This window comes from Acomys minous (assembly GCF_964271855.1).
Source record: "Acomys minous genome assembly, chromosome: 9".
Lineage (NCBI taxonomy): Eukaryota > Metazoa > Chordata > Mammalia > Rodentia > Muridae > Acomys > Acomys minous.
In genome coordinates, this window is record NC_140490.1 from 69349934 (window position 1) to 69422022 (window position 72089).

The window sequence follows — 72089 nt, forward strand, 5'->3', positions numbered from 1 at the left end:
TTACAAAACTCCATGTCAATTGTCCTCTGATTCCTTTTCCTGCATCAAACCATTCAAAGGTGAAGTAGTCCTGACTTTTTGGGCCTAGGAGGAGGCTGAAGAAAGCATCCTTGAAATCTAGGGCTGTATACCATTGATGTTCTGGGGAGAGCACACTTAATAGAGTGTAAGGGTTGAGTACTGTGGCATGAATGTCTGTAATCACTGATGTGGGGCTTCTTCACTGGTAGCAGGAGTGTGTTCCAAGCTGATTGGCATGATCTTAACACCCCAGAGTTCAACAGGCTCCTTATATGAGGGTGATGCCTAATTTAGCTTCCAGGGACATTGAATACTGCCAAATTCTAATTGCATCAGGCCCTGGTTTAAGTTCCATAAAGATTGAGGCTTGGAGTTTAGCCAGGCCTTGTCCTGCAGTTTTGGCCCATGCTGTAGGAATTTTTTTTAATCCAAGACTCAATGGCTGAGTCTGTTGTTAGGGTCAGTTTGTATAACTGATATTTATCCACTAACATGGTGGTCAGTTGTCCCAGCCTAAGGACAAATCGAACAGAGTTCGGTGGAAGAGAGAGTGGGGATTTAAAGTGGGGGACAAAGGCACAAGGAAAATTTAATCAAGTCTAGAGATTTCTGATCAAGACTCTCTTTAATGCAGGCGAGTAGACTTTATATAGCAAGGTCAATACAAGCTCTATTGTAATCTCACTTCTGCTAGCCCCAGGCAAGAATACAACCCTCTGAATAGGTCTCTGTAAGAACTTCCTTAATCCTCTGGGCAGTTCCCTGTAAGAATGTGCCTATTTCTCTGGGCAGTTCCCTGTAAGAACTTCCTTATTTCTCTGGGTAATTCCCTGTAAGAACTTCCCTATTTCTTTCAAAGGTAAACAATCCAAAGATAGCCAAAACACAAGACCTCCTTCAGCAAAGGTCAACAACTTGAAGGTCACAGTGTGCAGCTTAAGCACGGGATTTCTAACATGGCTGAATTTAGCATGGCTCCCCACATCTGCCCCTTCTAAAATAAAATTATGAAGAACCTGTTTTAGGTCAGTGAGTTGAATACTTACCTTTATCCGCCATTGGCATTTGAATTCCATCATTCATGCCCTGTCTTAGGTTAAATACGCTTCAGACTCACTCTTACCTGTCTCTGGCTTGCCTTCATATCAATACACAAAGAAGGGCAGTGTCTTTGAGCTCTATGCCATGCACTTGTGCTTGTATTTGCTGGAATTGCTGAGACATGATCTGTGTTAGTCAAGGTAGGAAGGCACAGGCTATAATTTCAAGCCCTGCTATCCCTGCCAAGGGCAATCCATGCTGTAGAATACTGTTAACTCTAAAGAGATTGTATTGAATGTGAATCTAGGTGCATCCTACTCATAAGGAGTCTAGGGAAGTCTAGCATGACGTTGTACCTTCCTTGTTCAGTCTTCTTAAATCACTAAGGCTTGATTTCTTGGCTGTTTTGTGTCAGGAATATTTCAGATTTAGTGTTTTCTTTAATGGTTGCTTCAAGATCTGTTTAGTTCTATACTCCATTTTTAATTGGATTGTTTTGCTTGTTGGTTCTAAGTTTATTGAGTTCTTTATATATTTTGGATATTAGCCCTTTATCAGGAGCAGAGGCTGGTAGATCTCTGTGAGTTTGAGTCCAGGTTGGTTTATATAACCAGTTCCATCCCAACCATGGTGACATAGTGAGACTCTGTTTCATAAACAAACAAACAAGCAACAAAACAAAACAAGGAATCAAACAACTCCTCACAAAAACAAAATAAAAAGCAACTCCCCCTAAAACAAACTTAAAGCTTGCCAAAAATGACCAGCCTTGCCTTGTATGGTAGTACAAGCCTGTAATTCCAGGGTTTCTCTGTGCAGCCCTGTGTGTCCTGAAACTTACTGTAAAGACTATAAGTTGGCCTCAAACAGAGAAATCAGCTTCTTTCAACTCCCAAGTTTTGGGATTAAAAACATGTACCACTTGTCCAGGTTTCCAGAAATTTTCTTAGTACACAGAAAGGTACTTCCATTTTCTACCTTCTTTAAAATATAAGATGAAAACCTCAGGGGAAACCCATCACAGGACTGTCTGATGTTGAACATAGGGGGAGATATGTTTCAGCATCTGTGAGGTGACATCTTACCAGCTGTCCTCAATCTTTCTGGTATGAGAGGAGTTGAGTTTCTAAGGCTGGAAGCCCCCCTAAACCTCCATTGCTTAGTGAAAGAGAACTGAATTTTTCCTTTTAAAAAATGTGTTCCTGCAAGTGACCTAAAGGGCTGTGAGTTCCTCTCACCTTGGAGCCTGTGCTGAAGGTGAGTGCTGGGTCAGGAAGCCAGGTAGGACTTTCCAGTTTGTATTTGCACTTTAGGATTCCTGTTGTTCTCAGTTTCAAGGAAGCATGCAGGGTTGGTTCCTAAAGTGCAGCTTCCTCCTTCCTCTGTAAGGACCAGACAAACTCCATTTTGAAAGAGAAACTCCATTTTGTGTTAAACCTGGCCAAGCATGAACTCAGATTCCAGGAAAACCCACAAAGTAGTCTAAACAGAAAAATTCCCCTAGCAACACAATCAGCTCACTTTGTGAAAGTCCAAATATGCTCTTTGTTGGTCAAGCAGACCAACAGGTGTTCTGGCACATAGCAACAGCCAATTAGGAGAAGCCAGGCCAAAGTTCCTAATGCCTCCCCCTATCAGATGCATTCTTAGTCTGGCATGACTGCTTAAACCAATCTTTTCTATAGGTCAACTTGCCCCTACAGCCATTACTGAACTATGAAATGCCAAGGCTTTTAACTCCTTGCTTACAGCTTTTCAGTCCAATCATATGCTGTAAAACCCATTTCTTTGTCTAAAACCTATTAAAAAAATCCTCTCAGTTGAGACCCAGCATCACTTCCTTGCCACTGCTGTGTCAGTCATGTAATTTAGTAAAGATTTATCTGCATGTAGCTGACTTATATTATTTAGTATAACATTCCACTAGCTTGTTCCAGTAAAGAGCAATATATCCAGCATACAGAAATGATAAACTCTGAGGTGATGTTTAGACTAATCCAGTTGTCAAATGTCTGATGAGGTAACTGAAGGTCATGGTTTAATTTCATTTCAAGGATACCTTTATTATTTTATATATATTTAGATTTGTAACTACTTTTTATCATGTATTAAGATTTTAATTTATATTCTGATCAAGATTTCATTTTATTTTTCCCCAGTCTGCTCTGACTTAAGAGATACATTAAATTATATTAACTCTATGTGTGATTCAGAGCCAAGGCCATCCTTGGATATACATTGTCAAAATTTATACATTTCCTATCAATTATTATTTTTTAATTTTTAAATTACACCATAAGATTTATTTTATATGTTTCTCAGTATGTTCATATCTGTGTTTCACCATGCATCTGGAGGTCAAAGGACATTTTGTGGGAGTCAGTTTTCTTTTTAAGGACAGATCAGGTTGGGTGTCAGCAGGTGCTTTTACTCACAGTCACGTCTACAGCCTCCGTCTGTTCTTAATGTTGGCCAACCTCGCCATCATTCAGATTAAACACATCTTTCTTCATCCCTTCTCTGTGTTCTCACATCACTTCCTTTTGAGTCAAATTACATAGACTAATTTGGAAGCTTTATTTATCTGGGTCTTTATATCAGATACATAGAAAAGGGCTTTAAAAATAGAGCCTTAAGACTAACATGAGAAATGATGTCACCTACAAACAAGTCACATTTACACAAGAGGGACAAAGAGCTGAGGAATGGTGAAGAGACCAGTTGCAGAGGACCCTGGTTTTCTACCCAACACCCACCTCACAGGATTCATGTCAGCCTGCAGCTCTACTTCCCTGGGACCCAGTTCTCTCTTCTGGCCTGTGTAGACACCTGCAGAAATGTGGCAAAAACTCACAACACACACACACATAAACAAAATAGATCTTCATATTATAAAGATAGACACTTAATAAACTATGGCACGATACAATACAGATGAATTTCTTAAGATTTTTTGTGTATACTGTGCAACTAATCAAAGTATAAATACTTATTCGTTGTTGTTAAGTAGAGCCATGATGCGTCCAAATGTTTATAGGGGTTCTAGTTAGATATGACGGGCAAGCTTTTTAAAATAACACATCAAGATACTTGTAATGATTTCAACAATTTCAGGTTCAATGATACTATCAATAAGTATTTTTCAGAGTGTGCCCACCATATTCTTAGAACCATGTCCATATCTTAGTGTTTGGGCCCAACGTAAGAAATTAGGCAGCAAACCCTGCATGTAAGTGAATGTAGAACCAGCTAAACTCCAGCACTTTGGTGATAAAGAGCTGGATGGTGCTGTGGAGAGCACTCAGGCATTAACAAAGGGCAGGTGCACACAAGCCTCTATCTTTCTCAATCACGATCACTGTTTCATCTTGAAAACAAGTAAAATCCACATTTTATTTATTTATTTATTTATTTTTATCAACACAGAACTATATACAGATATAAAATGAAACTTTACTGTCTATTCTTTATCTAGTTTATCCCATATATTCAGTGTTTATTCCTTCAGGGAGGCATGTTTCAGTGAATTTAAGATCTGTGACTGACATGCACTGGGTTCCCATTAACTGGATTCACAGTAAATATCATTCGCTCATAATTGTATATAATATTTTCTATGGATGGATAACTATAGACACTTTGAAGTTGTCCAAATAGCTGTGTGTCTCTAATATTTAAAAAAGCACTGTGTCAAGTACAAGATGTTGAAATTCTTGGACAATCATGATTGCATCACTATGAAATTTGCTAAGGTATAAAAAATTCACTTGCATGCCTCCAGTCATGGTAGTAGCAAAAACAGTTTTACAAATCCTAATTAAAATAATTTTCTCAGTGCTGGAGAGATAGCTCAGCACTTAAGAGCATTGTCTTTTCTTCCAGAGAATAGATGTGAAATTTCTAGCAAACATACATTGTTTCAGAACAATCTAACTCCAGTCAGTCACTGGATGTTTGAATATCTTCCAGCTTCTCCAGGTACATGCAGCCTCTACAGTCATACATGCAGACAAAAAAAAATACAGAGAAGTTTAAAAAAATTCATACAAAAGAGTGGAAAAATAGAGAATGAAGTTTCTATGCCACTGTAATTTGTGAGGGTTGTCCACTCTATCTCAGCTAAGACTACAAGAAGAGTGTCTGAGAATAAACACATGCCTAAAATGCTTTGTGAGATTTTGTCTTATACATAATATTCAAGAACTGAGAGTTCGTTCACATTTATTAAACAGATAAATGAGAGACACATTTTCTCAGTTTGTCCCACTGAGCATGCCAACATCCAACTAGAAGTTCATCCCTGTGAATCAGCACAAGAGGGCTAAAAGTTGCATAACCAAGGGTCAGAAAATCATAAATATTTACCATCAAGGTATTGTCCTTTGAAGAGATACTAATAAATAGAGAAAAGGCACAATCTGTCCAGTAGAAGAAAACAAAACAGAGCATCAGAAGGAGGACACTTTGAGCAGCTCTCAGCTCAGGAGGAGTTCTGTAGAGAATCTTGGAGTTCTGAAGGTAGAGGACATGCTGGTGGTGCTTGTGGAGAAGAAACACCATGTAGCCACTGGCCCCTCCCATGGTGCCCTGGAACACTGCGTCTCTCAGGACCAGAAGAGTGAGAAAAATCCATCTTGTTATCCAGCTTTCAGGCAGAAAATGGCAATAGTTGTCACTTCTTTTATCCTGTGTTATGTTCAAACTATTGGTGCTTTTAATATAAATTGGTAAGTTCATGCTGATCAAAGAACTGAGTATCCAAAAGACTGAGAAGAATGGAAGGATGTGCCACGTAGACGTTGGCCTGAGCCTCCTCCACCCAGATGCTCTGGGACTGATGATGATGGCCTGGACCACAGTGAGGAGACTGCTGGTGCAGATGGAGAGGCCACGGGCCACCCTCTCTAGGTAAACAGTGATCTTACAGCCTATATCATCTAGGAAGTTTCTCAAACCAAAAGCTGCTATTGTCTTAAGCAAGCCTTTTGCAAGAAGTATTGTGATGTTTGTAAAAGCCAAGTGGATGAGAATAAGGTGTATAGGTTTCTTCTCAGGGCCTCCCCACCAACTAATCATATAATTCACAAAACAGACATGTTCCCCAGAGTCCCAACCACAGTCATAGAAAGGAAAGTTATCTTCTTAATACAGTTCAAAACCATTTCTTCATCTTAGATAGAAAACTTGTATCCAGGGTGTGAACTCTTTTTGAAGAAAGCAATAGAAATGCTAGATATGGATCTGAAGAGCAAATTTTGCATAATAGAGAGTGGTAACTGGTGTTCAAACCTAAAATTTTAAAGAAGACATTTTTGAGCTTTGTGGTAACAAATTTAATGTGTGTGTGTCTGTGTGTCTGTGTGTCTGTGTGTCTACATGCATTACCCTTTTTATCTCTCAGCATAGTTCAACTGAACTCCAAGGTCCCCAATCAAAATATCTCCCTGCTTCTCATTCTGTTTCATCATATTTCCCCACCCAATTCCCCAGTTCCCAAAACCTGAAGCTCATCCTTAGCCTGTCTGCCTGCCCCAGTATTACATTCAGACACTGGGAAACCTTGCTAGTCAGCCCTCGTGACAGCTCTCACTTAGCCACTTTACGTTCCACACTGGCTCCTTCATTGTTTTGTTTTGTTTTTTTTTTGGTATCTTTGTCTTGAGTAATACAACAATTTCTTGTATTTTCTTTTTAAATTTTAATTAATTTATTCAGATTACAACTCAGTTGTTATCCCATCACTTGTATCCTCCCATTCCTCTCTCCCTTCCACTTTCACCCTATTCCCCTCCCCTAGGTCTATGACCATACCTGCTTCTTGAGTAGTACAACAGTTTCTAGAATGGCATTTGGCGTCACAGCTTTAAAACTTCAATCTCTACATCTTAGTATGCTAAATTTTTATGTTTATGTCTTAATATGGTAAGTGACCCTTAGGTGAATTCACCCTGCATGACAGTTTACTAGATATTTTTAAAGGTGGTTCTCAGTGTCAGGTCAAATTGTGTAACCTTTCCTGACAAAGCCACACAATTAAAGCTGAATTTCCAGAAGAGGTTTTGGAAAAGACTCTTGTAAAAAAAAAGTTCATGTATCTGCCAGGTTGCAGGCAGGACTGCATAGCAGAGCTCTTGGGTGGTCCTAGGAGACGGGTAGCAGAGGGCTGTGCTCTCATCAGATGACCTGGGGTATCTGCGACCCCACTGAGGGAGCTCAGAACATCTAAGGGATGAAGGAGCATCCAGAGACCAGCTGTTGCTGATCAGTGGGATTGAAGAAGGGGATTAATGAGGTGTTAGTTGCTGCCATGAGACTAGTAAAGGTTTTGAATTATGGGTCCTCAATATATAATTGAGAGATGTTAAGGGTGGATATAGAAGGAAAATCTTCAAATTAGGAATTAAATTGTTATTGTAAAAGAAAACATGTGCCTATTTGAAAAGTGAAAACACATCAAAGTAAAAAGTACAAATTTTACAAACACTAGTGGGAATGTTGAAGTCACAATGCTGGCAAATACGAACACCACAAATTTATTTTTGTTTGTTTTTGTTTTGTCTTGTTATTTTTTGAGGCAGAGTCTCCCTATTTAAACCAGGCTAGCCTTGAACAATTATATTGCCACAGTCTCTCTAGTGTTAATATTACAGAAGTGTTTCATTATTGTCTCAAATGTTTGATAGACATTTGAAAGTCCTTTATAACTTAATGGTTCCTTTACAAAAGCAAGGAGGTAACCTCAGGCAAAGACCCACCCAGAGCTCTGTCATGGTAATCCAGCCTGAGGATGGACAGCGATGTCTCAGCATTTATCTTCCATTTCTCTATCTCTGGGAAGGAATCCATGGTCTCTGAGGACCTAGAAACAAGCCTTTTCAGGGTCAGAAGGAAAATAGAAGACCCAATGCTCACAGAGTCTCTCATCCACTTCCTGGCTTAGAGAGAGAGAGAGAGAGAGAGAGAGAGAGAGAGAGAGAGAGAGAGAGAGAGAGAGAGAGAGAGAGAGAAAGTTGATCTTTAATGAAATTCTATGGCACAGCTGATCGGATTGAGGATCATACCTCCATGGACTCACCTGCACCTCTACAATACAAACGGTCTCTGGAGCAGCTCTGGGAAGGTGACATTAGCCAGGTCATATTTGTACTGTCTGAATCTGTGGGGCTCTTGGTGCCATTAGGTATTGCTGAATTTTAGTTTCATGTTGTCATAGTGTCAGGGGGAAGCAAGGGCTCTGCAGGGCCTCAGTCCCTGAAGTACAGCTTCCTTCTCTCCCCACAGCTACTACATCTGTTTTGCTCAGAAGTTTTTCAGGCTTAATTACTTTTTAATTATTTTGAGAAAAATAATTTGAGGTGATAAAATGAACAAGTAACCACGTTTCTGTCTACTGAGCCTCCCACATCTCCACAGGACCTCCTGTATCCTCATTTTCCTTCCCATGCTTGCTGCTTCAGGCTCTGTGAACTTGTGTGCACCTTGCTTAGTTGATTCAGAGGGCCTTGTTTTCCTGGTGTCCTTCATCCCTTCTGGCTCTTACCATCTTTCTGCCTCATCTTCCAATAGATTCCCTGTGTTCTGTGGGGAGGGTTTTGATGGGGACCTTCCATATAGATTCCCTTTCTGCCTAATATCTGGCTGCAGGTCTCTGCATTTGTTTCCATCTTTTACTGGAGGAAGCCTGTCTGATAATGACTGGATAGCACACTGATCTAAGAGTATAGTAAAATATCATTGGGAATCATTTTATGGATTTTTTTTGATATCTTTTTAAAAAGACCAGTAGTGTTTGGTTTTGTCCTAGGCCTGAGGAGTATCTAGTCTCTGGTCACCTATGCAGTGATGGGTTTGGGTTCCTTCTTATGTAGTCGGCCTTAAGTATAATCACACATTTGTTGTCTAGTCCCATAAGTTCTGTAGCACTATTCCCCTGGTGTAGTTTTCAGGCAGGACAGATTGTAGGTCAAAGGTTTTGTGATTGGCTTTGTGTCCATCCATGGTCTCTTCCTGAAGTCTGTTAGTATGGAGGTCAGAAGAAGCTGGAGGAGTTGGAGGCGGGGAAAGTGTTATCAGAATACACCAAATGAAAAAAATGCAATTTAAAAAGATTAAAATGGAAAATAGATAAGTAAGTGTTGGGAAATTTTACAATTAAACAATATGTGTTTATGCTGAAATATGGGAAAAGAGCTTCCTATTCATATTTTCCTCAATAGACATTTTATTCATTTATTAAAAAACCCCTGCAAATTGATGTAGGTATATATCATGAAGAATACACACAGTGAACAAGTTAGCATTATCATGTAGATTCAGCATATGTAAGTCAATAACTGTAAAAATCATATAAATGGGAAAATCATATGATCATTTACATAGATGCAGAGAAAACCTTGGACAATAAAAGTCCTAGAGAGAGCAGGACTGGAGGGAACAGGCCTCCACACAATAAAGCCTCTATATAATGCAGCCAACATCATCAGATTAGAAGCAGTCTCATCAAAATCAGGTGGGGATATGGGCATGAATATATTTGATAGTGAAGTGTAAACTCCAATGTGAAGCTTCAGAGCTTTGACTCTGAATGTCAAAGTGCATAGAAGAGCATTGGCTTACATAGTATTCTGGTCTGTTTAATTTTGGTGTCTTCCTTTTCTGTTGATATGGAGAGAAACCATGAGCACACCAACTCTTGGTTAAAAAAGCGTTTAATTGGAGTTGGCTTCCAGTTCAGAGGTTTAGTCCATTACCATCATTGTGGGAAGCATGGTACTAGAGAGGTACCTGAGAGTTCTACATCTGGGTCCACAGGCAGCAGAGAGAGAGAGAGAGAGAGAGAGAGAGAGAGAGAGAGAGAGAGAGAGAGAGAGAGAGAGAGAGAGAGAGAGAGACCAGTCCTGGCTTAACAATTTGCATCCCCAAAGGCCAGGCTCAGTGACACACACAAGGCTAAACTTCCTCCAACAAGGCCATATTTCTTAACCCTTTCAATTAGTGTCATTTCCAGTGACCCTGTGCTGCCTGTTTCATTCATACTATCACAAAGTGTGTGGGAAAATATTTTGTAATTGTTTCCTAATGAAGTTCACCATCCCTGTTCCGTAGAGTGCTTTAAGCATTGCCTAGAGCACTAAGCCAAGAAAGAAAAACCACAGGGATACAACCATAAATAGAAAAGCTTTCCCTATTTACAGATGATTAGTAGACATAATAGATCTCAAAATTCCACCAGAAAACCATTAGAAATAATTTGCTGAAATTATTGTTTTCAAACAATATTGACAGAAAGACAAATAGCATGTTCTTTCTCATCAATGATTCCTAACTCCAAATCTTCAGACATGAGGCCATAACCTGGAATAACTGTAGAAATAAATAAATTATAGAAAAGTCTCATGGATATGTCTGGTACAGCAAGGCAGGGACAAAACAGAAGAGGAAGCAGGATGTAAGTGATACTAATGGGAAAATAATTTTGGAAAGGGGAGAGGTCAATGCAGAAAACAAGAAGAGTGAAGAAGTTTGAAAATCCCATATTTAAATTTACTTAAAATTATTTACCATGCATTAAGTATAGAGAACATTCTAATGAAATTGTGTGACTTGAGGAGATAGTGTCTCCTCAAAGCCACATTCTATCTGTCAGAGACTCCAGCGTCAGACATAAAAACTTTCTTTGAAATTGTTGGTCATGGAAGTGCAAGAGACTCCTAAAATATTGTAAGGTGGTACTGTTGCCCTTGGTTGCCTCCCAAAAGTTGAAGATAAATCCGATTACTGAAGACACTGTGCATTTGAGACACAAAACTTGGAAGATTTGAACTAGCTCTGCCCTGAAATTCTCTTCGCTGATGACTACTTTTCATAGGAAAAAACATCAACCCTTTTTCTTTTTCATGACACTTATTGTGGGCCAGTTTATTAAGCACAGCATTCAGATATTTTCAGAGCCATGTACAGGTGAAACTGACACACTGACTGTGGAGTTTTTAAAAACCAAAACCAAAACTTAGATTAAAAAAACTCATTATCTTACAAATTCTTTGCATGAGTGTGTGTGTGTGTGTGTGTGTGTGTGTGTGTGTGTGTGTGTGTGTGTGTGCGCGCGCGCGCGCAGGCCATATGGGTGCCTGGTACATAGAGGTTTTAAGAAAGAATGGGGAACTCAGGAAGCTGTGAACTGACATGTTGGTTCTGGGAACCCAGCATGAGGCTTCTGCCAAATTACCAATTGCTCTTACTTGCTTAATCATTTTTTTTTAGCCTCGCACACGAGGATCATTAACCTTATTATACATATTAATCACTAGCATGGCTGAATAAAACTCCACACTGCCACAGGAAGAATTTGTCCTGTGAATTTATTTTCTTTCACAATATTTCCTTGATCCGGTGCTCATATTTAGCCCATTCATATTCTGTGCAACCTATGCGGAAATGTGAGTAAAATTTGTTGATTTAGGTTCATTACTACCTCTCAGATACAATTTGCCTGTGCTATTTCATAATTTATATCAAAACCAAGTACACATGTATTTGCTTTTACTTTTAAAATGCAAGAGAAAGTACAGGCAATAAACATTCTGGATAAAAATGTCAGGTGAAGTGCTAACCCCTCATTCTTGTCGCTTACCACTAGTGACGAAGACTGGAAACTAGGTAAACACTCTTGAAGTCTCTGGAGAAGCAGCCCTCCTCTCTGAGGATGCCTTCAACTTAGCCAGACATTAATAAATGTTTCAAAGAGACATGGGTGTTTTGAAAACCCACCACAAGGTCGTTGCATGCATTCCTTTTTTTTTAAATACATTTTTATTAATTTATACATATTACATCTCAGTTGTTAGCCCATCCCATGTATCCTCCCATCCCTCCCTTCCTCCCACTTCCCCCCCTACTCCCCTCCCCTATGTCTGTGTCTGAGGGGGATCTCCTCCCCCTGAATAGTTGCATGCATTCCTTTTGAGAGTTTTAACTCTTGCCCCCGGGAACTAGTGTGGCCTTGGCTCCCCTGCCAGGCACTGTTTGGTACTCCTCCAGTGACTGTTGAGATCTTCCCATTTCTCTTAGACAATAAGGGCAGTTGTTGGGCATCTTTGTTGAGCAGCCATTTGCCCCCTCTCAGCCCCTAGCAGTAAAGGAAGCCAGAAAGATGTGTGGTTTGTGTGCTTTTGGACACTCCATATCCTCCTGGGCCAGAGGCTGTGGAGTTCTCAGAAGCCCAATGTACTGTAGCCTGACAAGGCTGCACTACATGAATTTCAGCAGCCAGCTCCCTTCAACTCCTGGTCCTGATGTCTGTGTGTTAATACCATGTGCCTAAACAGCACATCTTGAGGATGGAGCCCTAAACTCTGGAAGTATGTCTGAAATGAAGGGAAAAGATGACCTAGCAAATGCTACATTTTCTGGATAGGCACCAATGCTGAACAGAAGTGGGAGCTGGCTGCTGTCCTACAATGCCCCTGGGCTATTTACACAGCACTGGGATCAGACATATGGCTCTCAACTGGAGCTTATTTTTCAAGCCACCATGGCAATCTCTGAAAGATGACATTTCCCCCTGTGCTTTCTAGTTTATTTTGTGACTACATCAATGTCTTGAATGTGTTTTGTGTTTGGAAATGCTTTACCGTGTTTATTCTTACCTTTTCTTTACTTAGTGGTACCTTGCTATGTCAAGCATTTACTAGTTGTAGTGAGCTAGCTTCTCTACCTGCTTGTCTACACTTTGCAAGGGTCTTTCAGATAAAGGATGTTTCCTGATATCCTTATTCACTTACCCTCCTGAAGAATGGTTTAGAATAGCCTATGAGACACAGTAAGTGCTTTCTAAATAAGTGGAGGAGTCGGGTTCATGGAAACACATCAGAAGGAACAAGAAGAAGGAAACATTTGGAGGTCTTGCAAGGGTAAAATACAAATTTGCAGAAAAGTAAAATTCTAATTTCACGTGACTGTATACTCTCCTGCTTTTCCTGATGAAGTATATAGCAAGTTAAGCTGCATGATGGGAATGCTGGGATATTTGTACCCAGGATATTTGTCATTTGCTAAACTCAGATATGTGATGATCCTAAGTACTTGAGTAGGCAGAAGGGCAATGAGCAATGACAGAGGAGTCCTAGAATTTGAACTTATCTACAGTCTTCCCTCTTCCTCCCCATTAACCACTCAAACCAAGCATTTCATTGGAAAAAAATTTGATAATCCAAATCCTTTTTGTATATAACCTTCCTGTTTGACCAGTAAAAAGCTGATACCTGGGCAAGGCAGGAGGAAGTAGGTGTGGCAAAGGTTCAAGGGCTTTGGGAAGAGAAGGATCTTGGGGGGAGGGAGACAGGTATTTGAGGAGGAAGGAAGCAGAGCCATCACGATGGGTTAAGCATGGAGAGGACCACATGGCCGCACTGGCATGAGTGGAGGAAAGCAGCCCAGAACAAGCAAGTATTTATGGAATTATGAAAGGGAGGTGGCCCAGATAGAAATTATTAGAACAGATGTCATGGTAATATCTGCCATGCCCTAGGTAAAATAAGGCTATTCTAAAACCTATCAGGTGTTTATGTCTTATTTGATTGTGATAGTGGGATAGATAATACTGCCATGATAATTATAGGCTAATTTTATAATAAACATTATTAGATATTTTATAATTCAAAAACAGGATCTAGTGTGTCAGTGCTGCTACTTTAAAATGTCTTCTGTGTGCTTTACAGTGAGTCCTGAGTGGTTTTATTTTTCTGATGCTTTTTTAAACTGTTTTTTTTTCATAAAATAAATTTTGATCATGTTATTCCCTTTCCCCATTACCTCTCACACCACCCACATCCATCTCTGCCCTGGAGTGTGGTGACATTTCATTAGAAAAATTGACTGTCCAGTTTCCAGCTGTTATTAATTGCAAATAGTTTCTTGGTTAGGGGTAAGACCCCTTGTCAAATTCCCTCTCTCAGTGCTGGACCCCATCTGGCTTGGACCCTTGCATGTCTTATGTTTGCTGCCACAGACTCTGTGAGTTTAGATATACATTAGTCCTACTGTGTTTGGAGGGCATCATTTCCTTGGAGTCATGTATTATCTCTGGCTCTTAAAATTTTTCTGCTTCCACTTCCAAATAGGTCCCAATTCACACAATATTAATCCTGTATATCCAAGAGTATAGGAGAGTCCTTCCATATTCAGGTGTCTTCTTTAGTTTCTTTCTTCAATGTTTTAAAGTTCTATTATACCTGTCTTTCACTTACCTGACATTATCCCAAGATATTTCTTAGGCTATTGTGAAAAGTATTGCTTCCCTGATCTTTTTCACTTCATGTTTGTCTTTTACAGACAGGAAGGCTAATGATTTTGTGTGTCAGTTGTGTTTACTGTAAGGGTGCTGAAAGTGTTTATCAGGTGTAGAAGTTTTCTGATGGAACATGTAGAGTTTCTATGTACAATATCATAACATAATCTTTGACTTCTTCCTTCCCTTTTTGAATCCCCTTATCTCTCTCAGTTGTGCTATTACTCTGGCTAGGATTTCAAGCACTGTATTGAATGGTCATGGGGAGTTTGGAAACCTTGTTTTCACTCTAATTGTAGTGAAAGGGCATTGAGTCTCTCTCCATCCAGGATGATGTTGTCTGTGTATTTGTTGCAAATTGCTCTTTCTATATTGTGGTATTTGCCCCCCTTTTTTCCTAATCTCGCCAAGATTTTTATTATGAAGGGAATATTGGATTTTGTCTAATATCATTTCTGAGCCTGAGATGGTTATGAGCTTTCTGTCTCTCAGTATATTTCTATGGCGTATTGCATTTATTGATTTACATATGTTGAACCCTCTGTGCATCTCTAACATAATGGCACCTTGATCACAGTGGATAATATTTTTAAGTGCTCTTGAGTTTTGTTTGCACGCCCGGCTTGTTTGCAAGTATTTTTACAAGGGATGTTCTTAAGATATATTTATCTATAATTTTCATTTTATTTGGTTTTTATGTGGCTTGGGTATGAGGGTAATAGTGGCTTCATAAAAATAATCCAGAAGTATTCCTTCAGTTTCTATTTTGTGGAATATGCTGTGGAGAATTGGTTTTAGTTTTTCTTTGAAAACATGGAAGAATTCTGTACTGAATCCATGTGGCCCTGAGATTTTTATCATTAGGATTATTTCAGTTACTACTCATGTTTCACTGAGCTTCAAAGGTCTATTTATTTATTTTAGTTTTTCATAGGTATATTTAAATTATTTATTTTATGTTAATTTAAAATTTATGGGTCATAATTATTGTGAGATTCATCTACTTTTCCTAGTTGTTTTTTATTGATTGGATTATATAGTATACCCTTATGATTCTCTGGATTTTGTTAGTGTTTGTTATAATGTGTCCCTTTAACTTCTAGTTGTATTAACCTGGATCTTTTCTTTCCATCTTCTGGTTAATTTAGCTAAGAGTTTGTCAATCTTGATGACTTAGTCAAAGAATCAACTCTTTCTTTAATCATTTCTTTGTATTGTTTTTTGTTTTTGTTTTTCCATTTCATTGATTTCAGCCCTGAGTTTGATTATTTTTTCTGCCTATTGTTTTGGACGTTATTTCTCCGTGTTGCGTTAGGGCTGTCAGGTGTATCACTTAGCTACCACTGTGAGCTCTCTCCAGTTATTCGGTGTAGAGACTCAGTGTTATGAGCTTGCCTCTTAGAATCCCCTTCATTGGATTGCATATGTTTGGGTATGCTAAGATTTTGTTTTCGTTCAGTCACTTTTTAAAATCCTGGACTTGGTATTGACCCACTTTTCATGCATTCCTATGTTGTCCAGTTTCCATGAATTTGTATACTTTTTGTGATTTCTGTTGTTGATATCCACCTTCATCCCATGGTAGTCAAATAGGATGTGGAGTGTAATTTCAATTTTATTATGTCTTTTCAGACTTGCTGTGCATCCTAGTAATGATAAAATTTTCATTAAACTAAAAGTTAAAGAAACTTCAGTGTGATTCTGAGAAGAAAGTATATTATTTAGTATTTTCTTGGAATGTTCTATAGATGTTTGTTAAATCTATTAGATTTATGACATTATTTAACTCTTGTTTTTTGTTTACTTTTTCTCTAGATTACTGAAGGGTTTTGAAGTCTTGAACTATCACTGTGTGAAGATCAATGTATGTTTTTAAGTAGAGCAGTGTTTCTTTTACACACTTAAAGTGTATTTAATGCATAAATATTTAGGAATGTAATGTCTTGACGGTCAATTTTTCTTTTGACGAGTATACATCGTCCTTTACTACTTCTTTTGCTTCATTTTGGTTTGGAGTCTAATTTTTACAGATGTTAAAATATGAACTCCTGCTTGCTTCTTGGGCCTGAGTGCTTGAATTAACGTTTTCCAGCCTCTTACTGTAATGTGATATATAGCAGTTGGCAAGGCATGTTTTTTCAGCCTATGCAATGGTAGGTACAGTTTTCTCATACAAACTGTCAGTCTGTGTCTCTTTATTAGGACTGTAAATATTAATAGTTATCTATCAATCTATATTTATTTCTGCCATTTATCTTTTTGTAGTGTCTTATTAGACTTCTTTTGATTAAATAATCTGCATATGTCATGTGTGTTTAACCATCTCTTCAGACTTAAATATTCCTTACAGTTTTCTCTGTGGTTATGGCTTAGTGCTAATAAATGAAATGAATCTCTCTTTATTATGAAAAGCTTTCCTTTCACCTTCAATTATGATTGATAGTTTTGTTGGGTATAGTTTTCTGGGCTGACATCTGCATTCTTCCAAAACTTGCAAAACATTGGTTCAAATTATACTGGACAATATCCATAGAAAAGTCAGTTGCTAATTTGATGTTTCTACCTTTCTAAGTTACTTCATCTTTCTGCCTTACAGCTTTCACTATTCTTCTATGTCTCATATATTTGGTATTTTAACTACTATATGACATCGGGTGTTTATTTTTCATACTATTTGGGGATCTGTATACCTCTTACACACTTTCCTTAAATTTTAGGAGCTTTCTTCTATGACATATTGTTGAATATAATATCTGTCTTTGACTTGGGTCTCTTCTTCTTAGCTATGAACTGTGGGTTGGTTTTTTTTAACAGTGTCCCAGACATCATTCTTTATTTTGTTGATTTAAATTTTGTCTCATTAAGGGATCCAACTTCTGTATCTTGTCTTTGCTATCTTATTTTCTCTATTTCACAGACAATGTTGACAATGTTCACAGGATACCTCATGCACAGCTGCCTTAGCACTGATATCATCAGCCCAGGGTGGCATGTTGCATTTCTAGAATTTCAATGATGACTGTAGTAATTCAATGGCTCCAGGGCTAGACAAGTCCCACCAAGTAAGTTACAGGACAAGGATAAAGAGCCAATTTTCTCTTTATTCTTTCATTACAAACTCTATGAAAGTCTTGCAGAGGACACTGCCTCAACAAAACCTCAGAGGAATACTGCTTACTGTCCATATGTTGGTGAGTCTCTCAGTTTGGGTTTTTATATGCCAGGACCACATGCCGAGGGTGGGTCAGTATGAACAGGACACCTTCATAATACAGGCCAATACAGACATTTTGTCAACTGAGTTTTGTCTTCCTAGATGACTCCAGAATGTGTCAAGCTGATAGTAGACTGAGCAGCACACTGGTGTTCCATTGTCAATGTGAGGACAGCTGTTCCATGAAGGAGGAAGAGTCTCTTTTCACCCCAACAGATATGAACTACTTATAGCTTCCTGGGAAGAGGGTCATGTGACTCTCGAAGTTTGGGTTTTAAGTTTGGTGTGCTTCTCTAGGATTCTGAGTCTCCTTTATCTTTTCCCAGAGGGAATAATTAAAACTGAAGGAAGCAGCTGCCCAACGATGCCCATGATGCCATCTGTTGGTGTGGGGCAATTCCACAAGAGTGTGTTAGGAGTGAGGGCTAGACTGTGACTCTAAGCCTCACCTGGAGTAGCAAACACACACAGCGGCCTTTGAAGGGAACCTTATCCTTCTACTTCCCTGCGTATTTTGTGGAAATTATCAATTGTCTTTAATGTACTTAAATTGTATTATTTATTTATCCTTACAAGCTTTCTTAGCACTTTGGAAACTTCACTGTATAAAGATCCACAGGAGACCACTGTGTTGCTGGGAGTTACCTACTTTCACTGGTCACCTCCACTCTGCCCAGTAAGCTGAGCCTACATGAAAGAGATCTATTGACTCCCACCTTCCTTGTTTTCCATATGTTCATTGTTCCTGGTGGAACCTGAGTCACATCCTGTACAGGCTTCTTTGCAGATTAAATAAGCTGAAATACATAACATTTATGTAAGGAAGCAAAAGTATCTAAAAATCATTCTCGAGTTTTTCTCAACAGGTGTGCTGTCAGAATTCAGGTGTTGTGAAAATCACCACTAATTCAAAGCCAAAATGGGAAAGAAAAAGACTCACATCAGCATCATCATCATTGGACTTGTAGGTCCTGTCAAGTCCACCACAACTGGCCACCTGATCTACAAATGTGGAGGAATTGACAAGTGGATTATAGAAAAGCTTGAAAAGGAGGCTGCAAAGATGAAAAAAGTCTCCTTCATGTATGCCTGGGTCTTGGACAAATGGAAAGCTGAGTGTGGGTGTAGTATTACTATTGACATCTCCCTGCGGAAAGTTGAGACCAGCAAATACCATGTGACTATCACTGATGCCCCTTGACACAGAGACTTCATCAAAAACATGATCACAGGGACATCTCAGGCTGACTGGGCTGTCCTGATTGTTGCTGCTGCTGTTGGTGAATTTGAAGCTGGTATCTCCAAAAATGGGCATGCCCTTCTGGGTGTGAAATAGCCAATTGCTGGTGTAAACAAAATGGACTCTACTGAGCCACCTTAAAGCCAGCAGAGATATGAAGAAATCATTAAGGAAGTCAGCACCTACATTAAGAAAATTGGGGCGGGTGCAGGTCTGTGGGGTTTGAAAGAGGAGGTCCTCAATGCAAGCTGAGGAGGATGATTGTGTTCCAGAGCTTCACAGAAATGTTCACCCCTCAGAGTAGCCTGATTGGGAGGAAACACTTATTGCAATGTATTAGAAATACCCAACACAAGATCATCCAAGATGGCGTTGATTGCACACTGTGTCTGATCCGTGGAATATCAGTGACTGCACAGCCACAAAAGTACCATACTGAGAGCTCCAAAACACAGTGCTTATGTTTCCCAGAAAGAACAAAATCCTGTCATGTGGATCGTCCATGCCAACTACTGCAGGACCATGGAACAATGCTTAGGTGAGCTCTCAGGGATTCGGGGCTACTGCTGCCACCACTTTTTGGGTTGCGGCCCAGCACAGTGTGCGCCAAGGAGATGGTGTTTGTGGAGGTGGTGCTGTTCAAGGGGAGCCCAAGTGAGGACTGCACTACCCACACCACAGGCCTCACGGACCCCCTCTCACTGGCTGGGTCCGTGCTCAGTGCCGAAAGCTGGATCATGCAGAGGTGGATACTAGGGGCAGCATCGAGGAGGGAGCCCATGGCTGATGGAGCACATGATGGAACCAGAGACACAGGAGGCATAAATCAACAGAGCCACAAGTCCTTTGGGACAAGAAGCTGAGCTGGGCCAACATCAATGGTTTCCGTGAGCTACTCAATGAAGACTTTGAGGGGCCTCCACTTGCCCCTTGCTTGATGGCCCACAAGATCCAGTATCCAGAGGAGTAGGAGGCCATCCGGGCCTTGAAGGCCAGCAACATTCTGACAAATTGAATGGAAGCAGGAGAGCTGGCCCTGAGGACATGGAAGCAGGAGAGGTGACCCTGAGGACACAAGAACGGGAGAGCTGGCCCTTAGGATGTGGGAGCAGGTGAGCTAGCTCTGGGGACATGGGAGCCTGAGAGCTGGCCTTGTCTTGAGGACACAGGAGCTGGAGAGCTGACCCTGCCTGAGGACATGGAAGTGGGAGAGCTGGCCCCTGACCTAAGGACACAGGAGTAGGAGAGCGGGCCCTACCCTGAGGACATGGGAGCAGGTCAGCTGGCTCTGCCATGAGGAGAAGGGAGAGGGTGAGCTGGCTCTTTCCTGATGACACGGGAGCAGGTGAGCCAGCCCTGCCCTGAGGATACAGGATCATATGAGCTGGCCCTGCCCTGATGACATGGAAGCAGGTGAGCTGGCCCTACCATGATGACACAGGAGCAGGAGAGTGGGCCCTGCCCTGAGGACAAGGGAGCGAGTAAGACTGCCCTGCCCTGAGTACACTGGAGCAGGAGAGCTGACCCTGCCCCGAGGACACAGGAGTGGGAGAGTAAGCCCTGCCATGATGACATGGGGTTGACAGAATAAGCCCTAACCTGAAGACAAGGAAGTGGTCCCTGATACAGGGCTCTGAGTGAACCTCACCTCAACATCTATCCCATCTATGACCTGCTGGAGCACATGAAGGGGCTGGACCTGCAGATTCAAAGATTAAGTATCTCCTTGACATACAGAAAGAACGGGCTATCTGAAAGTAGTCCCAGTGAGGATCTGGTAATGAGAGTGTAGGTCTCCAACCAGACCCATGACTCGTAGCAATGAACATTTGAAAGTGAACATATGCGGACAAAAGGCTGTACTGCGAGACACACTACAACTTCTATGACAAGATTCTTTTGTTTGTCTGTCTGTTTTATTTTACTAGGGGGATGAGAGGGATTTTGGTAAATGATGTGTAAATTATAGACATGCAAAAAAAGTAAAAAAGAAAGAAAGAAAGAATGAAAGAAAATTGGCTACACCCCTGATGTAGTAGTATTAGTGCCAAATTCTGTCTGGAATGGTGACAACATGCTAGAGCCAAGTGCCAGTATGCCTTAGTTCAAGGAATGGAAAGTCACCCACAAAGATGGCAGTACTCATGGCACCACATTGCTGGAGGCTTTGGATTGTATCCTGTCACCAACTTGTTCAACTGACAAGCCCCTGCGACTGCCCTTCAAGGATGTCTATAAAACTGGTAGTATTGGCACCATCTCTGTGGACTGGCTGAGTGGAGACTGGTATCCTCAATCCCAGCAGAGTGGTTACCTTTGCTCCAGTCAATGTCACAACAGAAGCCAAGACTATTGAAATATACCACAAAGCACTGAGTGAAGGTCTTCCTGGGACAATGTGGGCTTCGATGTAAAGTATGTGTCCATCAAAGATGTTAGAAGTGGCAATATTGCTGGTGACAGCAAAAATGACCCACCAGTGGAAGCAGCTGGCTTCAGTGCTCAGGTGAACCATCCAGGCTAAATTAGTGGTGGCTATGCTCTTGTACTGGATTGCCACATCACTCACAAAGCATGCAAGTTTGCTGATCTTAAAGAAAAGATTGATCATCAGTCCAGCAGGAAGTTGGAAGCTGGCCCTACATTCTTGAAGTGTGGTGGTGCAGCCATTGCTGATATGGTCCCTGGCAAGCCTATGCGTGTTGAGAGCTTCCCTATTTTCCACTGGATTGTTTTGCTGTTTGTGACAAGAGGCAGACGGTTGTTGTGAGTGTCATTAAAGCTGTGCAAAACAAGGCTGCTGAAGCTGGCAAAGTCACCAAGTCTGCCCAGAACAGCTCAGAAAGCTAAATGAATATTATGTCTAACACCTACTAACCCAGTCTTAACCAGCTGTGGAAGAATGGTCTCAGAAACGTGTGTCTTAATTGTCCATCTGAGTTTAACAGTAAAAGACTATTTAGTGATTAAAAATGCACCATAAAGCCCTTCAGAAGGAAAGGAGAATGTTTTGTGGAGTGTGTGTGTGTGTGTGTGTGTGTGTGTGTGTGTGTGTGTGTGTGTGTGGTGTGTGTGTGTGTGTGTGTGTTTTAAGTTATTATTTTTCTTTTTTATATTTTTATTTATTTATTTATTTTTTATTAATTTATTCTTGTTACATCTCAATGGTTATCCCATCCCTTGTATCCTCCCATTCTTCCCTCCCTCCCATTTCCCCTTATTCCCCTCCCCTATGACTGACTGTTCCTGAGGGGGATTACCTCCCCCTGTATATGTTCATAGGGTATCAAGTCTCTTCTTGGTAACCTGCTGTCCTTCCTTTGAGTGCCACCAGGTCTCCCCCTCCAGGGGACATGGTCAAAGGTGAGGCACCAGAGTATGTGAGAAAGTAATATCCCACTCTCCACTCAACTGTGGAGAACGTTCCGACCCTTGGCTAGATCTGGGGAGGGGTTTAAAGTTTACTGCCTGTATTGTCCTTGGCTAGTGCCTTAGTTTGAGTGGGACTTTTAATAGAAACAACTTGACCAAAAATATCTCAGAAGTTTAAGACTCATTAAAACAAGTTTAATGAGGAAAAAAAGTATCATTCTTTAAAAGTAACTGTCATTATTACTGTGTGTCTTTGTATTAGTTTTTCAGTCAATCTCTATGATAATATACTTTGGCTTGATTTGGCTATGCAAACACTTAAATGCTTTAATAATTATGAACTTAATCCGGTCCATCAAAAGTACAAGCCTGAATACATAACGCAGTATGAATATCTAGAAATATTGTTATTCTGTGCTAGAAGTTCAAAAAATAAAATGGATTTTCTCCCTCCCACAGTCCTGAGAGATGCTGTATTCCAGGGTGCCCTGTGTATATTTTGGCACAAACGTGTTTGAAGGGTTGTGTGTTTGTGTTGAAGTTGGAAGGTAATTCCAGGAATTGGTTTTGTCTTTCCTCCATGTGGTTCTGGGATGATACTCAGATTGTCAGGCTAAGCAGCCGTATTTTCCTTGCTGGGCCAGCTCATTGGACCACAGCATTGATGTGGTTGTCCCTTCTGTCTTCACTTGTGGTAAGGAAGGTAGCTGTTAGGGTTGCCTCCTCCCTTCCAATTTGTGAGCCTCTGTTCCACAGCCTCCTATGTTATATTTGAACCCCGACCTGATTCTGTGTTTTTATATTAAATGGCATTCAAAACTTCAATACTGCATTAAGCTTAATAGTTTTTCCAGTGTTATGATTCAACAGTTAAATATGAACTACTCTCAGATGTCTCGAACACTCTCTTGTTGGAACAAAATCAAACAGTTTATAGCCAGGAGCCTGCACCTGAGGGGCTGTGAGGTGGCACTTAAATGAGAGGTATGTGAGTGTGAGCTGAGAATGCAGAAGAACAGCAGCAGCAGCCACCACAACAACAATACCCCCAAATGCCACCAAGTTTCTGCAACTAATTTCTAGTTCTCCCTGACCCATCCTTGAATGGTTTGAACCATCTCAGTAACCCACTTTGGTGTGGGATTCATCATCTAAGGATACTATGAGAGCACTTTGGAAGAAGTGAAGAGAATGCATAAATAGGAGAAGTAGTGGATTGTTATGTCACATCTATCTCCTTCAAGAAGTAGTGGCCATCGACCACCATGAAGCAGAGTGACTGTGTGTCCCACAGAGCACATTTGCCCACAGTCACAGCAGTGAAATAAGTGGAAGGTGGTAGCTTGCCCTGTGGTCCTGGTAATGAGACAGGGAAAGTTCCATTGGGGGTGCAATGGAGATTCTAGCCTTTGCTTCTTTCTGCCGTCCCTGCACATTGTGTTGGGAAGAATACAGGATGTGGAGGCTTGACTGAGGGTTGGGATCTTGTCAGTACAGCTCTTTTTGGGTTGTCTCCTATATTAGAGCCAGATTTTCTGGGTGCGGTTGTGTTTGTGTTTTTCTTGCTCCTGTAAATAATGTTGAACTCAAGTGATTCAAGCAAACTGATTCACTTAGCTTATATTGGATGGAACCAATTCTACACACACACTTATTTATACCATTTGCTGTGATCAGATATTTAAATACCTTCCGTAAGAAAAGTCATATGACATAGAACATTTCAGGGTAAAGAATGGAAAACTCTGAGTAGTCACAGCCTCATATTTCTGATTATATGAAGAACCCAGCCAACAGCAGCATTCACATTGGAGGTAGTGCCTGAGGGCTGTAGGCTGCACACCACACACTGAAGGCTCTATTCTCTTTGTATTTCCATTCCACTTATTATTAGTAAAATCAAATGTAGTTGTCTACATGTAGCTGACTTATTTCATTTAGCATAATGTCCTACAGGTCCATGCTAGTGACATGCATGTGTCTAGCATAAAGAAATGCCAAAGCTTGAGGTGATGTTTACACTAATCTACTTGCCAAATCTCTTCTCCATTTCTTGAAGGGCGTAACTAAGTCCCCTTTCCAGATGGCCTACACTGTCCCTTACATATTTAGATTCATGTCTATTTCCATCATGTATTAAAATTTCAATTATGCTTTAATCAAGTTTTTTGTGTTATTTTCTCCGACGTTCCCTGACTTTTAGAAATCTAAAATAGCAACTCTATGCTCTACTCTGAATCTAAACCATTCTTGCCACACTTTATCTGAAACTATATATCTCCTGTCTTCTCTTTCAAAAAATTTTAAAACTGAATTTAGAGTTTATATTACATGTCTCTGTGTGTATTTGTATGTGTGTCTGCATGTGAGGTCAGAGGAGAGCGTGTGGGAGTCAGTTTACTTCTTCAGAGACAGATCATGGGTGTTGGCAGATGATTTTACTCAACGTGTCACCTCTCCACTCTCTGTCTATTTTTGATGCTGAACAACCTCATCGTCATTCAGATTAAGCACATCTTTCTTTGTTCCTTCTCCATGTTCTCTTATCACTTCTCTTTGAATGAAATTACACAGACTGATTTAGAAGGTGCTTGATTTGTCTGGTCCTTTAAACCAGATGCTTTAAAAAAGGCTTTAACAAAATAGCTGTAAGTGTAACATCTGGGTGTGGTGGTGCATATGCCTTTAATATCAGCATTCAGGGAGGCTGAGGCAGGCTGATTGCTCAAAGTTTGAGTATAGCCTGGTCTACAAGGGGAGTCGTGGACAGCCAAGGCTGCACAGAAAACCAGGTCTCAATAAACAGCAGTGGCAACAAAATAACAACAATAATATGAACAATGGATGTTATCTATAAACAAGTCACACTAACATCATAAGCACATGGAGCTGGAAGGATGATTAGGAGATTTGTTTCCTTTGCAGAAAACCCAACATCATAGGACTCACAAAAACCTGTGGCTCTAGGTTCTTGGGGCCCAGTGCTCTCTTCTGGATTGTGTGGGCATTTGTACACATATGACATACACTCACACAGACACAGACACAGACACATAGGTAAAATACATCTTTATAATATTAAAACAAATTTTTAATAAGATATGGTACAACACAATACATATACATACTTACTAAAAGTTTCATATATACTGTACAGGCATGCAAAAAAAATAAATACCTCTTCGATCTATAAGGTAGATCCATGAAGCATCCAAAAAGTTAAAAGGGTTCTTATCAGATATAACAGGTAATTCTTTAAAAATACTACAATTTTATGTTCAATGATTATATCCTAAGTATTTTCCAGAATTTGTCCATCAGGTTTTTAGAGCCATGCCAATATCTTATATTATGGATTCAAATTAAGAGATTAAGCAGCCAGACCTACATTTAAATGAATGTAGAATCAGAGTCTTCCTCAGCTCTTTGGTGATAAACAGCTGATGGTGCTGTGGAGAGCACCCGGGTGTCAACAGAGGGCAGCTGCACACAGGCCTCGGTCTGCTCAGTCACACTCAGTGATCCATCTTGGAAAAGGCACATCAACATTTTACATCAACATAAAACTATAGACAGACATAAAAAGAAACTATACTGAGTATTTGTTATCTAGTTGACTTAACAAATACAGTCTATTCCTGCCAAGAACTGTCACAAATACAAAAGAAATGAAGTGTTTCAGTGCATTTAAGTTCTGTGACTGGTGCAATGGGCCTCTATTGACTCAATGCAAAGTACATGGGTGGATATATGAACAGACACTTTGAATTAGCCTAAACAAACTCCATAATGTGAACATTTAGAAACAGTGTTAGGCAAAAGATTAAAAATTTCTGAACTAATATAATTACATCAGTGTGAATTTTGATAAAATTATAAAATCTATCTGCATATTTCTTGTAATGGTCATGGCAAACCAGTTTTGGAAATCCTACTTAAAGTGATTGTCTAGGAGCTGAAGAGTTGGCTGAGATATTAAGAGCACTGGCTGGACTTCCAGAGGACCCAGCCTCAATTCACGGCAACTACATATTGTTTCAGAACCATCTGTCAAGTCCAGTTATTCACAGGGTGTTTGATAATCTCTTCCAGCCTCTACAGCCCCATGTACGAACATGCTACACAGTCATAAATGCAGAACAAATACTCACATATAGTAAATTAATACAAAAAGTAAAACAAATAAAATGTCATAAAAATACTGCACAGTGGATAAGGAGGTTTCTATATCTTTGTCATTTAGTGACATTACTCTCAGTGCAAGAATTGAGTCACCAAGAGTGTTGTTTGAGAATAAACACACTTAAACTGCTGTGTGAGATTTGGTCTTAACCACAAGATTGCAGAATGGAGAGCTTTTTCTTACATGTTGAACATATAAATGAGAAAGACAATTTCTCATTTTCTCCCACCGAGCATCCCAGCACTCAATGAACAACCCATCCCTGTGAATCAGCACAAGGGGGCTAAAAGTTGCATAACCAAGAGACAGAAATTCTCGTGCATTTACCATCAAGGTATTGTCTCCTGATGAAAGACTTAAGTATAGAGAAAAGGCACAGTCTGTCCAGTAGAAGAAAACAAAACAGAGCATCAGAAGGAGGACACTTTGAGCAGCTCTCAGCTCAGGGGGAGTTCTGTAGAGAAGCTTGGGGCTCTGAAGGTAGAGGACATGCTGGTGGTGCCTGTGGAGAAGAAACACCATGTAGCCACTGGCCCCTCCCATGGCGCCCTGGAACACTGCGTCTCTCAGGACCATGAGAGGGAGAACAATCCATTTTATATTCTGAGTTGGCAGCATAAAATAACAATACTTGTCATCACCCATAAGCTGTGATACATTCATTTCTGTACTTGTGGTAGAATGGATAAGGTTCAAACCTAATAAAGCATTGAGTATCCAAAAGACTGAGAAGAATAGAAGGATGTGCCATGCAGAATTTGGTCTGAGCCTTCTCCACCCAGATGCTCTGGGACTGATGATGATGGCCTGGACCACAGTGAGGAGACTGCTGGTGCAGATGGAGAGGCCACGGGCCACCCTCTCCTGGTAAATGAGGATCTTACATCCTATGTCATCTAGGAAGTTTCTCAAACCAAACACTTCTATTGTCTTTGGCAATCCTTTTGCAAGAATAATCATGATGTTTGTAAAAGCCAAGTGGATGAGAATAAGGTGTATAGGTTTCTTCTCAAAACCTCCCCACCAGCTGAACATGTAGTTCACAGAAACAGACATGTTCCCCAGAATGCCAAGCATGGCCATGAGGAGAAAAATTATTTTCTTAATAAACTTCAAAACCATTTCTTCCTTCCTTTTATACAGGATGCAAATACATTTTAAATAAAATATTAGTATGCTAGACATGGATCTGAAATGCACATTTTTCATAATAACATTTTCTGGTGTTAAAGAGGCAGTGGTGCACACATGTGATGTTGCGGATTTGGTCCCTGAAATTCGTGCCTTTTCCTGTGGACTCTGGTTTACTGTGTGTGCTCTGACAGATCATTAGTAACTGATATTCAATCCTGAATTTTTAATGAGATCTTTATTATTTAGATCCATACTAACTAACTGATTTATTCAAGTTAGTAGGGTGTGTGTGTGTGTGTGTGTGTGTGTGTGTGTGTGTGTGTGTGTGTGTGTGTGTGTGCATGTATGCATTATCTTTGTTACATCTCAGCATTGCTGAACTGAATTCCAAATTTCCTCAAAAAAATTTTACTCTCTGTTTCTCATTCTAGTTGACCCTATTTCTCTACCGAATTTGCAAAGCCTGAGTCTCATGTTTAAACTGCTTGCCTTCTGCTCATCACACACAAACACTGGGAAACCGTGCTGGTCAATGTCTGTGATATCTCTCAGATCGAGTAACTTTATCCTTCAAATCTCTCCTTCATGATTGATATTCTTTTTTTATTTGCATCGTAATGAGTGTAACAACTTCTATAGTTTCATTTGACCATATGTTTTGTATCTTCAATTTCTACGTCTTAATATTTTAAAAGCAATTTTAAACTTTTTCTTAGATAATTCTGTGATTTCTCACCATATAAATGAGAACTAGAAAAATTTAAATTTATCCTTCAATGTCAACTCAGATTTAATTTCTTTCCAGAGAGACCCCTGCAGTGAATCATCAAAATATATGCTGCAAAACATGTAACCACCAGGTTGTAGGCAGTGAGGGTGTCTAGGAAAACACTGGGATGATTCCTCAGAGACAAGGGTATCTGAGAGCTGTGACACTATAGATGAATCAGGGCATTTGTGACCCCAGTTAGTGACCTCAGGAAACCTAAGGGAGCATGGAGAATCTCTGGACAGGATGCTACTGATGAGGTGGATGGAGGAAGGGGATTGATGAGGTGTTAGATGCTGTATGAGATGCCTGCAGTTATTACTTATGAGCCCTAGGTTTCTGCATGGTTTGCAGCCCATTCTCCTTCTGTTTATTTTTTTCAACATGATTGTCAGGCCAGTTGCTCTCTTCTACATCTACCAAGCTGATTGCAGAACTTAGACCTCAGCAGGATGTTGTTATTCTTGTCTGGGAGCTCCACTCTCATTTCTCAGGGATTTATGGTGAGCATTGGGCACCTTTCCTATAATAAGAGGAATCTAGATGCGTAAGTGGCTCTATGTGTTTGTGTTTGTTCTGAGTACTTGGGATGCCTCTGTTCAATGCTCACCTTCCTGCTAAGCTCATGGGATTATATAAATGTCTGTGTCCTCCTGACCTCACATGTGGCCTTTGTGAATCTGAATATTTTCTCAGGTTTTTGTTCAGGTGACTTCATGACTCTAAAAGTCAATCATTGCCTCTCTTTTTAAAAAATGTATTTTATTAATTTATTCATATTACATCTCAATTGCTATCCCATCCCTTGTATCCTCCCATTCTTTCATTGCCTTTCATATGCTGCTCTACTGCAGGCTAGAAATCACAATACCATGCTAAGTAACTGAACACAATGAATAACGCTCAAATTAACACCAAGCACATCAGCTTCCATTATCATATTTACAATCAATATTAAGGATTTGGTTAATTGGAATCTGTAAAAATTTCTTCCATCAATTCACCCCAAGTAATGTTGGAAAATATTTTTTTTGTTTGTGTAATGCTTCATTTCCTCTGTTTAGACATTTCTTCCCTTTTCTAAACTTTAAATAATATTTGAGCTCGGCTTCTAATCTTTTAATAATTGATTCCTTCTATTGACGTGGAGTATCAGCAGAGGGAGAGGTGATTGGTCTCCCACATTATCTTCAGAAATGCTAGCAAATTGATTTAAAAGATGAGGCATTCTTATCTTTAGATTGATGGATGATACCATGTCTAGGTATTAGCCCCCAAGGTATACATCCACTCACCCTGGTTTCTAAAAGAAGCAAATAGAAACAGAAACAGATCATTGTTCTTTGCTGTTTAGTGCTGGGATGAAGTTAAGATGAGTTGTTTCAGGATGTGCTAGTTCACAGCTTGGACCCTTCACAGCAGGGATTCTCAAGATAGTGATGGTAACTGTTACACTCTAAGGTTTAAAGTTCTACAATCCACCAGAGATACCATAACTGAAGTTGAGATGATTATAATATTTGATCAAATCAAGAGACCATAAAGGTGGATACAGAAGAAAAATCTTCAAATTAGGAATTTAAAGTTATTGTTAAAGAAAACATAATACAAAAGTTCTAATGGGGAAATGCATCAAAGCAAAAATACAAATTTTATAAGCACTAGTCACACCATTGGCGTCAAAATGTTGGCAAGCATAGAAGCTAAAAAATAAGAATTTTTGTTTCTTTTTCTTTTGTCTTGTTAGTTTTGAGACACAGTCTCCAATATCAACAAGGCTAGACTTGAACAATTAACTTTCTTGCCTCAGTCTCTCTAGTACTGATGTCATAGGAGTGTACCATTATATTTTCCTATAGTTTTTATAGACATCTAAAAATCTTCTCTATCTTCCTGATTCCTAAAGAAAAGTAACCTCAGGCAAAGACCCACCCAGAGGTCTGTCATGGTACTACAGCCTGAGAATGGACAGTGATGCCTCAACATTTCTGTTCCATTTCTCTATCTACAGGAACTTGTCTCTCAGCTCTCCAGAGCCAGGTACCACCCTTGTCAGGGTCAGAAGGAAAGTGGGGAACCTAAGGCTCACAGAGCCTCTCAACTACTCCCTGGCTTAGTCAGAGAGAGACTTCAGCTTTAATGAATCTCTCCATGGCCCAGCTGAGGGGATGGAAGATCTTACCTCCATGCACTCACCTGGACCTCTGTGGTGCAGACAGGCTCTGGGGCTGCTCTGGGAAGGTGACAGTTACCAGGTCATATTTGTACTGTTTTGATTTGTGGGGCTCTTGGTGCCATCAGGCATTGCAGTTTCATGTCACAGTGTCAGGGGGAAGGACGGCTTCTCCAAGGCCTCAGTCCCTGAAGCACAGCCTTCCTCCCTCTGCACAATTACTACATCTGTTTTGCTAAAAGTTACTTCAATCACAATTAGGATTTAACTTTTTTGAGAAGAAAGACGTGAGTCGAGAAAATGAACACCAACCAATTCTCTGTGTGCTGAGCATCCCGCCTCTCCAGACGGGTTTTGACCTTCCCAAAGCGCCAGGCTGGGACCTGATGTGGAACAAACCTCTTACTTCCCGTTTTTAAGTCCCTGTTAGACAGGAGTAGAATAAGTGATGCTCAGCACTTGGGATTCTGCTTTCTGTGCAAGTCCCATCAGCAGTGAAGGCCTTTGCCATACAGGAATTGCTTCACACGTGGATATTAACTATCATATGGGAATTGAAGTATAAATGCCTTATTGGCCTGTTCCAAAGCAACCCCTACTTGTTATAAAACTTCAACAACACTTCTCAATCTTATTATGCCTAGGAGTAGTCCTTCCACATACTTTTTATTGTAGTTCCTAGGAGGCCTTTCTTTCTTTTTTTTTAAACTTTATTTATCTATTTATTTATTTTTATTTAATTTTATTTTATGTCCGTTCCTGTGGGAGTGTCAGCTCTTGGAGTTACAGACAGTTGTGAGCTGTCATGTGGGTGCTGGGAATTGAACCTGGGTCCTTTGGAAGAGCAGGCAGTGCTCTTAACCACTGAGCCATCTCTCCAGCCCCTAGGAGGCCTTTCTTACCTGGATACAATATGATGTAAATAAATGTTTGTGGGCTGAGAATGAAAGCAACAATATCACTATTTTGTTTTTCTATGAAAAAACACCATTGGGTTGCGATGGGAGATGGGTTCAAGGTCCTATGTGCCCTGCATGATAGTGTCACCACACATGTAGGTGCAGTTGACACAAAACATTATGTCCCACAAGCTGACCTCACATAAATGATATTCCCATTACAGAGTGGTACTTGCAGTAATAGACCTTGACTGGGGAGGTGGCTCAGTGGTCAGAGTGCTTAGCTTCTGAGTATGGGTGCCACTTCACAACAATGCCTGCTGGAATTACAGCTTGCCTCACTACCCTAAAGGAAGCTATGTAGTGAGATTAACCATTTGGATGTGCTCTGTGTGTGATTTTAAGAAAGAAAGCCAGTGTTGGTACAAGCTATGGAACACACTTGAGCTACACTTATGGCTATTGTTTCTATTTAGTGTGCATTAAAATATCTTACATACAGAATAATAGAAATTCAAAAATATAAAACAGGAAGATCAATGAATTTGAAATAATGTAGCACACACCACTACTGAATCAGATGTTGAAACAGAGCAAAGCAAGCATCCTCTATGCTCACTATCTGACTGTTTGTATAATCTCACATCAGCATGTATCTTGTAAAGTGTGAAGGGCAGGATGTTCATTTTCATGATTTTTGAGAATCCTGTACATTAAGAGATATTTAAAAAACCACGCTTTTGTTTATTGCTGGTTACTTTCCTTCAATATTAGCTCTCCGATGTTGATACTCTGAAACCTCATAGACTGCACACATTGGGTAATTAATTTACAAACTTAATCAGGGTGAAGAGGTGGGCCATGTGCTCTTAAGCATACACCTATGATATTATGAAATAGACACACACACATGGTTTAATCATTTGTAGAATCTGTGAGGACCACAGGGAGGAGCAGTTCCTAGAAATAGACTGATTCATAGGTACGTGGGTATGTAGGGAGAACTGTGAATGAGAAGAGCTTGCCAATGCTAGACCGTTTTGATTCCCACCAATAGAGGATAAGAATTTCAGGCTATTTACCTTCTTGTCTACAATACTATTTTCTAGCTACCCCCCCCTATTTTTTTTCTGAGACAGGATTTCTCTGTGTTGCCTTGGCTGTCCTGGACTACCTTTGTAGACCAGGCTGGGCTGGAACGCATAGCAATCCACCAGCCTCTACCTTTCAGAATGCGTGGATTAAAGGTGTGTGCGTCACCATAGCTGGTTTGATTTCCCAATTTTTTCTTTTTAAAAAAATTATTTATTTTACTTTTATGTGTATATTTATATTATTATTCTTACACACAATAAACTACATACAGCAAGATGGACCATGAAACAATTGGGAATTATATAAAGGGTACATTCATAGTGTTTTGCCTATTTGTATGGCAACCCTGGAGAAAACATTTTTCGTATCTTGGTGAGTCTATAACTCTGAAAGTAAATCAACATCTATCATATCTCATCTCTATCAACCTAAAAACTTATATTTAGACCTAAAATATTTAACCCATAAACAACTAAGATTCATTGTGAAACTAAACTATCTGGTCTTCAACCCAAAAATTAATTACCTGAGTAAACAGGAAATGAAAGTTAGCAGCTTCCAAAATGAGAAAATGACAGAGACAGTTCGCTGCCTAGACAGTCACACAAACTCTATAATGTTGGAGGATTGCCTTTAGCCTTCTGGCCCATTATATCTGGCAGACATATTTGTGGAGCAGAAACTATTTAAGACTTGCTTACCCTGCCATGGCAGAGTTTGGCCATTGACTCTGCCTCTAGTTTCTAACTGTATGGTATCTGAAAATAGTTTTAAATTTCCAAAATTGAGTTAGACCATTTTCATAGAACTGTTGTCCTAATTGATGTATTTGTATTTCCAGTTTGGTGTTCAAGTCCTCCATCATTTCTGTGTTTAGTGGTGGTGATGGGGTTGATTTTATAATATCTACATACCTATTGAGTAAAGTATAAATAAGCCACTTTTCACTAATTCTAAAATTCTTTTATTTTTTTATTTAATTAATTTATTCAAATTACATCTAAATTGTTATCTCCTCACTTTTATCCTCCCATTCCTCCCTCCCTCCCTCTTTCACCCTACTTCCTCCCCTAGGTCTGTGACAAAAGGGGACCTCCTTCCCAAACACACGGTCACAGCCTATCAAGTCTCATCCTGGTAGCCTGCTTATCCTTCCTCTGAATGCCACCAGGCCTCCACACCAAGGGGAAGTGGTCAAATATGGGGCATCAGAGTTCTTGTCAGAGTCTGTACCCACTCTCACGCAACTGTGGAGAATGTCCTTTCCATTGGCTGGATCTGAGTAGGGGTTCAGTGATTACTGCATGTACTGGGTTGGTGCAGTAGGTTATGCAGGCCTCCTTGGGTCCAGATCTGCCCGTCATGATGTTCTTGTGGGTTTCTAGGACCCTCTGGATCTTTCTATTTCCCCATTCTCCTGTATTTCCCTCACCTGGAATCCCAATAGGTAGTCCTGCATCTCTCCCGATCTCTTGATAAGTGAAAACTTTCATTGGACATCCCTTTGGGGCTAGTGTCCAATTATAAGTGTATATATACCATGGAGTCTTCCTGTGTTTGGGTTAACTCACTCAGGATGATCATTTCTAGTTCAATCCATCTGCCCATAAATTTCAAGACTTCATTCTTTTTTAATAGCTGAGTAGTATTCCATAGTGTAAATGTACCACAGTTTCTTTATCCATTCTTCAACTGAGGGACATTTAGGTTGTTTCCAGGTTCTGGCTATTATGAATAAGACTGATATAAATATGGTTGAGGATATGTCCTTGCTGTATAGTGGAGCATCTTCTGGGTATACTTCAAGGAGTGTAATATCTGCATCTTGAGGAAGCCCTGGTCCCAGTTTTCTGAGATAGTGCCAGATAGATTTCCAAAGTGGTTGTACTAGTTTGTATTCCCACCAGCAATGAAGGAGTGTTCGTTCCTCTTTCTCCACATACTCGCCGGCATGTGGTGTCACTTGAACTTTTGATCTTAGCCATTCTGAAGGGTGTAAGATGGAATCTCAGAGTCGTTTTGATTTGCCTTTCTCTGATGACTGAAGATGTTGAGCATTTCTTTAAGTGTTTCTCAGCCATTCAATGATCCTCTATTGAAAAGTCTCTGTTTAATTCTGTGCCCCCTTTCTTTTTTCTTTTTTATTATTTAATTAATTTATTCAGATTGCATCTCAATTGTTTTCCCCTTGCTTGTATCCATACATTCCTCCATCCCTCATGCTTTTACCATATTACCCTCCCCTAGGTCTGTGACTGAGGGGGAGCTCCTCCCCCACTATATAGTCACAGGCTATCTACCAAGTCTCATCTTGGTAGCCTTCTTATCCTTTCTCTGAGTGCCACCAGGAATTCCCACCACAGGGAAGTGGTCAAATATGGGGCATCAGAGTTCATGTCAGAGTCAGTCCCCGCTCTCCTCACAAGTGTGGACAATATCCTGTCTGTTGGCTAGATCTGAATATGGGTTCAATGTTTACTGCATATTGTACTTGGTTGGTGCAGTAATTCAAGCAGACCTCCCCTGGGACCAGATAAGCCCATCATGATGTTCTTGTAGGTTTCTATGACCCCCTGGATCTTTCTACTTCCCCATTCTCCCATACTTCTTTCACCTAGAGTCCCAATAGTAAGTCCTCACATCTAAGCTAATCTCCTGGTAAGTGAAGACTTTCATTGGACATTTGTTTTGGGCTAGTGTTCAATTATGAGTGAGTATATATCATTTGAGTCTTTCTGCTTCTGTGTTAACTAACCCAGTAGGATCATTTCTAGTTCCATCCACTTGCCCAAAATTTTAGGAATTCCTTGTTTTTAATAGCTGAGTAGTATTCCACAGTGTAAATGTACCACAGTTTCTTTATCCATTCTTCAACTGAGGGACACTTAGGTTGTTTCAAGTTTCTGCATATTACTAATAAGGCTGCTATTAACATGATTGAGCATATGTCCTTGTTGTGTAGTGGAGTGTCTTCTGGGTATATTCCAAGGAGTGGAATAGCTGGGTCTTTCTCAGTTTTCTGAGAAAGTGCTAGATAGATTTCCAAAGTGGTTGTACAAGTTCACATCTTCAATAACATATTTAGAATAAGTGTTAAGTGTTTAGTCAGAGATTTAAACCTGCCAAAATCCCTGATGTCAATTCACTCCAAATCCTGATGGAAATTATTATTTTATGTTGGTTTAATGCTTGCTTTTTCAGAGATTCCTATTTTTCTAGTCCTGTCTTCTTCTTTTTTTTAAGTCCTGTCTTCTTGATTTGAAACTCTAAATCATATTTGATACCACATTCTGATATTTTTTCCTTTATTAATTTATTCTTGTTACATCTGAATGGTTATCCCATCCCTTGTATCCTCCCATTCTTCCCTCCCTCCTCTTTTCCCCTTATTCCCCTCCCCTATGACTGTTCCTGAGGGGGATTACCTCCCCCTGTATATGCTCATAGGGTATCAAGTCTCTTTTTGGTAACCTGCTGTCCTTCCTCTGAGTGCCACCAGGTCTCCCCCTCCAGGGGACATGGTCAAAGGAATACTACTCAGCTATTAAAAACAAGGAATTCCCGAAATTTGTGGATAAATGGATTGAGCTAGAAATGATCATAATGAGTGAGTTAAGCCAGAAGCAGAAAGACTCAAATGGTATATACTCACTTATATCTGCATATTAACCCAAGGGGCATGTCCCACGAAAGCCTTCACTTACCAGGAAACTGAGACAGAGAAAAAGACATTCTACTGGGACTCTAGATGAGAGACACATGGGAGAATGGCAAAGTAGAAGGATCCAGAGGGTCCTAGAAACCTACAAGTAGAACATTATGATAGGCAGATTTGGGCTCAGGGGTCCCTCTCAAACTAAGGCACCAGCCAAGGACAATACAGGTGGTAAACCTTAAACCCCCTACCCAGATCTAGCCAATGGTCAGTACATTCTCCACAGTAGAGTGGAGAGTGGGATATTACTTTCTCACATACTCTGGTGCCTCACATATTCTGATATTTTAACAAGTGATTCCTGTCTCACTGACATGGGCTGTATAAGGAGGGAGAGGAGACTCATCTCCCACATTATCTTGGCAAATGCTATAGGAAATTAATTTAAAAGACAGCATGGACTTGTGTGCAGGTAAGTGGATGATCCCATGCCAGGTCTAACCCCATAGACCCTTAGGAAGGCTTTATCCCTTCACCCAGGTTTTATGAAAACAAACAAACAAAAAACAGATCATTGCTCTTTGCTGCTTAGTGCTGGGATGAAGTTAAGATGAGCTGTTTCAGGATGTGCTAGTTCACAGCCTGGACCCTTCACAGCAGCGATTCTCAAGACAGTGGTGGTGACTGTTACACTTAGTGGTTCACAGCCCTCTACATGCAGCAGGAATGCACTTGAGCAGTTAAACCTACTCTGAAGATGCTTTTTCAACTCCCCATAGTATTTTAGCATTAAACTCTGTTCATATTCTGTTGGCCATGTGCATGTCCTTTTTAGTAAATATATATTTCTTCCTTCTCTATTTTTTTTACCAGGTTATATGATTTTTTGGCAATAGAATTATATACATGTCTCATGTGCTTTGATATCAAATGCTTATTAGGCCAATATTTGCCAATATTGAGTTCATTCCATGGCTGATTTGTCACTGTGTTAATTATTGCCTTTGCTAACATAGCTTTTAACCTTAGTCCCATGGGGCAATTTTCTATAACTCTCTTACTTTTGGTGTCCAATTTAAATGCCAATGGCAAGAACAGTGTCAAGGACTATTATCTCCAATTCTACCATCCAATTTTAATTCATCTTTATATTGAACTTTGTGTATGGTTTAAAGTAAGAGTCCAATTGTGTCCTGCTGTGTAAGGAAATCTAATTGTGCCTATATCATTTATTGCAGAGATTCATAATGAGAGTTTAGCATATCTGTGGTCTTTTATAGTTTTTCCAGAAAGGAACTAGTTTAGACACTACTCTTGTGGAATTGGAATCCTTAATGAAAATGAGAATGACTTCATGTACCATATGGGGAAGAATAATTGGCTCTACAAGAGACTAGTCATATTCTTGTGACTCAGATGCTTGGTATCAATTAGTTTTCATGGTGTTTGTAGAAACAAGACATATGAGATGTCTTCCAACATCTTCCTGTAAGGAATAAAGTTGTACAATTATGACAAGAGGGCTGACTAGAGTATATAACCATTGTTCCTCATCCATTCCTATAATTCTGTTAGTTTTCAGACCAAGAACATCTTGAACTATAGTGAATATGTAGACTCATACGGGCCTTGTACATGGCTAAGGGTTTCGGCTTTTTCTCACTCTTCCCAAGGTATCTGCAATCATTTTCGAAGGAAAAAGTCCTGGAGGGTAATATAAGACACCTCAGCATTCATGAAATGAAATATTCATTTCAAGATATAGACTTTCAAATTTTGCTAGATGTCTTGTCCCAGGTTAAAAAAAAGTCCTATATGAAATACATTAGCATTTTAGAATTCCCAATGCCTTGTAGGTTATGCATTAAAATACTTTTTAATATTTTTGCTTAGTTCATAAAATCTTGATCATGATTTGTCTGAATATAAACAGTGTTGATTCCTAAGAAATAACTTCCATTTTTGTATTGTTTTTAGAGGTGTGGAAGCTTTTGTATCTTCTACCAAACTTTGGGACTATTGGGTTATTTTTACCTCAATGTCAAGTAACCTGCTGTAAACCTAGTTTGTTTTCATTTGTAATAAACAACATGGGGGAAGAAAGGGTTAATTTGGTTTGTACTCCCTCTTAGAAGGAAATTACAGCTTTTCATGGAGGGAGATTTGGCTGGATCTCAGGCAGGAACAGAGCTAGGAACCTAGAGGTATACTGCTTACTGGCTTGTTCCCTCTTGAGTGCTCAGCCATCTTTCTTTTATAGGCTAAACTCACATTCTAAAGGCACTGCCCACAGTGGGTGTGGCCCCTTTAGATCAATTAGTAATTAAGAAATGATCCAGAGACAGGCCATGTCAGCTAGTGGTTTTTTTGTTTTTGTTTTTAGAGACAGGGTTACACAGAGCTCTGGCTGTCCTTGAACCTCTTTGTACAACAGGCTGGCCTCAGACTCACAGAGATCTACCTACTTCTGCCTCCCAATTGCTGGGATTATAGGCATGAGCCACCACACCTGGTTAGGCTAGTAATTTTGTTGTTGTTGATGTTCTTTTTGTTTGCTTTTGTCAATTTGAGGCAAGCTAGAATCATTTCATGTGGGACCAGGAACTCTCAATTGAGAGCATGCCTCTGTTGGATTGTTCTATAAGCAAGTGGGTCTAGCTTTTTCTTGATTAATGATTGGGGTGAAAGTCCACAGCACACTGTGATGGTGCTACTCCTAGCCAAGTGGTCCTGAAGTGTATAAGAAATAGAGCCTAAAACCAGAGGGAGTAAACCAGTGAGCATCTTTCTTCCATGGCCTGACTTCAGGTTCCTGCCATGATTTCCCACTGCCATGGAGTGGGATGTTGAGAATGTAGGCCACAATAAACCCTTTCTTCCACAATCTGCTTTTGGTCACAATGAATTATCAAAGCATTGGAAACCTTATCTAGAGCACAGGCCCAGAAGCCAATGTTTCCTGGTCAATTCTTTGGTTGAGGTTCCCTATTCCCAAGGTGGCTCTGGACTGTGACAAGTTCAGAGCTGACATCAACTATAGCAGCATTCATAGGCAAAGTGTGGCAGTGGTTCTCTCAGAGCTAGTGGTTGACTTGGTATTGTGTTCTAATGCTTAGGGTTTCCAGTGTCTGCTTCCTAGCTTCTACAATACTTGGTGTGCAACAATGCCACTCATAGATCCCTCTTTTAATTAATTTCTACTTTATTATATTACTCCTCCTGCAATTTACATGTTCTTAATTCTACTTTTTATTGGGAAAGAAAATAAATTTGATTTGAGGAAGTCAAACTATATCTAAATTGTCAGTATTTCTTTGGTTTTGTTTATTCATCTAAGTATCTTCCTTATTCCATACTCAACTATCTTGTCTTCATGATTCATCTTCTTATGTCTTTTCTAATTGCATTTCAAGGATTAACATTTCTTCTTTTGGCACCAATTTCCAATGATGTATTCAGGGACTATCTTCCTTATGTTGCTCCCTACACAAGTTCTTAGGAAAGTGTGACTGACACAGGAAAACTGTGAAAGTAGGATAAATAGGATAGTATTATTTTAAGCAAAATTCATTTTTATAAAGAAAACAAATCCAACAAACATGTTGGACTATGATATATGGCACTAATAGATTCTTTTTTTTACTTGAAAAAATATTTTAATAACATCATATTATTTATCAATCCTAACTTAATTTTATTTATTTATTTTTTGCTTTCTTTTTTTCTCCTTTATTAATTTATTCTTGTTACATCTCAATTGTTATCCCATCCCTTTTATCCTCCCATTCTTCCCTCCCTCACTTTTTCCCCTTATACGCCTCCCCTATGACTGTGACTGAGGGGGATTACCTCCCCCTGTATATGTTCATAGGGTATCAAGTCTCTTCTTGGTAACCTGCTGTCCTTCCTTTGAGTGCCACCAGGTCTCCCCCTCTAGGGGACATGGTCAAAGGTGAGTCACCAGAGTATGTGAGAAAGTAATATCCCACTCTCTACTCTACTGTGGAGAGTGTTCTGTCCATTGGCTAGATCTGGGTAGGGAGGCACTAATAGATTCTTAAAAGTTTGTCTTGATATTGCACAACAAAATTAAATGAAACATTCATTATTTTTTAATAGAGAAGTGAAAGACCCAAGTGTATACAGTAAGAGAAGAGAGAAACATGAGGAGTGTAAGTCTCTCCACATAGATTCCAGTGTGTGCTTAACATGGGAAGTCAGGAAAATCATGACAAATCTTTTGAAGGAGTTTCATCAAATATCTTATTCTCAAAACTATGTATTCTATCAAAATATATTTTTGGTTCTATTTAAGAAAAATAAAAAGCAAATAATTTAATTGGGAGCCAGGACATATATCCCACATCTCTGAGACAGAGAATGACAACAATGGGCAGTTCAAGGCAAAAAGATTTCCTCAAAAAGAGACACGAGTTGTTTTCAGAGTCAGTATTTTGTTTATTCACAAAATTCCTGTGAATGGATTAACAATGCAATGAGCACTGGGAGGGAAATATGAAATTAATCTTCATATGCTTCCATTAGCTTAGGTTATCTAAAATGAGGCAAGTGCTCTTTCCATCCTTTCTTATGCTTCCATGGATAGCATTATGACTGATATGCAATTAAATATTGTTCTATTGTATCTTACATGGAATTAGTCAGAATAGATTTTTAAATGAGTTAAAAGCCACCTTATGCATCATAACAGGTTGAACATGCTCATCTTTTCATATGTTCAATGACAAAAATCAGAAATGGATATGGATAGCTGTTTGTACATCACAAGCAGAAGGAACTGTTAGTTGACATCTGGTTTTGAAAATAACGGTGCAGCATGTGAAGGTTTTTGCTATATGTCTGATATACACAGTTTGAAAGGGAAAAGCAGGAGGAACCCTGTGATTAAGGTCACCCTGTTCAAATAGTAAATGCCAAGTTAGCCAGAACTACAAAGACTCTATCTCAAACCCTCACACTAAGACTGAAAAATAATGTACACAATTATATCTGCAAGATGAAATCTAGAACTGAAATTGCTAAGTCAAAGTCTGACTGTGACAGTAAGTTTGCAGAATGTGTAAGGTGCTTGTTTCTCAAAATTAAATGTAATACATTTATTTTCATCATAATTGTTAACATGATAATTGTATAGTTCTATGAGATTCACTGTGATAATTACACACAGCATGTATCATGATGTTCTGCCATGATTCTACCATGAATGATCCTTTAAAGACACAAGAGAATGTCAGCTATTTCATGAAGGATGGCAAGATGGAAAGAGACATTTGAGGCGTTCAGCTTTCTTCAGCCTTATTATTAGCTAAGCACTGTCACCATTTTGTGAGTGAGATCCCCCTTTATGTGCTTAAATTACTGTTAGTATATGTCTTATGTTCAACAAAACAAAAATATCAAGTTTTCTAGTTTGCATGCTGAAAGAATCAATGACATGTATCAATGCCTGATCTGTCTCACTGAGTATAGCAGCATCTAGTCAGGTGTCCATCTCTGTGAATCAGCATAAAGGGACTGAGAACTGCATAACCAATGGTTAGGAACTCTGGAATATATAATACTGTGGAAGAATCATCTATGAAAAAAGTAAAGTATAAACAAATAAAACAATCTGCCCAATAAAAGAAAAGAAAACACACCATAAGAAGGAGGACACTTTGAGCAGCTCTCAGCTCAGGGGGAGTTCTGTAGAGAAGCTTGGAGTTCTGAAGGTAGAGGACATGCTGGTGGTGCTTGTGGAGAAGAAATACCATGTAGCCACTGGCCCCTCCCATGGCACCCTGGAACAATGCATCTCTCAGGACCATTAAGATGAGAAAAATCCAACTCATTATCCAGCTTTCAGGAAGAAAATAGCAATAGTTGCCACTTTTCTTAACCTGTGTTATGTTCACACTGTTGATGTTTTTAATGTAATACGTTAAGTTCACGCTGATCAAAGAATTGAGTACCCACAAGAAGAGCAGTGAGGACAGAATGTGCTGTGGAGTCTTCAGGTTGAGCCTCTGCCACATGGAGTGTCTGGGACTGATGGTGATGGCCTGGACCACGGTGAGGAGACTACTGGTGCAGATTGAAAGGCCCCGGGACACTCTTGCCAGGTAAACAACAACTTTGCAACTGGTGTCATCTAAGAAGTTTCCAAAATTAAAGGCTTCTATTGTCTTTAGCATCCCCTTTGAAAGCAGCATTATGATGTTTGTAAGTGCCAAGTGAGCAAGGATGAGGTGGATTGGCTTCTTCTCAGTGCTCACAAACATGTGCATGTAACTCATGAAAACTAAGATGTTCCCCACAATGCCAAGGCCAGTGAGACAGAGGAAGACTGTGCCCTTGACAGGGTCCAAAACCATCCTTATATCTGAGGCAGGAGTACTTGATCGAGCAAGCACCTTTTTGAGGAAATAATCAGTAAATCATGTTAGTTATCAGCAAAATATCTTTCAAATCTCCTTCCTTGTCTGCAGCATAAGGTAATGATATGTTATTCAGATTTATTGCCATAGAAGTTTCTTCTGTGGCATTCTCTGTGAGTAATGCTATATAGACTCAGATGCTATCAGGAAGACTTATTTTTAAAAATCTAAATTTCCAAGCTATACATTTAATTCGTACTATTAAACTAAAGCTACTTGTGTAAATACAGATATCTCTCACCTTTGGTCTGTCTCATCATGGCTCAGGTAACACCAATGGCCCCAAACAGTATTTCACCAAGCATTTTATGTTTCAATCTATCACATTCCTGTAATCCAGTTCTGCAAATCTTGCATTCACACTCACCTGTCTGGCTCCAACATGTGGAATATACAAACATCTGTGAAATTCTGTTGTTTTAACATAGAACTCCTCTCAAGTTTAACCACATTTTGATTTCTATAGCACCTCTTATTTTCACAATATTCTATTATGTCTTTCAAATTGATGAGTGTAACATTTCCTAAGTTACTTCTCTTGTTGTATATTAGATACTTAGACTCCAGTATTCCCATAGATTCATACTGAAAATCAAGTCGGATTCTATGATTGTATAATGAGCCACATACATTAAGATTTTAAAATTGGATTTTCCAAGATGGCGGCACTGATAATGCACTGTATTTGATCTACAGAAAGGAGACTAAGGATCCTACTGGGAGCCACAGATTGACCTGGAGAACATGAGGAGAGAGGGGTCCTCACAGTGCAGACCACAGGCAGGTCTGGCATCTGGTCATCCAATTGCCCATGGAGGATGGGACCCAGTCCCCAGGGTCGGTACCATAACCTTCCTGCAAACTGCAAACTGTAGCCGTGCTCTATAGAATGAACTCAGTATATGGGACTGAACTGTGGGTAGTTAAGCAGCAGAGCTCCTGGCCTGGGGAAATCCCAGGGAAATGGGTGGATCAATCCTCACATTCACTCCTCATCCACCCCGCACCAGTCAACAGAAATCTCCAGGTGCCACACAGGGGCCCAGGTAATTGTGGACATTTTATCCAGGCACAGCTGCGCATGCTCTGCATGGGGCCAGGCAGGAACCTAGCTACCGGGACCAGCAGCCTGAAGCTGCTGGCCTCAGGGAAAATGCAGGAAAACAGGTGTTTCTGTCCTCAGACCAATCTGCAAGTCTTGAGAAAGCCCCAGGGGTGGATGACAAGATGGGCACAAAATCAAAGTCCAGTGCTAAGCAACCTTCCCTCACCTGAGACCTCTGTCTCCCTCACTGACCAATCTGTGGGCCCACTGGCCAAGGGGGAAACAGAGCATGGGTCAGGGTTTCAACTTCAGAGACAGTATGATGACTACAGGGCAGCATAAAGACCTAAACAACAAAAACCAAAACAATATGGCATCTCCAGATTCCAAGTATCCCAAAGAAATTAACCCTGAGAATTCAAACACAATTGAAACACAAGAAAATCACCTCAAATCCCTAGTAATGAAGATGATAATGGAGGAAACAAACAAAATACATAAACAAATGCAGGAAGATGCAGCCAAAGAGATTGAAAACATTAAAGGCTTATAGAGAGGCACTGGAAGAAATTCGGGAAAATACAAACAATCAGATGAAGAAAATCAATAAAGCAGTTCAATATCTGAAGATGAAAATGGAAACCATGATAAAAGCACAGACAGAAGAAAGCCGGGAGCAAGAGAACTCAGAGAAGCAAGGCAATAGGGCAGACCTCAGCTTATCTAACAGAATTCCAGAGATGGAGGAATGAATCTCGGCAGTAGAAGATACTATGGTAGAACTTGAAACAGCCACCAAAGAAAATACTAGACTTGAAAAATTCCTGACACAAAACGTGCAAAAAAAAAAAAAAACACCATGAAAAGTATAATTCTGAGGATAATAGGAATTGAGGAAAGAGAAGACCTGGCTCCTAGGCCCAGAAAATATCTTCAACAAAATCATAGAAGAAAATTTCACCAATTTAAGGAAGGAGATGCATATAAACACACAAGAAGCCCACAGGACACCAAATAGACCAGAAAAAATTCTCCTACATCATAATAATGAAAACACAAAATGTACAGAATAAAGAAAAATATTAGATGTGGCAAGGGAAAAAGGCCAAGTAACATATAATGCAAGCCTATCAGAATTACACCCAACTTCTCAATAGAGATCATAAAACCCAGAAGGGCCCTGACAGAGATCCTGCAAGCCCTAAGAGACCACATATGACAGGCAAGACTACTCTATCCAGTGAAACTTTCAATAACCATTGATATAGAGAACAAGATATTCCATGATAAAAACAAATTCAAAGTATACCTAACCACAAATCTGGCCTTACAGAAGTTACTAGAAAGAAAACACCAAGCCAAAGTGACAAACTACAACCAAAATTACATGGGAAATAGATAACTACACTATCACAAAAACATAACCACATAAACACTCTACTGTAACCAATAGCAAAATCAAGGGACTTAACAGTCCCTGGTCATTAATATCTCTCAAAATCAATGGTTTCAATTCTCCAATAAAAAAACACAGACTAACTGAATGGATTCATAAACAAGACCCAACATTCTTCTGCATCCAAGAAGCACATCTCAGCTACAATGATAGACATTGCCTCAGGGTAAAAGGCTGGAAAAAGATATTCTAAGCAAATAGATACAGGAAGCAAGCTGGTGTAGCCATTTTAATATATAATAAATAGACTTTCAGTCAAAATTAATCAAAACAGATGAGGAAGGACACTTCATACTCATCAAAGGTAAAACCAACCAAGATGACATTACAATTCTGAATATCTGTGCTCTCAATACAAGGACACCCACATTTGTAAAAGAAATATTAACAAAGCTTGAACCACACACTGACCCCTATACATTAATAGTGGGAGACTTCAAGACCCCACTTTCACCAAAGGATAGGTTAACAAAACAGAAACTACACTGAGAAATAATTATTCTAATTGATGTCTTGAAACAAATGGATCTATCAGATATGTACAGAACTTTTCACCCAAATACAAAAGATTATACCTTCTTCTCAGCACCGTGTGGAACCTTCTCCAAAATTGATCATATAATAGGTCACAAAACGAGCCTCAACAAATACAAGATGACTGATATAATACCTTGTATCCTATCAGATCACCATGGACTAAAGCTTGACTTCAATAACAACGGAAACAACAAAAAGCCTACACACACATGGAAACAAAAGAACTCTCTACTTAATGACAACTCGTCAGGGAAGAAATAAAGAAATTAAAGACTTCCTAAAATTCAGTGAAAATGAAGGAAAAACATATCCAAATTTATGGGACATATTGAAAGCAGTGCTAAGAGAAAAATTCATAGCACTAAGTGCCTTCATAAAGAAACTGGAAACATCTCATGTAGACAAATTAATGACACATCTGGAAATCCTAGAAAAAAGCAGAAACACCCAAATGGAGTAGATGGTTGGAAATAACCAAACTCAGGGCTGAAATTAATAAATTAGAAACAAAAAGAACAATTCAAAGAATCGACAAAAGCAGGAGCTGGTTCTTTGAGAAAATCAACAAGGTTGATAAATCGTTAGCCAAAGTTAAGAGGCAGAGAGACACTATCCAAATCAACAAAATCGAAAAGAAAAAGGAGACATAACAACAGACACTGAAAGAATACAAAGAATCATAAGGTCCTACTTCAAAGGCTCGTGTGCCACAAAGTTTGAAAATCTAAGGGAAATGGACAACTTTCTTGATCATTTCCACTTGCCAAAGTTGAAGCAAGATCAGATAAACAAATTAAATAGTCCTATTTCTCTTACATAAATAGAATTTGTTATTAATAACCTCCCAACAAAAGAAGCTCAGGGCCAAATGATTTTAGCAGAGAATTCTATCAGACATTCAAAGAAGAGCAAATACTGGTGCCCATCAAGTTTTCCACAAGATAGAAGTGGATGGAATATTGCCAAACTCCTCCTATGAGGCCATAGTTACCTTGATACCTAAACCTCAGTAAGTCCCAACAATGAAAGAGTATTTCAGACCAATTTCTCTTATGAACTTTGATGCAAAAATACTCAATAAAATACTTGCAAACAGAATCCAAGATATCATTCACCGTGACTAAGTAGGCTTCATCATAGGCATGCAGGGATGGTTCAATATATGGAAATCCATCAATGTAATCCACCATATAAAGAAACTGACAGAAAAAAGCCACACAATTACCTCCTTAGATGCCAAAAAAGAATTCCACAAAATCCAACACCCATTAATTTTTAAAGTTTTGGAAAGATCAGGGATACAAGGCACATACCTAAACATAATAAAGGCTATATAGAAAGCCAATAGCCAACATCAAATTAAATGGAGGGAAACACAAGAAAATTCCTCTAAAATCAGGGACCAGGAAAAGCTGCTCACTTTCTCCATATCTCTTCATTATAATTCTTGAAGTTCTAGGCAGAGCAATAAGACAACAAATGGAGATCAAGGGGATACAAATGGAAAAGGAGGAAGTAAAATTATCCCTATTCTCAGATGATATGATAGGGTACATAAGTGACCCCCAAAATTTCACCAGAGAACTCCTACACCTGAAAACACCTTCATCAAAATCATTCAAAAAATCAATAGCTTTCCCATATTCAAACAACAAACATGCTGAGAAGGAAATTAGGGAAACTACACCCTTCACGATAGGCACAGCAATGTAAGGTATCTAGGAATAACTCTAACCAAGCAAGTAAAAGATTTGTTTGAAAAAGAAACCTTCAAATATCTGAAGAAGGATATTGAAGAAGACATCAGAAGAAGGAAGGATCTCTCTTGTTCATGAATCGGGAGAATTAACATAGTAAAAATGGCCATATTACCAGAGGCAATTTACAGATTCAGTGCAATGTCTCTCAAAATACCTACTCAATTTTTAAAAGATATTGAAAGATCAATTCTCAACTTCATATGGAAAAACAGAAAACACAGAATAACTAAAGCAATCCTGTACAATAAAAGGTCCTCCAGAGGAATCTCCATTTCTGAGATCAAGCTGTACTATAGAGCAACAGTAATTAAAATAGCACAATACTGGCATAGCAACAGGCTGGTTGACCAATGGAATTGAATTGAAGACCCAGAAATAAATCTACAAACATTTGGACACTTGGTTTTTGACAAAGAAGCCAAATCTATTCAATGGAAAAATGATAGCATCTTAAACAAATGCTGATGGTCTAATTGGATATCTACATCTAGAAAGATGCAAGGAGATCCATATTTATCATCACACACAAAATTCAAGTCCAAGTGGATTAATGACCTCAACATAAAACCCGAGTTACTAAATCTGTTAGAGGAAAAAGTGGGGAAGAGCCTGGAACACATTCGCACAGGAGACAACTTCCTGAACAGAACACCAACAGCCTAGGCTCAAAGGTCAACAATTAATAAATGGAACCTCATGAGACTGAGAAGCGTCTGTAAGGCAGAAGACATTGTCAACAGAACAAAGTGACAGCCTACAGACCAGAAAAAATCTTTACCAAGCCTACATTTGACAAAGGTCTAGGTCTTTTTTTTTTTTTTAAAGATTTATGTATTTATTATTATGTACACCTGCAGGCCAGAAGAGCTCCTCAGATCACATTATAGATGGTTGTGAGACACCATGTGGTTGCTCGGAATTGAACTCAGGTCCTCTGGAAGAGCAGTCAGTGTTCTTAACCCCTGAGCCATCTCTTGAGCCCTTGACAAAGGTCTAGTATTCAAAATATATAAAGAGTTCAAGATTATTACACTCCACAAAACCAAAAAACTCAATTAAGAAATGGGCCTAAGAATTAAACAGAGAATTCTCAACAGAGGAACATCAAATGGCTGAGAAACAATTAAAGGAATACTCAACATCCTTAGTCATCAGAGAAATGCAAATCAATGACTCTGAGTTTCCATCTTACACCCCTCAGAATGGCTAAGATCAAAATCTCAAATGACAGCACATGCTGAAAAGGATGTGGAGAAAAGGGAATACTCTTTCATTGCTGATGGGAGTACAAACTTGTACAACCACTTTGGAAATCAATATGGTGCTTTCTCAGGACACTTGGAATAGGGCTTCCTCAAGACCCAGGCATTCCACTCCTTGGAGTATACCCAGAAGATGCTCCACCACACAGTAAGGACATATGCACAACCATGTTCACAGCTTTATTCATAATAGCCAGAATGTGGAAACAGCCTAAATGTCTCTCAGTTGAAGAATGGATAAAAAAAACTGTGGTACATTTACACTATGGAATACTACTCAGCTATTAAAAAAGGAAATCCTGAAATTTATGAACAAATGGATGGATCTAGAAATGATCATCCTGAGTGAATTGTCCCAGACCCAGAAAGACTCACATAGTATATACTCACTAATAATAGGAAGACTAGCCCAAGGGGCATGTCCCATGAAAGTCTTCACTTACCAGGAAAGTGGGTCAGAGGGGAGGACACCCTATTGCGGCTTTATATGAGAGAAGCATGGGAGAATGGGGCAAATACGAGTATCCAGAGGGTTCTAGAAACCCACAAGAAGAACATCATGACAGTCAGATCTAGACCTAGGGGCGTCTGCCCAACCTACTGCACCAACCAAGAACAATACATGCAGTAAACATTAAACCGCTATTCAGATCTAGCCAATGGACAGGGCATTCTCCACAGTTGCATGGAGAGCAGAGACTGACTCTGACATGAACTCTGGTGCCCCCTATTTGACCACTTCCCCTTGGTGGGGAAGCCTAGTGGCATTCAGAGGGAGGATAAGCAGTCTACCAGGATGAGACTTGATAGGTTGTGACCATATCTTGGAGGAGGAGATTCCTTCTTTCTCAGACCTAGGGCAAAGGAAAAGGGTGAAAAAGAGAGGGAGGGAGGAATAGGAGGATACAAGTGAGGGGATAACAATTGAGATGCAGTCTAAATAAATTAATAAAAAAGATTTTAAAATTATCTTCAGTGGATCAGAGTTCTACTCACAATATTATACTGAGTGTGGATGTTTTCAACACCCAAGGCCTTGGGCCCTGGTGCAAGGAGAAAGGCTCATCTCATCTCTGGAAATGGAAGCCCATAGCTACATATGTGTGCATATTTTCTAACCTTTGTTTCATAGTTTCTGTAAAGTATAGGACCACTATGGGGCAATCTGGAGACAGACTGAAAGCAATTATCTCCCCAGTTTTAGCCCAAATTGCAAATAAACATTCTCATTACATACATATGAAATATGTATTATGTCATTTCGTTTTAACCCCAATGAGGGTACTGACCCAGAGTGAAGACAATGGTAGTGGGCTTACTCCTTAGAAATATTAACTTGTTTACTCTAGTTCCTCCACATCCAGTCAACATATAAGAACTTCTAGAGATGACCCACTGGTTATAGCGGAATCAGCCAAAGACATTGAGGAATTAATTTGCTTTATTATCATCAATGAAAATAAATAGTAGAACAATAATAGCATCTACTGTGCCATTTACACACACACACACACACACACACACACACACACACACACACACACACCTTGTATTCTCCCCATAGCCACCCTTGATGCCCTATCTTGTCCTTCATTCTAGTGTTTGGAATCTTAGCCAGGTAATAAGGCAAGAGAAAGACACCGAAACGCAAGTAAAATGAAGAAATACAGATGTTGCATTTGCATATGACAACCTATACTTAACAGACCATAAACATATACCAGAATACTCTTAAAGATGTGATAAATGACTTCAGAAATCCACAGAACATATAATAAGAATATAGAATAAACATCTATTTTGTAGTACCAGCTAAGAAAGAAAACAATAACATTCACAATATTTACATTAAACTAAACAAAGAAACAAAGCTACCCAGACAAAGAAACAAATGTGTAACAGAGCATGGGAAGCGGTTATTTTTGTGCAGCAGGATCTGTGTCACTGCAATAGTCACTCCCCATATCCAGTGCACTGGCTGTCAAAGCACCAACGACTTAGCGAGGTGTGGGGAACAGCTGTAACTCTAGCACTCTGGAAGCCGAGGACAGAGCCTTATGAATTGGAGACTAGTATAGGATCCATAACATTATTCATAGAGCTAGAAAAAACCCTAATATTCACATGTAGATAAAAACAAACAAACAAACAAACAAACAAAAACCAAACAACCCAGAGGGAAAGCAATGGGGAGCTTAAATGAGCTGGAAATATCACATAACCTGACTTCAAACTATACTAGCAACAAAAACAAGATCTTGACACAATCCAGATGTAGATGAGAGAGATAAAGGAAAGAATTAGATATAAACCAATGCATAGTAAAACATGCTGCACTGCAGGCTGATGGAAATCAAAGCAGTGTAAATGAACACGCCTAGGGTAAAATTCAAGTGTTAAGTCAGGGCTTAGAATGTACTGAAAGTGCCAACACTCAATACTTCTCAATCTCGTTATGGATTTGTCAATTCCACTGAAAGCTTTTCTGTCTGTCTGTCTAGGACTGCCTAGTTCTTTCCACCCCTCTGCTTCTTTCCACAAACTTTATATCATATTTGGGACACTTAATAAGTAATGTCTGTTTTTTTTAAATGAATACTGCCAGAGGAGAAAGGCATGCTGATGTTACAGAGTCTTGGAAAGTCCTTTAGGAAATTAGTTTTAAGAATATACTTTTCAGGGAGGATCAGTGGGAGGGAAGAAAGAGAAGAGAAGGTAGTGGGGACAAATAGAGGAAATGCAAGGACATACTCATGAAAATACCATAATGGTACTCATTGTTTCACAGAATAACAAAAGAAAAACAGCAGCAGCAACAACAACAAAAAGAGGAGCAGTTCTGCATTCTGACAGATTGGCTTCCAAATCAGCCGAGGAAGAAAAGTGAATCCATCAGGTCCAGCTTACTCAAATTAAATATAAGATTATTGTTCCTAGATCCATTACACTAATATGAGATCATTTTGTGCTATAGTAACTCAAAGTCTGGGAAGTTCATAATCATATTTTAAAATCTTTTGTTGTTACAAGACAGATGCATCTCTCCTAGACTGGTCTTGACTTCGCAGAGGTACACCTGCCTCTGCCTTCCTAGTACCGGGATTAAAGGCATGTGCCACCACGCCAGGTTATTTTTCATCTTTGTAGTTCCTAACACTCCTCACCACAACCTAGCAATGATGATATTGCCTTACACATGCATTATAACTTCCCAAACCACAATGGAGACTTTATGGATGGAATCACAAAGAAACTTTTAAACTCCACAGCACCATTTCTGGGGACTTAGGAGGCAAAATAGAAAAGACAGGGTTTCTTCCACTTAAAGTGTAGAAACTGACCAAATATGAAATGGATGGGTTAAAGTTACAATACTGACATCCTTATAAGGAAAGTGAAGTTTGAGTTAGAGAAAATAGACATTTTCCACGGAAATTTGAAGAGCTTCTGTTTATTTCTAATTGGAAGAAAAGAGGGAACATTATATAAAAATTCACCTCAAAACTCTCATGACAGCATACCCTAAACACAGGGAATGTCACACCTGTGCTTCCTGGGGTCAGGTCTCTTGGAACTGGGCCCAGTTATTCTGAGCTTTAAGAGTCACAAGAATAGTGGAGGTGGTCAGTAGGATGTGCATCTTCAAGTGAAATGTTGCATGCAAAAGTGAGTAAAAGAAACTGTGACATCTACTCACCACAGTGATGAGGGCAGACAGGGCCTGGGTCTTTCCGGCACATGAGCCTTCCCAGGTCATATTTGTACCTTCAGTGTTTGTAGAGCACTTGTCACCATAAATACCCTCAAGATGACAACATATCTCTGTGTCAGGGAGAACAGAGCCCTCTGTGGCACCTGCGTCCCTAAAGGATGACTTTCCCTTTCCCTCCTCAATTACTACATTTGTTTCCCTCAAAAGTTACCTCTGGATTAATTGTGTTTCCATTGTATTGTAGAAATATATGAAATGATGAGGTGAGCAACAGCCAGGCTTCTGTGTCCAGAAATCTCCATGTTCCTGGTCCCCTCTTTACCTTCCTAAACTAAATATATGAATCAGAACAGAGGCCTGCTTATCATACCAATGGAAGTCAGTGCCCCATCTCAAGTCTTTCCTTCTATGGAGGATACATGACACACAACACTCTACACTCTACTTTCTGAGCACATCCTAATCACATATCTGAGCAAACAAGATGTCTTTGCTGCATCTGGAAATGGTGTAGATCTCAGTTGGCCGTGAGTGGTGCTTTTCCTCCTTCTTTGTTAAATAAATGGAATCCCCAAACCAGACAGACCTCCATTTCCTACTCTATTCTGTCCTAAACCACTGTATCCCTGTAATGCAGAAGTGCTCCTGATACCCAGTGCGTGACACATGCTTGGTTTGTAAATGAAGGAAAGCCCTTTACTGCCTTCACTCTTGCTTTTGAATGAGAAATTGAATCCTGGATGATTGGGTTGGCCCATCATATTTTCAAAGATTAATACAAATATAAAAATTAAAACTTCAATTTTATCTGAAGCAAAAGGGCAGCATTAATCTCTATTTCTACTTTTTTGTTTTGTTTTGTTTTGCTTTGCTTATTGTTTTCAGAACAACTGTTTAATTGAGTTGCTAGATTAGGTTACATATTTAATTTTTTTTTATTATAGGTTGTAAGCAAAATGACTCCACAAGCCCACCCCTCTGTCCCTTTTGTCATTGAGATTATAAAGTAGTAACAATATCCAACACCTTAAGCTTAACATAAGCCGCTTTTCCTAGAGCATCCTGAACATTTCCATGAATGAATGTCAGTATCCCATATAGGATGGCAATAGTCTGAGCACTCTGCTGAGAGCAGCTGCAGCGAGCAGGAAGTAGGCTCAGAAGTCAGACAAGTGATGAGCTTGCGCTGGATATCATGAGTGCACATGAACAGCATGACTAGACACAGCCCTTCAGCGAGTGCTCATGAGCTGTACGGTGCAGATGGAGCTGATCACCCACCCCCTCTTAATTTACATCAAGCATTCTTTGCCTTGTGTCAAATATGTGTTCAATGTCTTAAGTAAATTCAAACAGCTGCGTCCCATAGAAACTGTTCCAGAGCCACAGAGAAGGCTGGGAGTCAAGTTGACATAAATACAGAGCAGATTGGGATTCTCTGTTAGGAGGTCTTAGAAGCGCTTCCTATAATTTTGGGGGAGCCACTGAAGCTGATCCTCCCAGCAGCATAGTTTAGCAAGTGAGGAGAAGGGCAGACTTGTGTACTGAGTAGGACTCAGGCTGCTCAGCAAAGCTAGCTGTGTTTCTAAGAAGGCTCACTCACCCATACGAGAGTAACTTCTTTTTTTGTTATAATTTTTTTATTAATTCATTCATATTACATCTCAATTGTTATCTCATCCCTTGTATCCTCCCATTCCTCCATCCCTCCCGCTTTCGCCCTGCTTCCCTCCCCTATGACTGTGACTGAGGGAGACTTCCTCCCCCTGAATATGATCCTACGGTATCAAGTCTCTTCTTGGTAGCCTGCTATCCTTCTTCTGAGTGCCACCGGGCCACCCCATCAAGGGGACATGGTCAAATATGGGGCACTAGAGTCCCTGTGAAAGTCAGTCCCCACTCTCCACTTAAGTGTGAAGAATGTCTTGTCCCTTGGTTAGATCTAGGTAGACACTCACTGCGCATATTGTCCTTGGTTGGTGCCATAATTTGAGCAGAATCCCTGGGTCCAGATCCGCCTGTCATAGCGTTCTTCTTGTAGGTTTTTAGGACCCTCTGGATCCTTCTATTTCCCCATTCTCCCATACTTCTCTTACCTAGAGTCCCAATAGGATGTCCTCACCTGTATCCCACTTTCCTGGTAAGTGAAGACTTTCATGGGACATTGCCCTTGAGCTAGTGTCCAGTTATAAATGAGTATATACCATTTGACTCTTTCTGCTTCTGGGTTAACTCACTCAATATGATCATTTCTAGTTCAATCCATTTGTCCACAAATTTCAGAAATTGCTTGTTTTTAATAACTGAGTAATATTCCATAGTGTAAATGTACCACAGTTTCTTTATCCATTCTTCTACTGAGGGACACTTAGGCTGTTTCCATGTTCTGGCTATTTTGAATAAGGCCACTATGGACATGGTTGAGCATATGTCCTTGTTGTATGCTGGAGCGTCTTCTGGGTATATTCCAAGGAGTGGAATATCTATTTCTATTTTAAAAACATTTTTATCATACATTATGTATGTATGTATGTATGTATGTATGTATGTATAATTTTTTCTCTTATCCCTTTGAGACATTTGCTATGTTTTGGTTCCATCAGGAAAATGACCCTTCACGTTCTTATTGAACCTGGAATCAACCCTAGTGAAGACCCTAGTGTTTGGAAAATATGTATACACTTTGTCATCAGTGCTGAGAAAAAATAGATTTTATTGTCTCCCACTTGGCTTTCTGAAACACTTTTATCATGAAGAGATTGACTGCAGACAGAGACATAGGTTTTCTATTTTTCAAATTTTAGCCATTTGTTGGAAATACAAAACACAGGGGCTTCTGCTCTTCTTTGTCAAAATATGTGACTACAAGGCATGTTTTAGGATGAGTTCCCTTAAGGACACCAGAGAGCCAAAAAATGCTGGGAACCCATTCTGTGTCTGCTGAGATGATCGGGATCTCTGGATTAAACTGTGCTTTGCGCAGTGCCACAATATACCATCTAGAGCCCCGAGCCTTTCTCTTGTTGAAAGCCCTTCAGGAGGAAAAGAATGTTCCTTTTATATACCATTTTGCCTTGCACCTGATGCTAGCTAGAGTCCATGTTTTCTTTTCTTTTCTTTCTTTTTTTTTTAAAAGATTTATTTATGTATTATGTATTCAGTATTCTGCCTGCATGTACACCTGAACTCCAAAAGAGGGCACCAGATCTCATTATAGATAGTGATGAGCAACCCATGTGGTTGCTGGGAATTGAACTCATGACCTCTAGAAGAGCAGTCAGTGCTCTTAACCACTGAGCCATCTCTCCAGCCCCACCCCCGCATTTTTTCTTATTAGAAATCTAAAGTTGAGAATTTCTGAATTCTACCTGGCCTTTCATCACCTACTTTTTACTGCAACATATCAGTGCCTTTCTGTACTACATATCTCTCCTTTCAGCAAGAACATCTGATGTTTTCTTCAGACTTGTGGCAATACCAGCATGAGTTGGGTGTTGGTAATCTGCCACCTTGCCCTGCATCACTGTTGCTACCATAACCAGCAAAGCTCTTCCTGTCAACATTACATGTGGATGGCAGAGGTAGTGTCTACTGGAAAACTCCATAGTTTCTTTTCTATAGATGCTTTCCTGGAATTGGCATTTGAATAATAATCAGCAATTAGGGTATTCTCAATGACATGCTAGAGTACATTTGAGAGAATCAGGCTAAAGGAATGAAACCAAAGAAAGTTTTCATGAGGCGAACGAACTCTTTAGTGGAATATTATCATTATTCTCTATGTCTAGCTATCACTGAAGTGTTTCATCTATGTCATAACTTTAGGACAGTGTATTTTGTAAGCCATTATAGTAATTCTGCTTCAAGAAGACAGGTCAGTGGTTTAAGGTAACAGCAGCTCTTGCAGAGCACAGGGGCTTTTGTCCCCTGCAACCACATGGTGGCTCACAATCATCTATAACTTTGGTTTCAGGGGATCTTATGCTCTCTTCTGGCCTCTTGAGGCACTGCATGCATGCATGTGGTATATTAGATAGATAGATAGATAGATAGATAGATAGATAGATATAGATAGATAGATAGATAGATAGATAGAAAGCAATCTTTAAAAAGATGAAAAGCCATGCTGTGTATGGAGGAAATATCTGTACAATACCCACTATGAAAAGAGCAAACAAAGATGATTTTGGATATCATATAAGCCTCCTTCAGGACTCCAACACAACTCAGTTCCAGTATCACATGACAGATACTGGGTCTCAGTCAGCAGAAGTTACAGTTCAGGTGTGTCATTAAGTGTAGGTTACCATGAGTCTCTGGCTCTAAAATGACTGGGAAATCAGATATCTCAAGAGAGTGTGAGCCCAGCAGGAATGTGGACACAAGAGTTCTGCCTTGGGCTGGTGGTCATGCTGTTGGCACCTCTTAATGTAGCAAATAAAAAGCCGATGCTTGCTGAGTTTTGGGTGCATCAAATTCTGTTTCCCTTTGTTATGTTAAACACTCACTTATGGACTACATTACCTAGAAAGGATACTAGGCTCCATTGTGAGATAAATGCAGAGGAAGGATGTTGCTACACTTCATTGTATATGTGGGCACCACACTGCCTAGAATAACCCTAACATGCTTAAAGCCAGAAAAAGATCCTACCTATATATTTAAATAAAATTAGGGTCATATGACCACATGAACATATTGAAACCTTTCAGAAAAATAGGCTGAGAAGTCATTGAATACACCATGCCAAAGAAGAATACAAACCACTCACCAGGACCCTATAAAAATGAAGACAGAGAACACTGTGATAGCAATGGTCCCTACCAACCAGTCATCTAACCACGTGGTGTGTGTGCTTAGGGTCAATGCTTGCCCTCACTTCCTGTCTTATAACATATTGGCACACGTGCGTGCACGTACACACACACACACACACACACACACACACACACACAAACACAAACATACACACACATCTATCTCTACCAGAAATACCAACGTGTTCTTCCCCCACTCAACACTCTCTCTGTCTCTCTTGTCTCTCTCTCCCCTCTCTCTCCCTCCTTGTCTCTGTCTCTCTTTCTTCTCTCTCTACCACCCCTTCTTTCTCTCTGTCTCTCCTCTGCCTCTGTCTCTGTCTCTGTGTCTCTCTCTGCCTCTCTCTCTCTCTCTGACTCTTACACACACACACAGACACACACTCACACATGCACACAGACATACAATCTCTGTAATTATAATCATAATGACTTTGGATCACCATATGTCAGAGAAGCCGGGAGCGGGCTGGCCTTGGGGATGGAGATGTGCAGGATGAGCCCCTTTCCCCTGGTGATGCCAAACTCAACAGCAGTGAGAACAGCTGTGAGCATGGGGACTAGGGAATGATAAACAGGGCCTGGCTGTGCTCTGAGAATGCCCACACTGCACCTTGCACAGACCTTAGGTGAGTGCTGCCATGTCTTGCGGACTAAGGCTGCCTTTGAATTTAGAAGGGGAGCTGTGAGTCAGGGAGGCTCTAGGTAGGAAAAAGAAGGGCCCTAGGAATCTGTCACTGTGCAAAAGAAAGGTGGCAGGACCCAGGGAGAAAATAGTTTATCAGTTTCCAGCTATCATCCAGAACCTTGTTTAGGAAGTGTTTGTATCAGTTTTTGGTAAATTGTGCCAGACAGAACTTCTCATTATACAGGCCAGGCAGGGACAGAACCCAGGGGCTGGTGGCATTTCAGTCTGGGTGTAAGGAAGCACTTACTCTTTCCATATTCTTATGGATTTTACCCTCAAAAGAATCAATGATTTGATCTGACCTCTGTATCTTATTTCATATGTTCTTCAGTCTTTTGCAGATAGGATGATTTTGTTTTCTGACTCTGATTTCATTTTTTGTGAACTTTCCAAAGTATAATACAGTGTATAACTGTACAGAAGTTGTGGGGAGAGCACAACACAAGGATAGGTAAGAAGAGAAAAATTATTTTTCTTGAAAATTAATTCTGTTCCTGGTGCTTGACACTTCACAGTATACGTGCATGGGACAAGGCACCATAGATGAAAACACAAGATTTGAGAAAGTCAAATAACATGAATTATGTGATACATGCAGAAGTTGAGAGAGCTGTGTGTTGAGATAGCTGATAGTAAAGAATGGTCTTCTGCATACCAAAATGTGTGTGTGTGTGTGTGTGTGTGTGTGTGTGTGTGTGTGTGTGTGTGTGAGAGAGAGAGAGAGAGAGAGAGAGAGAGAGAGAGAGAGAGAGAGAGAGAGAGAGAGAGAGAGAGAGAGTGCTGGGTATGGGAATAAAAAGTTGCTATTTCAGGAAAAGATAGATATGATATGTGTGTGCCAGTGTGGCCAGTGTGTGTGTATGGACCACAGGTCAATCCCAGGTGGCTGAAGATCACTGCTTCTCCTAGGCTAGCAGGCTAAGTCCTTCCAGAGATCTTCCTGTCTGTGCATCCTCATTGGTAAAAGTATGATTACCACAGCCTGCATTTCAGTGGAGTTCTGGGTGGGCATGACACTCAGGTCCTGATGCCTCTACTTCAAGCATTTTACCACCTTAGGCATCTTCTCGGTACCCTGAACTTTTCACTTCTAAAGTTGATGGTACTTCTCAAGCATTCGATGTATTTGTAACCCACTCCCACATCGTTTGCTATAGAAAAACTTGACTTCATTAGATTTATACAGAGTAAATTTATTGTTACATGATGGATGTGAGAGGCCTGTAAAAGCTTATTAATATATGCAAACAGCAGCTCTGGATTAGATGTGTGTTTGTAGACATTAGACTTGTAGATCTTTCAGTCCAGATGCAGCCCTCTTAAGGAAAGCAACTACTTCATTACAGGTTTTATTATTGATGGCTCCAAGAACATAGAAGCACACCTCAAAACCTCACCAAATCATAAAATACAGAGATATTGCAAGTAAAAATCACATCACTATAAGTTTCTTAAAGGATAATCAATGTCTTTCCCTAGGTTGGTGGAAGCCTGACATTTATTTACCAAATGTATTGTCCAAATTAAGTTGACTTTTTCAGACCACTAAATTTTCAAATGTCATAAAAAAAGAAAACAACTGAATTTGGTCCTTTAAGTTAGTTGCCAATGTTTCCTCTGCTTCTTGTGAGGTTGGAGAATAAGAGCCTTATTTAAAACTTACTCATACTATTTTGTATGAATAATAGTAATGCTAAAATAAAGAGATTTTACAAACAAAATCAGTGGTTCTGAGGCATGCTCAGTATGCAGGGTGAGAGAGAAGCAGAAGACACAGGAAACACAGCTCAGATAGTTCAGGGAACGCACAGGGCTTGAAACTCTGAGCTAATGTGTGAAACATGGGAGCAGGGAGCCATGCAGCATAGGGATTTGGCAAAGATCGACCAGAATGTATCTGTGGCAAGGTAAAGACCAATGTTACATTTGAGGGGGTGAAGGTAATTCAGAAATAATTTTCATAAGAAAAGGATGCTAAATTATGAAAGACAAAGTCAGTTAAGGTTGAAATGTATTCTGAGTGTTTTGTTAAATTGAAGCGAATGGACTAGTTTTCTGCTTCAAAAGCATTACATGTGTTATAGGTATATGTTAATGGGAGTTTACATGTATATGTGTGCAGTTCAAGTGTGTGTCTGTGTGTGTGTGGGTGTGTGTGTGTGTAAACAGAGGCCAGAGACATCATTGCTGTCTGCTTCAATAGGTCTCTGCCTTACTTTTTTCTTTTCTTTTTTTTTTGTGATTATTTCACTTTCTTTATTCTTATAATTCAATATTCAATATTGCTGCCCACGGAATGCTGCCAACCAGAGTACGTGGGCCTTCTCAGATCAATTAATGTAAAAAAAGACAATCCTTTAAAGTTGTTTCCACAGGCCAATCTGATCTAGACAATCCTCCATTGATTATCTCGTGTCAGGTAATTCTAGATTGTGTCAAATTAACAATGAAAACTATCAACTATATGACATCACATATATGATATATGAATATACATATGAACATATATATTCAGTTTTATGAAAGTTAACTGTAATTCTGATTGTATCCCAAAACTAATCCTGTCTGAAGTTCTTGAAAACCTGCCTATTACCTAAGAGGCAATTTTCCTTTGGATTTCTACTCACCAGACCTCTTAACCAGAGCTCAGGGTAGCTGTCTTCTATCATAGCCCAATGTTACGGCAGACGCTGTGGTAGGACCCTGCAGAAGAGTGAGTTCTGGGGTGTGACCTGTGTTACGTGGAGTTCCTCCCTTTTCTTCTTCTTTTTTTTTTTTTAATTTATTCTTGTTACATCTCAATGGTTATCCCATCCCTTGTATCCTCCCATTCTTCCCTCCATCCCATTTTCCCCTTATCCCCCTCCCCTATGACAGTTCCTGAGGGGGATTACCCCCCCCTCTATATGATCATAGGGTATCAAGTCTCTTCTTGGTAACCTGCTGTCCTTCCTCTGAGTGCCATCAGGTCTCCCCATCCAGGGGACATGGTCAGAGGTGAGGCACCAGAGTGTGTGAGAACGTAATATCCCACTCTCCACTTTACTGTGGAGAGTGTTCTGTCCATTGTCTTGATCTGGGTAGGGGTTTAAGGTTTACCGCCTGTATTGTCCTTGTCTGGTGCCTAGTTTGAGTGGGACCCCTGTGCCCAAATCTACCTATCATAATGTTCTACTTGTAGGCTCCTAGGACCCTCTGGGTCCTTCTACTTTGCCTTTCTCTCATGAATCTCACATCTAGAGTCCCACTAGAATGTCCTCTCCTCTGTCTCTGTTTCCTGGTAAGTGAAGGCTTTCGTGGGACATGCCCGTTGGGCTAATATGCAGATATAAGTGAATATATACCATTTGAGTCTTTCTGCTTCTGAGTTAACTCACTCATTATGATCATTTCTAGCTCAATCCATTTATCCACAAATTTTGGGAATTCCTTGTTTTTAATAGCTGAATAGTATTCCATAGTGTATATGTACCACAGTTTCTTTATCCATTCTTCTACTGAGGGACACTTAGGCTGTTTCCATGTTCTGGCTATTATGAATAGGGCTGCTATGAACATGGTTGAGCAAATTTTCTTGCTGTGTGCTGGAGCATCTTCTGGGTATATTCCAAGGAGTGGAATAGCTGGGTCTTGAGGAAGCCCTATTCCCATTTTTCTGAGATAGCACCAGATAGATTTCCAAAGTGGTTGTACTAGTTTGCATTCCCACCAGCAATGAAGGAGTGTTCCTCTCTCCCCACATCCTCGCCAGCATGTGGTGTCGCTTGAATTTTTGATCTTAGCCATTCTGATGGGTGTAAGATGGAATCTCAGCGTTGTTTTGACTTGCATTTCCCTGATGATTAAGGAGGTTGAGCATTTCTTTAAGTGTTTCTCAGCCATTTGATATTCCTCTGTTGAGAATTCTCTGTTTAGTTCCATGCCCCATTTCTCGATTGGGTTATTTGGTTTGGTGGTATTTAATTTCTTGAGTTCTTTATATATTTTGGATATTAGACCTTTGTCAGATGTGGGGTTGGTGAAGATCTTTTCCCAGTCTGTAGACTGTCGCTTTGTACTCTTTACGGTGTCATCTGCCTTACAGAAGCTTTTCAGCCTCATGAGGTCCCATTTATTAATTGTTGACATTAATGCCTGGGCTGTTGGTGTTCTGTTCAGGAAGTTGTCTCCTGTGCCAATATGTTCCAGGCTCTTCCCCACTTTTTCTTCTAAGTGATTTAGTGTCTCTGGTTTTATGTTGAGGTCTTTAATCCACTTGGATTTGAGTTGTGTACAAGGTGACAAATAGGGGTCCAGTTGCATTTTTTTACACATAGACATCCAGTTAGACCAGCACCATTTGTTGAAGATGCTATCCCTTTTCCATCGAATGGATTTGGCTTCTTTGTCAAAAATCAAATGACCATATGTGTGTGGATTCATATCTGTGTCTTCGATTCGATTCCACTGATCAACCAGCCTGTTGCTGTGCCAGTACCATGCAGTTTTAATTACTATTGCTTTATAGTACAATCAAAGTCTTTCTCTGAACACGACACCCATTGATTCTACTACACTATCTGGCCACTGGACTCCAAGGACCTGCCTGTCTCCACATGAAAACTCTTCCCATGAATGCTGTGGCTACAACCCTGAACTTCTTTGACCAGCTTTTATTTGGGTGCTGGGCATCATAACTTGTGTCCTCGTGGTTGCACAGCAAGCCTTTTCCAGATTGTTTTATCCTTAGTTCCTAAAGGAACATCTTGACTTGGCTATAATATATAAGAAGAAATATTAAAGAGGATACACTTAATAAAGTGTTTGCACATTAGTGTGGAATACTGGGGAGAACTTACTTATAGGTTGGGCATTTTGACTGAGAAATCTTGTGACTGAACAAACCTTAAAATATATAGTCAGATAAATACATCTTTGGTTAAGAGTTCATCAGGTCAGTAGGTGAGCTAGGAAATGTTTTCCTGGTGTTTTGTTTGGGGGAGAATTCACAGTAGAAACAGACAGTGAGAGCAAGGTAGGTAGGAGGAGGAGAAAATGACTTTAAAAAATATTTGACATATATAAAAAACTGGGAACAAAAGACAAGTGCTATCAGGCTTACTCCCATCTTGATGTGAGAGGACAGGATTTTTGTCCCCACCTCTCACAAAATATTAACTTCTGTGCCACTTATGGTAAAGAGATATGGAAAATGGAATATGTCATATAGCCTCCCCTAAGAAGCTGATCCATTTGGCTAAGCAAAATTTTCTGGAGAAGCTGAAAGATTTTTATTAGCTCAACCACCATTTGAGTGATGGTTGCATATGGGGCAGTGAAGAGGTCAGGAGCAACAACACAGTCCAGTATCCTGAGGTCATATTGGGTGAGATGAGGGAAAAGGAAGGAGCCTGTCAGGCTAATTAATACTCAGGACTGTGTTGGTATGAAAAATGACAAAATGATGCCATGGATTTAGTTTTTGTCTAAATGCATGCTCATATGAACCTGAGGGATGGATGTTTGTTGTGAAAGGCAGGAAACTTTCAAGTTTATGCCCTAATTGTAGCTATCATCACTTCCATGGGAATGAAAAATACAAACCAAACCAAAACAACAACAACAAATTCAAAGAATATGATCAGACATCATCAAGGAAAGAACCATGTGTGTGTATGTACTTGACATCATTCTTTTCATAGGAATAGAGGATCTTACATATATTTCTCAAATTATTTTTCCTAGCGCTGTGCATGAAGTTAGAAGATGAGCTGGAATAACATTATCCAGACAATAATCTTCCTTTTTCTTACTGGACCTGGAATTTCTGGGAATATCCTAATGTTTGTGAGACATGTATATACTTCTGCCTTGGGGACTGAGAAAAAGGCTGTCAACATTATTCTCATCCACTTGGCATTTTCTAATATGATCATTATTTGCAGCACAGGGATCAGAGACATATCCACAGTGTTTTATTTCAGAAACTTCCTTGGAGATATTGGCTGTAAAGCTGTAGTTTTTCTGGCAAGGATGGCACGAGGCCTCTCCATCTGCACCACCTGTCTCCTCAGTGTGGTCCAGGCACTCACCATCAGTCTCAGGACCACCATTTGGTCAAAGCTCAGGCCACGGACAGCAAGACAAGTTCTTATCTACATCTCCCTCTTTTGGATCTTTAATGTCCTCACAGCTTCTAACTTATTGTACTACATCACCACAGGCAGTGGCACGAACACATCTGTAATTGCAGAGTATATTGGGTATTGTTATATGCTGCCTTCCAGGAGCATAGTTAAGTGGCTTTTCATTTCACTCATGACTGTTCGTGATCTCACCTTTCAGAGTCTCATGGGCTGGAACAGTGGATACATTTCTTTTCACCTCTATAAACATCACAAGCGTGTCCTCTACCTTCATAGCTGCAAGCGTGAAAATAGTTTCAGTCCAGAGATCAGAGCTTCTCAGACTGTCCTTGTTCTCATGACCTTTTTCCTTTTCTTTTATTGGGCAGACTTCATTTTCTCCTTTTACACAGGCTCCATGGTGACACATGAGTCCTTTATACTAAATATTAAAACGTGTCTGGTGCTTGGTTATGCTGTTCTCAGCCCCTTTGTCCTGCTGAGCAGAGATGTCCCTGCTGCTAAGACCTTCAGTTCTCACAGATAAACTCCTCCTTGAGCTCCTTCATGAGGTCAGGATACGCACTGTCATGTATGTGTCATAGTATGTGGTATCAGCAGCCCGGGATGCCCCTTTGTAGTCCAGGTCTTGGCCTAGGACTCCCCCTACCTGGGTGTTAGAAGCATTTGCCGCCATATCACATTTTGCCCCAGTATTCTAATAAAATATATCCAAAACTTAAATCAATTAAATATTATAATAATTCACGTAAAGAATAAGACTTGTACAAGACCACTTAAGGCTAGATAATGGTTGCTAGGAAGGTGGAAAGTGGATTCTTACCACCTTGCCATTCCTCCATTCCTGTTGGGTGACTTTTGGGTTGCCATTAGCTGGGAGCTGCAGGCAATGCTTCTGTCAAAAGAGGAGAATAGGGTCGGGTAAGTGGAGGTCAGGACATTTCCCTTTTCTGTGGTGTGTTTGCATAGAACAATGCATGTGACAGTGAGACAAGGGAAGTCATCACAACATAGCAGATATGGTCACCAATTGTTAGATATTGCTAGGTTCCAACATTGTTAGGAAACTAGTGATGACAATGTGGGACAAATCTAACCATGTTAGGTCTTCTTTTTTCATTCTTAATTATAATTTATTCACATTACATCCCCACCTTACATCTATCTTCCTTCCCACTCCCCTTCCCTAGACTTTCTACAGGAGGAAGTCCTCCTCCCTTAGCATCTGACCACAGCTTATCAGGTCTCATCTGGATAGCCTGTGTCCTATTCCTCTATGTGCCCACAGGGCCTCTCTTCCAGGGGCCAGTGATCAAATCTCAGGCACCAGAGTTTATGACAGAGGCAGTCCCCATTCTCCCTCCTCTTTCCCCAAGTGAAGAATGAGCTGCCCATCAACTACATCTAAACAGGGCTCTAGGTTCTCCCTTACAATGACCTTGGTTGGTGCATCAGTTTCTGTAGCACCCTCTGGGTCCAGCTCTGCCAACCTTGATAGTCTCCTTGTGGAGCTGCTGAACCCTACCCTCGCCTTCTGTCCCCAAACTCTTCCATACAACTCAAAGCACTTCTCCTAGAGTCTGGCTTTGAGTCCCAGGACCTGTCCTGATCCCTCTCTGGGTGAAGTCTCTCAGAGATCATCTATGTTGGGCTAATTCCGCTTTTAAGTGAGTATATGCCATGTGTGTCTTTCTGGGTCTAGGTTACCTCATTTAGGGTGATCATTTCTAGTTACATTCATTTTCTTGCACATTTCAAGATTTCTTTGTTTTTGATAGCTGAATAGTATTTCACGGTGTAAATGTACCACAGTTTCTTTATCCATTCTTTGGTTAAAGGACATATAGGTGGTTTCCAGATTCTGGCTACTATGAAATAGCTGCTATGAGCATAGTTGAGCAAATGTCCTTGCTGTATGGTGGATAATCTTTTGGGTATATGCCCAGGAGTAGTATAGCTGAGTCTTGAGGCAGCACTATTGCCAATTTTTTGAGAAAATGTCAGATTGATTTCCAAAGTGGTTGTACAAGTTTGTACTTCCACCAGTAATGGAAGAGTGTTCCCCTTTCTCTATATCCATGACAGCATGTGGTGTCATGAGTTTTTGAACTTAGCCATTCTGATCGGTGTAAAATGAAATCTCAGAGTTGTTTTGATTTGTATTTCCCTGATGAATAAGGATGCTGAGCATTTCTTTGTTTCTTAGCCATTTGATATTTCTCTGTTAAGAATTCTGTTTAGCTCTGTACCCCATTTTTAAATCGGGTTATTTGATTTGGTGGTGTTTACTTTTTTTGATTTCTTTATATAGTTTGGATATTAGCCCTTTTTCAGATGTAGGGTTGTTGAATATCTTTTCCCAGTCTGTAGGCTGTCGTTTTGTTCTATTGACCTTTGTCTTACAGAAGCTTTTCAGTTTCTTTTTTTTTCTTTATTTATTTTTATTTGTTTACTTTTTTTATAAAGTTTTTTTATTAATTTTTATTTTTTAAAATTAATTTATTCATATTACATCTCAGTTGTCAGCCCATCCCATGTATTCTCCCATTCCTCCATTTCTCCCACTTCCCCCCTACTCCCCTCCCCTCCCCTATGTCTGTGTCTGAGGGGGACCTCCTCCCCCTGTATATGCTCATAGGGTATCAAGTCTCTTCTTGGTGACCTATTATCTTTCCTCTGAGTGCCACCGGGCATCTCCATCCAAGGGACATGCAAATCAAAACGACACTGAGATTCCATCTTACACCCATCAGAATGGCTAAGATCAATAACTCAACTGACAGCATGTGGATGCTGGTGAGGGTGTGGAGAAAGAGGAACACTCCTGCATTGCTGGTGGGAATGCAAACTAGTACAACCACTTTGGAAAGCTATCTGGTGCTTTCTCAGAAAAATGGGAATAGGGCTTCCTCAAGACCCAGCTATTCCACTCTTTGGAATATACCCAGAGGATGCACTACCACACAACAGGGATATATGCTCAACTATGTTCATAGCTGCCTTATTCATAATAGCCAGAACTTGGAAACAACCTACATGTCCCTCAATAGAAGAATGGATAAAGAAACTGTGGTACATTTACACTATGGAATACTACTCAGCTATTAAAAACAAGGAATTTCCAAAATTTGTGGACAAATGGATTGAACTAGAAATTGTCATAATGAGTGAGTTCACACAGAAGCAAAAAGAGCTAAATGGTATATACTCACTTATATCGAGACACTAGTCCAAGGTGTTCGTCCCCATGAAAAACTGTACCTACCAGGATAGTGGGTAAGAGGGGAGGCCATCCTATTGAGACTTTAGGTGTGAGAAGCCTGGGAGAATGAGGAAATAGAAGGATCCAGCGGGTCCTGGAAAACTACAGGCGAGTCTGGGCCCTGGGGTCCTCCGCAAACTATGGCAACAGCCAAGGAAAAAATAGGCAGTAAACCTCGAACCCCTACCCAGACTAGCTGATGGACAGGACATTATCCACTGGTGAGTGGAGAAGGAGATCTAACTTTCACACAAACTCTGGAGCTTTTCAGTTTCGTGAGATCCAATTTATTAATTGTTGATCTTAGTGCCTGAGCTATTGGTTCAGGAATTTTCTTCTGTGCCAAAGAGTTGAAGGCTCTTCCCCACTTCTTATTCTAACAGATTTAGTGTATCTGGTTTTATGTTGAAGTCTTTAATCCACTTGTACTTGAGTTTTGCACAGGGTGATAAATATGGAACTATTTGCATTTTCTACATGTATACATCCAGTTAGACCAGCACCATATTTTAAAGAGGCTTTTTTTCCATTGTATGATTTTGGCTTCTTTGTCAATAATCAAGTGTCCATCGGTGTGTGGGTTTATTTCTGAGTCTTCAATTTGATTCAATTGATCAACCAATCTATATCTTTGCCATTACTATGCTGTTTTAAATTACTGTTGCTCTATAGTACAGCCTGAGATCCTGGATTCCTCCAGAAGATCTTTTATTGTATAGGATTGTTTGGGGTATTTTGGGTTTTTTGTTTTTCTATATGAAGTTGAGACTTGATCTTTCAAACTCTGTAAAGAATTATGAAAGAATTTTGATGGGAATTTCACTGACTCTGTTGACTGCTTTTAGTAAGATGTCATTTTTTTTCATACATGTCTTTCCTTTGCTTGGTTAGAGTTACACCAAGATACTTTACATTATTTGTGGCTATTATGAAGGGTGTAATTTCTCTATTTTCTTTCTTGGCCCATTTGTTATCTGTATACAGAAAGGCTACTGATTTTTTTTAGTTGACTTTTTTATCCAGCCACTTTGCTGAAGGTGTTTATCAGTTTTAGGAGTTCCTTGGTAAAATGTTGGGAGTTACTTATGTATACTATCAAATCATTCTCAAATTGTAATAATTTGACTTCTTCTTTTCCAATTTGTATTCCCTTGATCTCCTTTAATTGTCTTATTGCTCTAGCTGGGATTTCAAGTACTATATGGAAGAGATCTGGAGAGGGGACAGTCTTGTCTTGACCCTGATTTCAGTGGAATTGATTTAAGTTTCTCTCCATTTAGTTTGATGTTGGCTATAGGCTTACTGTATATTGCCTTTATTATGCTTAGGTATGGGCATTGTGTCCTTGATCTCTCTAAGATTTTAAACATGAATGAATATTAGATTTTGTCAAATGCATTCACAGCATCTGCGATGTTCATGTGGGGTTTTTCTTTCAGCTTGTTTATTAATGGATTGCATTGATGGAGTTCCATATATTAATATACCCCTACATGCCTGGTACAAAGCCTACTTTATCATGGTGAATGATATTTTTGATGTGTTCTTGGATTCGATTTGCAAGTATTTTATTGAATATTTTTGCAACAATGTTCATAAGAGAAATTTGTCTGAAATTCTCTTTCTTGGTTGAATCTTTCTGTGGCTTTGACATCAAGTTGAACGTGGCCTCATAGAATGAATTTGATAATATTCCTTCTGATTCTATTTTGTGGACTTGTTTGGAGATAAATGGTATTTACTCTTCTTTGAATGTCTGGTAGAATTCTTCACTGAATCCATCTGGCTCTGGGCTTTTTTTGTATGAGATTTTCTTTTTCTGAATGAGCTATAGGGCTATTTAATTTGTTTATCTATTCTTGTTTCAATTCTGGTAATTGGTAGCTGTCAAGATAATTACCCATTTCATTTAGATTTTCAAATTTTGTGGCATATAGACTTTTGAAGTAAGACCTAAAATTACATGGTTGTCCAAAGCTGTCATTTCCTCTCCATTTCTTCTAAAGATATTTCCTTTTGAAATGAACTAATCTAAGCTTGTTTCTTATGCTTTTGAGGTGAATGGAAATAGACTTGAAAGCTACTCAATGATTCTGCTAGTTTACAACTCAGAGATAATTTTCTAATATCTCTGAAATCCTCTTTTGTCTTGTATTCCTTGAGGAATATAGTACTCTGTCTCCTAGGGTATGTGTTAGTGGAGATGTATGTCTGATCTGGCCACCTGGCTTCTAGTACAAATGTAGCATGAAGAAATTAGGGCTTTATTCATCTACTAATTTTGATGAGCATTATAGGATTAGTCACATGGTCTGTCTCTTGTTATGTTCTTTTAGTTTAAAGTGGCAAAGCATCCAAGGAAGGAATCAGTTACAAGTGTCCTAGTTACTATTCTATTGTCATGAAGAGACTCCATGGCTAAGGGAGCTTATAAAGGATGGCATTGTGGCAAAGTGACCTAGGAAATGACACATGTTCTGTGTAAGCCCTCATGAGTGAACATAAGTCAGAGCTAGTCACTGTGGTACAATGTTCCTGAGGTATTTTTAAGACAGAATTGTGTACTGGAGTGAGGCTCTCAGGTAGAGCTTGTTTTCCAAGCTCTGATGGCATTCTGTAAAAGTTGATGTTTCTCTTGTGCTTTCCTATGTATTTTGTATCTTGAATGTGTTTAAAATTGCCTTACAGTGTTTATTCTTACCAGTCTGTGGGCCCAGTACTTGTTTCCATTTGCTGCCAGAGGAAGCCTCTCAGAGGACAACTAGGCAAGGTACTGATCAATAGGTATAGCAGAATTTGATGGCCTGTAGAGAAAACTAAACTCTGGAAGACAAATAGATACAAAGTTCCCACATAAATCTATTTATGATTTGTGAAAATGGAATTAAAATGAATTCATTTATAGTTTAATCCTAATTTTAACTTTAAAAAAATGAGAAAACAGAAAATGGATGCCAAGGGTAAAATTACACAAATCAGAATGAGGTATTAGGTTACTTGTCATTTATATGGGATAGAATTACTGACTGATAAAAATCACTGATTTGATGAACCTTGGAAATTAAATGTTACAAGGTGCCTTTGTTTGGAGTCCACAAAAATAATGCATAAGATGAGGTTGATGTTGATGTTTCCTTGGGAGCATGTTCTTAGGGAATGGTCAGAAAAAGCACAAAAGTAGTGGGGGCATGTTATCTTTAATATAGTACCACACATGAGATGATAGAGGAAAGAGGTTAATAACAGCATCCCACTCAAGGCAAGGAGATGGACAAATTACTGTCCTACCCAATCAATCTACATGTTATTGGTTGCCAACTTGGCTTTTGTAAACACATTATTCTTTATTGCATTAGAGTCAGACACATAGCCACAATTTTTTATTTCAGAAACTTCCCAGATGATGTTGACTGTAAAACTATAATTTATCTAGAAATGGTTGGCCATTGCCTCTTCATCTGCACCACCTGTCTACTCAGTGTGGTCCAATCTCTCACCATCAGTCCCAGGACCAGCCTTTGGAGAAAGTTCAAACCACAGACTGCATGCCATGCTCTTGCCTTTCTCCTCCTCTTTTGGATCTTCAATTCCCTGATAAGCTCCAACTTGCTTCATACATCACAGCAGGCAATAGTGTGAATAGGTCTGTAGTTGGGATGTATACTGCGTATTGCTATATGCTGCTATCCAGGGACACAGTTAAGTGGCTTTTCCTCTCTCTCATGGTTCTTCATGATGTCATCTTTCAGGGTCTCATGGGCTGGAGCAGTGGGTCCATGGCTCTCCAACTGTATAAACATCACATCCGGGTCCTCTACCTTCACAGCTCCAGCTCTGGAAATGATTCCATGCCAGAAATCAGAGCTACATGTAGTGTTCTCACTCTCATGACCTGTTTCCTTTTCTTTTATTTAGCAGATTTCATTTTCTCCTTCTACACTGGTTCCAGAGTGAGTCATGATTCCACAAATATTAAAGCATTTTTAGTGCTTAGTTATGCTGTTTTCAGTCCCTTCGTTCTGATCATCAGGGATGTCTGTGTTGCTAAACCCAGCCGTGTCCCATGAGAAATAAATTCCTTTTTGTACACAGTTCTGTATGATCTAATGCTGGATACACTGGAATTGCTATGCTTTACCATTCTAACGTATCACAGCAGTAAACTGATTGAGATCATAGATTATTTCTTTTACAGACAGCTTGTCCTAGATACTACAAGACTGGTTGAGTCTCTAGGAAGTTGGCAGGGATTCTTATTATCCAACCATTCCACCATTCCTACCATGATGTTTAGCTTGCTGCATCCATCATCAGGAAATGCAGGAGGGCGTGCAGTCACCCAAAGTTAGAATGTTATTTATCCACATGCTACAGTTAAATCTTACAAGGACCCACAAACTTCCTGCCTTCTTGTTAGAACTAATGTTTTTCCCTCAACACCGACTCCTCTACTTACTTACTTATTCACTTACTTACTTACTGTGTTTCAGAAACATTTCTAAACCAATGGGCTCTTCTAGGAGCAATGAGCATGAGAGGAATAGGGAAAGAAATGTTGAGATGTCACTGTCCAGGCAGGGGAGAAGATATTCTAAAGAGAGACAGATGTCTCATACATTTCACTATCAGAACATTGATATGATAAACTGAAATATTATTGAGGAATCAGTCCCACCTTTAAGGACAAGAAAGGCTGAAAGGCTGGTACTGTTAGAGGAGGAACTTGCCTCCTCAGAGGCCTCACACAGATTTGATGACACAAGGACGTTTCCTGGATCGTCTTTCTGTTATAAAATTGTAACCTTGATACAGAGAAGTTGAGAGAGAAAGAGATGTTCTCTGCCTGTATTTGTCAAACCATAAATAAATCCATTTGCTTTATCAGATTGTTTCCTAATTTCCTT

The 72089-nt window shown here is 39.7% G+C and overlaps 2 protein-coding genes and 4 pseudogenes across 6 annotated transcripts; 3 read left to right on the forward strand and 3 right to left on the reverse strand.

The window, feature by feature from the left end:
* Positions 1–5258: 5258 nt before the first annotated feature.
* LOC311606135 (vomeronasal type-1 receptor 4-like) lies at positions 5259–6224 on the reverse strand (annotated as a pseudogene). The gene has a single exon. The product of its transcript is annotated as a vomeronasal type-1 receptor 4-like (transcript).
* A 12259-nt stretch (positions 6225–18483) lies between these two features.
* LOC311606131 (elongation factor 1-alpha 1-like) lies at positions 18484–21658 on the forward strand (annotated as a pseudogene). Its single transcript has 2 exons — positions 18484–19009; positions 20850–21658. The product of its transcript is annotated as an elongation factor 1-alpha 1-like (transcript).
* Positions 21659–26504: 4846 nt separating this feature from the next.
* LOC311606132 (vomeronasal type-1 receptor 4-like) lies at positions 26505–27609 on the reverse strand (annotated as a pseudogene). Its single transcript has one exon. The product of its transcript is annotated as a vomeronasal type-1 receptor 4-like (transcript).
* A 13854-nt stretch (positions 27610–41463) lies between these two features.
* LOC311606144 (vomeronasal type-1 receptor 4-like) lies at positions 41464–42458 on the reverse strand (the record flags this gene model as incomplete). Its single annotated transcript, XM_084797213.1, has 1 exon — positions 41464–42458. The coding sequence occupies one exon, from the start codon at positions 42456–42458 to the stop codon at positions 41562–41564; it is 897 nt and encodes a 298-aa protein (XP_084653339.1). The 3' UTR covers positions 41464–41561.
* A 21085-nt stretch (positions 42459–63543) lies between these two features.
* On the forward strand, positions 63544–64449 carry LOC311605870 (putative vomeronasal receptor-like protein 4; the record flags this gene model as incomplete). The annotated part of the gene is made up of 1 exon (XM_084796726.1): positions 63544–64449. One exon carries the CDS (start codon positions 63544–63546, stop codon positions 64447–64449), a length of 906 nt encoding a protein of 301 aa, XP_084652852.1.
* Positions 64450–64812: 363 nt separating this feature from the next.
* LOC311605871 (putative vomeronasal receptor-like protein 4) lies at positions 64813–71252 on the forward strand (annotated as a pseudogene). Its single transcript has 2 exons — positions 64813–64844; positions 70575–71252. The product of its transcript is annotated as a putative vomeronasal receptor-like protein 4 (transcript).
* The last annotated feature ends 837 nt before the right edge of the window (positions 71253–72089 follow it).